General features: G+C 45.7%; 5 protein-coding genes across 5 annotated transcripts in view; 2 read left to right on the top strand and 3 right to left on the bottom strand.

Annotated features, from left to right (window-relative positions):
- cdan1 (codanin 1) overlaps positions 1–8,002 on the bottom strand; it is an 18,347-nt gene extending 10,345 nt beyond the window's left edge. Inside the window, exons 1-8 of the mRNA XM_080535027.1 lie at positions 7,919–8,002; positions 6,653–7,380; positions 6,211–6,417; positions 5,537–5,727; positions 5,238–5,354; positions 1,693–1,771; positions 1,466–1,586; positions 449–558 (exon numbers count right to left, since the gene is read on the bottom strand). Coding sequence (XP_080391153.1) covers positions 449–558; positions 1,466–1,586; positions 1,693–1,771; positions 5,238–5,354; positions 5,537–5,727; positions 6,211–6,417; positions 6,653–7,380; positions 7,919–7,996 — 1,631 coding nt within the window. The 5' untranslated portion in view covers positions 7,997–8,002. The remainder of the gene's footprint in view (positions 1–448; positions 559–1,465; positions 1,587–1,692; positions 1,772–5,237; positions 5,355–5,536; positions 5,728–6,210; positions 6,418–6,652; positions 7,381–7,918) is intronic.
- Positions 8,003–12,786: 4,784 nt separating this feature from the next.
- Positions 12,787–23,655, bottom strand: ttbk2a (tau tubulin kinase 2a; the record flags this gene model as incomplete). Its single annotated transcript, XM_080550440.1, has 15 exons — positions 12,787–13,249; positions 13,390–14,336; positions 15,165–15,533; positions 16,412–16,976; positions 17,881–18,095; positions 18,205–18,418; positions 18,709–18,866; positions 19,390–19,515; positions 19,870–19,962; positions 20,209–20,274; positions 20,494–20,598; positions 20,781–20,921; positions 21,088–21,161; positions 22,737–22,884; positions 23,587–23,655. 15 exons carry the CDS (start codon positions 23,653–23,655, stop codon positions 12,787–12,789), a joined length of 3,753 nt encoding a protein of 1,250 aa, XP_080406566.1.
- A 12,156-nt stretch (positions 23,656–35,811) lies between these two features.
- On the top strand, positions 35,812–41,765 carry tmem62 (transmembrane protein 62). Its single transcript, XM_080522764.1, has 14 exons — positions 35,812–36,129; positions 36,603–36,714; positions 36,930–37,067; positions 37,481–37,526; positions 37,898–38,039; positions 39,079–39,203; positions 39,547–39,669; positions 39,826–39,981; positions 40,164–40,323; positions 40,434–40,547; positions 40,757–40,841; positions 41,017–41,121; positions 41,205–41,323; positions 41,442–41,765. The coding sequence occupies exons 1-14, from the start codon at positions 35,923–35,925 to the stop codon at positions 41,760–41,762; spliced, it is 1,953 nt and encodes a 650-aa protein (XP_080378890.1). The 5' UTR covers positions 35,812–35,922; the 3' UTR covers positions 41,763–41,765.
- Positions 41,766–43,956: 2,191 nt separating this feature from the next.
- On the bottom strand, positions 43,957–46,807 carry ptgr2 (prostaglandin reductase 2). The gene is made up of 8 exons (XM_080522775.1): positions 46,705–46,807; positions 46,463–46,581; positions 45,785–45,976; positions 45,532–45,702; positions 45,212–45,421; positions 44,796–45,005; positions 44,634–44,673; positions 43,957–44,094 (listed from the first exon to the last, which is right to left on the bottom strand). Exons 1-8 carry the CDS (start codon positions 46,745–46,747, stop codon positions 44,030–44,032), a joined length of 1,050 nt encoding a protein of 349 aa, XP_080378901.1. The 5' UTR covers positions 46,748–46,807; the 3' UTR covers positions 43,957–44,029.
- Positions 46,808–52,537: 5,730 nt separating this feature from the next.
- On the top strand, positions 52,538–64,798 carry mideasb (mitotic deacetylase associated SANT domain protein b). Its single transcript, XM_080550239.1, has 12 exons — positions 52,538–54,370; positions 56,114–56,419; positions 57,501–57,855; positions 58,326–58,392; positions 59,487–59,632; positions 59,890–59,993; positions 61,057–61,132; positions 61,861–61,949; positions 62,151–62,294; positions 62,597–62,722; positions 63,443–63,633; positions 64,506–64,798. Exons 1-12 carry the CDS (start codon positions 52,583–52,585, stop codon positions 64,744–64,746), a joined length of 3,633 nt encoding a protein of 1,210 aa, XP_080406365.1. The 5' UTR covers positions 52,538–52,582; the 3' UTR covers positions 64,747–64,798.
- The last annotated feature ends 5,965 nt before the right edge of the window (positions 64,799–70,763 follow it).

The following is a 70,763-nucleotide window of genomic DNA, read 5'->3' as shown; positions in this document are numbered from 1 at the left end:
TCACCGTCAGGATTACAGTCTCCCCGAATATAGGTAAGTTAAGTTATGGCTTGTCGGAAGCCACAAAAGACATTTCAAAATGAGCACCACCACCATAACTTCACCTATGTACTAACATGTAACATGTTTTCCAGCACACAGCTTTGATACCTGCTATAGTGCCCGAAAGCTGTATCTTAGAAACGTCTGTAGAAATGTCTGTAAACCTAACTAGAGAAATCTCTTCATTTTTATATTCATTTATTTTAAGTACCTGTTAAACCAAAAAATGGTTACAATATTCACGGGATGTGTAGACATGTCACGGTGAGCAGACATGAGGAAAGAATGGCATACAAATCGGTAGTCAAACAGCTGAGATATCGCGAGAGCGATTTGCCATTTTCACTGGTAGGCATAGCAAAGCCATAACTAGGCGATGTGACAAAGTCTCTGAGCCCCTGTGTACCTCTGCTTCTTGAAGATGTGGAAGGCCCTGTCACTGCTGAAGTTGGACCTGTTGTCGGTGGCCGGCTGGAACGGCACAGAGTGGATAAAGGTGGGAACTGTGGGAGAGAGCTGGAAAGACAAGAAGGAATGTCTGATATACCCAGAGCAAACCAAGCCTTAAAGAGGCAATCTGGGATTCAAACAACAACAAAGCAGTCTCCACCCCCTCCACTTATTTTGATAAACAGCTAAGGGAGGGGCTGGAGAAATGTAACCCCTCTCAAAGGTATATACAGAGCTATTGATTGATTGATTGATTGATTATACTTTATTGTCCCCGAGGGGAAATTTGTCTTGGGCATGGTACTTTCATGCTTCAAGTGCAACAGAGACGATACATACAACATACAGTAGACAAAGTAAACAACAGGACAGCAACAAACATTGAGTGACATTGGCAGCAGTTTCCACCTGGACATGGCATCATTTGGTATAAATATATATTGCACATAACCCTTCAAGTGGTTATGTGTAGTGTTGTTCCGATACCATTTTTTGATCCCGATACCGATACCTGACCGTGCAGTACTTGCCGATACCGAGTACCGATCCGATACCACGGCGTTTGAAAAAACAAAACAAAAAAACATGTTCGAGGTGAGCCGCATACACATCGAGGTCAGCCACATACTCACCTCGATGTAAAATTATTGCTAACACTTAGTCTGGCACTGCTCAAAACCTTTGTAAAACTCGTAAAGTTGTTGTAAAACTTAAGTTTTTTTTTTTTTTACGTTTTTGTAAAGTACTCGCCGATACCGATACCAGCATTTTTGTGCGTATCGGTGGCCATGCCGATACTAGTATTGGTATCGGAACAACACTAGTTATGTGCAATATATATTTATGGATGCAAGGTGACCATATCATTAATTTAAAGTCCTAAAATGGATGTACCAATCCCAGATTGTTCATTTAATACATGAGGGGAATGGTGTTGTTATGTTAGTGTCGGACCATCAGTAATCATTAGTACCTTGGCTGTGCTGGTATCCTGGGCTTGGGTAAGGCGGTCCCTTAGAGCTGGAGAGAAACAGGCCACCCTCTCATTCTCTGCTAGGAGACGCAGGGTGCACTTGTCCATGTGAGCTACCAATCTGACATGGAAACAGAAAAGATAGAAGGAATCCGCTTATCCCCACTAGGTCTCAGAGAGGGTTTTGGGTGGGGGAAACAAAATTACAACACAACAACATTACTCACTCAAACTGATGCTCCAGCACCCTCACAGCGAAATACACACAGTTGTGCACCTTTCTGAGGTAACCTCTTTCCAGGACATCTGCCAAAAAAACAGGGAAAGATATCAGGACAGGACATCGACTAGCACAGGGGTGGCCAACCAGTCGGAGACTAAGAGCCACAAAACATTGTTGGGGTACCAGAAAGAGCCACATCATACATGCGGGCTCACAAAAGCGCTCATTCACACACACGCAATACATTTCCAATAGGCTATGAGACCAGTGGTGTAATTTCAGCAAAAGCCAAGGTATGGCAAGGTCTGAGTGGGGGGGTGTGGACTTTTTTTTTCAAAACAGTTGTGCAATAGTCAATTTTGGTGAGTTGTTTCTATACAATTTACTTATGTGACATTAAGGTAATGAATAAAGGAGACAACTACAGTATGCAGGTAGTAGCCTACATCTTTCCTAGCAGGCAGACTGGTTCAATCTCCTTAGAAACAAAACATAACAGACTTAGCTCAACTCTAAACGAACTGCACTGTTAAAACGCTAGATTACCTGTTACCTGTCACCTGTTTAGACCTCACCTGTGTCCCTGTACTTGTCTCTGCTGCCCTTTGACCAAAAGAGGTCTTTATGTCCATTTTCCTTTTTTCCCCTGGCATATTTGTTTTACCAGCTCACCTAGTAAAAGTGAGACGATTGATAATATCAAAAACATGCTTGAACACACATATAACTTACTCACACACAAGTCAGTGTTACTGGCCCCAATTTGGTACAATTATTACTGAAATTATTGAGAATAGAGACATTCTTGACATACGTAAACAAGCTCTTGTAATCTTTAATGTTCGCTAACTAGCGAACTCACTAAAATAACATTAGAACATGTTTGTACTGACAAAACATGACATGAACTTACATTTGAACCAACAGTATGTAAATGGCATTTATACCGTTTGTTTAACACACCTGAATGAACGAGAATCGTGGACAAGGTTTTAACATGAACGTTACTCATGGCTTGTTTATTGAGGAACCGAAGTCCCGCTCCAGTGTTGCCAGATAGGCCTACTTTTGGTCACTCTGGACGGGTGGATTCGGCAGCGTTTAGACTGGTTGGGCTTGTAATTGTCAATCCCGTCTGGCAACCCTGTGCTCCACTACAGCGCTTGGCTAGTGGGGTGAGATGGAGCCGGGAGGTTTTGAGTTACCGTTGTGTGTAGTGGATAAAATCACCAAAATGACTAAACGTGTTTCAGATTTTTTTAAATGTTAAGCCAGGTATGGCGAGTGCCATGAATTGCCATACCAAAACGACGCCTATTGAGACACAGAGAGCGAGCCACGCACTTTTAATGAATGGATTAAAGAGCCGCACAGAGACAGGCAAAGAGCCCCGCGGGTTGGCCACCCCTGGACTAGCATGACTTTAACTGAACTCCCTTAGGGGATAAAGAGAATCATGTTACATTGGGTTGTCTTAATTTTAGGGATGCACTGCGCCTGATAGTATTCATACCCGATACTGTGCTCAGTATTCGTACTCGTAAAACTACTACCGGTACATCCACTCCCGATACCCCTTTACGGCAACGTAACGTAACCTCTCGTAGCAGTAGGCAGAGGAGGAGCAATGTCAGCAGTTGTGAGATATTTTAGGATAAGTGATGATGGTGACACAAGAAGAGCAGACTGCAAACTATGCTCTGCTACATTATGTATATGTGACAGGGTGTGGTGAAACAGTATTTAGGATCACTAAATACTTATTCAGCTTGTTTTCTATTCACTATATCGTCTGCCTTCATGCCTTGTACTTGGGTGAGTGTTAGTGATACATGCTTGTAAACAAACTTACAGGGGAACAGCTGATTAAAAAATAAAACGTGTTTTCAAAGTCAATGTTAGAACTATAATGGTATTATTAAGTACTCGGTATCGGCAAGTACTCAAATGTAAGTACTTGTACTTGCTGACAAGAACAAGTATTGCAGTGTTTCCTCTATAAGCATTTGTGTGGTGGCCTGGGAAAACCCGTCGGATGTCGCTGGCGTTCGTTCGTGGCAAAGAGCAAAAATAGATGGAAATCGCGATTTTGGCGATTTTGATATTATGTGGTATTCTAGTACTTTGAACTCCATACTACATTATGGTGAATAAACATTTTAAGAAAACAAAAGAGAAAGTACTTATTTTTATGTTTTTGTGGTGGGTAGTTTGCTAGAGAAACAAGGTCATTCTCATTTCCTCATTTCCTCATTCTCAGTTAAGCAACGCACGCACACATGAGCGAAAGGAGAGACGATACTTCCACCTGTGTTATTGCCAGTTTACTGATGCTCACAATATAAGCATAAAGTAATAACATCTTAACTAGAAGACACACAAAATTGGATCTGTCCCTCGCATACCGACGAGGCGAGCAGACTAACACCGCATCACAAGCAGACAAACGAGACCGGCCGATCTGCATAGGCTCCTCCCCCGACCCGGAGGAGAAAGGGGGAGAAATCACCTTTCACTTTTTTTGACATGATACATTAAAATGCTCATAACTTTTTAAAATAAAGGGCTATCTCGGTCATTCAACCAGTTATGAATAGCTGAGAACTTCTAATTTATGGAAATATTAAAAAATGAAAATGTCAAAATGCCACCAGGGTTTTCCCAGGCCACCACACATTTATTGGTGGCGGGCCGCCACGAAAAATTTCCTCCGCCACTAATTGATTCAGACAGTCCACTTTGATTCAGGCTGCACAGAAAGGCAGCGAGTTATTATGACCGGAGAACAGAAAAAAAGCAGATTGAAGCTAGATTCAGGCCGCTTCCAGACCAACATTTCGTTACGATTTAGGGCGTAGTTATTTACAATATGTTACAATGTTGCAATTAACCTCGTCGTTTGTGTTCGCACTGCAATCGAGACTGAATCAGATAGCGAGGCGACGCGCTTTCAAAACAGTTTTGTGATTGGTCCGAATGTGTGTGTGTGTGTAATGCGCGTTCCGCACGTTCCGCTGCAGCTGTAGGATATATTGGTATTTGATCACCTTGTAGGAGTGACGGCAATAACAGGACGATCTAGTCGTTTTGCCGGTAGAAAAACAATCATGTGCGCTTTATTCTCACTCTCTGCATGTACTGACAACAACAACATTCATTAATCTCCGTCCCACTTATATCACGTCATATCACCCGCTAAGCAGCATGGGTGATGTAGTAAACATAAACATATAACAGTGCTTTATACAAGGCTGGAACGCCGTGAATTATGAATACTTTGCTCGCTAACGAGCGGTCACTACAACCTTCTAGTATATAAAATCACCTGCTCGGCTTTAATTACTTAACCGCTATTTAAGAAATTATAATTGTTGCCACCCTGTAGTTTTTGGTGAAACTTCGTCTTTGTTTTGAGCGCAGCGCGCGCGACAGATAGCCGCTCCGCCACTAATGTGAAAAATCCTGGAGGAAACACTGTATTGTATTGTATTGGTGTATTCCTACTTAATTCCATACAGACTGTGGTGTGAAAGAAGCTGGATCTCTCACCTGTCCTCACCAAGCACAGGCTTTGGTCCTCCTCCTCGTCAGTGGTGGGAGGGTTTCTAGACGTCAACAACTGCAGCACAAAGAAAAGCTCCAGGATCACATTCGGCACCAAGTTTTCTGTGAGAGACCAAACAAACAAAACATCAGAACCATCATTATATGAAATTTCAAATTCAAAAAAAAAAAAAAAAAAAATGTCATCTCTAGTTCTACCAATGGATGGATAATCACCAGAGATAGTTAACAACTTCCCTTCTCTAAACAGCACATTCTAGCCCCTCCCCCTACTGGTCATTTACCAGAAATGCAGGTACAGTAGAGCTCTGCCAGAAGGTCCAGCTCCGAGGCCAAGGTCACTTTGGAGGGTTCGGGACATGACGCCTGGGTGTCTGGGGTCACCTTGGGGCCTGGCCTGAACCCTAATTTAGTGGGTGTGCAGGGATCCGAAGAGGCTGGCAGTGGGGAGCAAGTCAGCTGGGCACGCTTAAACCTAAGAAAGCAGTGCAGGGAAAAAGGTGTTAAAAAAATAAATAAATAAAAAATCATAAAAATGCATGATAGAGATTGATAGAGCTAGAAACAGAGAAGATCAGTGTTTCCCACAAGGTTTTGTGAGACGATGGTGGGACCCTCTAAAGTCGTTTGTTTGGGGGGGGGGGGGTGCTAACGGTAAATTGCATGCCGATTAATAGATCGTATGGCCCTACTGTAGTTGCAGTGCGAATCCCAAAGATCGCGTTGCTCAGATGTAAAAATCACGTCACTTGCGTTTTCGGTTCATTATGAGACTATGGCAGGACAAATTGGACTATGGCGGCCCACCACAGTCTAGGTACAGTATTTAGTGGGAAACACTGAAGGTAGTATGCCTGGTACTGATTTATATATAAGGGGCAATGTCATTATAGTGCAGTGGTCGACCTAGCACCCTCAACCCACTTAGCACTCAAATATTATCCCCTCCTACACTTACTTCTCCCTCTTGAGTAGCTCCCTCTCCTCCTGCAGACTAACAGGGCTGCCCACAGTCAGCCCTTCAAATACCCCAACAGCCTCCGGGACCGGAGGGGGACTGGGGGGCTTGCTGAAAGGGGTGGAGGTGAAGCAGCTCTTAGGTCTGGAGTGAGGGCGCTCCGCACTGACTGGTGTTGGGTTGATCCTCCGAGACGGTTTTGTCAGTCTGGCGGGAAGAGAGGGAAGATCAGAAAATGTTACAGAATCATAGTATCAAATCTAACAGTATCAATACTGGGGCAGACCTAATCTATCAATTACTACATTATTACATTACATTATTCCTTTTGTCATATAGAAATTGTATGATATTGTGTGTGTGTTTTGATAACCTGATGCAGTCCAATCGACAGTTTATCCAAAAATAAAAATGCAATAAAAGGTGAGGGCAGTGGACTCACGGGGTTGAGGCTTCTGATGTCCCTACAGGTGGAAAGTCCTCCAGATTGTTGAAGTTGAGTTGGACCAGAGTTGGTGGTGAAACAGGGTCACTCATCTTATTGCATCCTCCTCCTCCCCTGCCTCTCCTCCCCCCACTCTCCCATCGTCCCACCTCCTCATTCTGGAACCCACGGCCCCCTGACTGCCGCCCCTGTGATCCCATCCCCATCCCCATCCCCATCCCCCCACTCTTCCTGCCGCGCCCCCGGTACTGTTGGCTGGGGCTGGGCTGGGTCTCAGAAGGGGACACGATGAAGTCCCCAAGGCTGGCCCGCTGGGAGGAGCGGCGATCTGAGGGCATGGGTCTGGAGGCCGGGCTCCATGTGGAAGAGCTGAAGGAAGGGCTGCTGAGGGCACTGAACCCGCTCGAACAGTGGGACCCGGAAGGGACAGCATCCCACTCCGCTCCGCCCATATTTGGGGAGAGGGACGGGGCAGGGGAGAACAGTTGGACCCGACTGGCACTCCTAGGACCAGTGCCAGGTCCTGAAGACCTGCAGCCCCTACGCTCGCTGGAGAAATTCTGACCCTGCACGGGCCTGGGACGGCTGGGGGTCTTGGCGGGGGTGGCAGGGCCATGGGTCAGGGCGTGGCTGCTCTGCTCCCGCAGGAAGTTCAGCAGGAAAGGCACAAACTCCTGTCTTTGGACTTTCACCAGAGGGTCGTTCAATGCCAAGCTGTCATTGTCCTGTTTTAACAAATATAAAGACAAATGTATGATGAAAGGACGCACACGCAAGCAAGCCATCAAGTGAGTCAGCTGGCCAACATTTCAGTGATATCTTTGGGTCATTTTCATTCACCGTCATTTTTCAATGTGACATGAAGTGGTCATTGAAAGGAAAGCTCTGAATGGTGAGATGGCATGCAAATGTTGTTGACAGCGACTTGCATGGCTTGCTAGCCAGTTTCCTGACAACATTCAACGACAGAATAGCGGTACAGTATTTATTATATTTCCCGCACTAATACATCGTTGTCATTATCGGGTAGCCTCCCGAACATCCTAATACCAGCTGGCTAGTAGTGGAGGCGAAATAGACAGCAGGCTAACTAGCTGTAGCCAGCTAGAAGTTTGCGTATTGAAAATGGCAGCAGCACAGCCGTGCTAGAAAAGTTTTGTTTACATCCGATGTATGCAATGACATTTCGCAGTCTCTGCCACACGAGAGCAACCAGACATTATTTCTTGTGAGCGTCTGGGTTTTGTTCTGTTCCTCACGTACCGTGACATCTTTAAGCCATCGCACGGCCTTGCTCGTCTCCACTTTCTTCTGAAGCAGCGATTCCAAAAGAGCCGCCATTCTGCTCTGAGCGAGCGCTGCTGGGTGACAGAGACACGGGGGCGGGTCAGCCTAGGAGCAGGCGGGCAGATGTCAGCTACCGTACTGCACCGCATACAGGCGCGCGATAGAAATAGATCAGTGTCCATAACGCAACAAGCAAGGACGCTACTTGTTATGTAGTTGTATAAATTACAGTCACATGAATGAAAGATACACCGTGCACCATGACATACATTTAATGCCGACCTATCCACTGACAAATGTGATATGTGAATGGTGTGCACTATTACCGGTATATGAATGATTCCTTCATAAGGAATTCTTCATGAGATCATTACCGTACAAAACCTTGAGCTCTGGGCTGTGGTATACTGAAGAAATGAACAAACTGGATTATTTTTTCTGCATGCTGAATGAGTATTTTATTTATAACCAGTTTATAAAAATAAAATACAAAATAATTTTAAACGAACAGAAAAAAAAACACTGTACAAGGCATTGGTATGGTACAAATGATAAAATAAACATAAATAATTACAGTTATGTACAATGTAGAACCTCCTCTTGTTACATTCTTTCCTTGTGACTGTACATTTACATTTCAAAACCGTTACATTGCAACACATGACTAAAACATGAACCATTAAAGAAATCTCTAAAATGTAAGTCATAAGGGCATCAATCATGTTTTTCTTTTTAAACCTGACCAGGTCACTTGTCAGATTGTGGACACTGGTCCAAAAACACCTCATCAACCAATGTACAGACACTGAGGGCGAAGACGTGTGTTGGAGAAGTGTCACATTAGAACATAACCCTAACCTTTACAGTGAATTTTGTATGTACATGTATTTGATCGGTAGGCTCTAGAGACTGAGTCCCAACACAGTATCTGTGGCCATGATCATAGATACAGGCATGTTAGGACACGTTTACAATCACCAGGCCACACAATGAGTGACAAATCATCATCTCTTCAGAAAAGTATACGATACCACTGTGTGCAATGATAATAAAGACAATATAAGTAGAAGGGATTGATTATCTTTTCTAAAAATCAGCAGCACGGTTTAGTCTCTTAACCCCTCCCTTTCATTGAAGCATGTTAGCGAAATAAGTTATGATTTATCAAGATGGTCTTTTAAATAAATACTTTAAACTTTTTACAGGTATATATTATTAAAAGTTTTGACCAAAGACATTTGATGCTAGTTGGCCTGAAGTACCAAGTATAGGATTTAAAAAGAAGCTCAATACTGATTGTTGTGATATATGGAAATCCGCAAGCATCCTCTGATGTAGAAACATACCCTTATCATACACTCCAGAATTAAACCCGGAACACTTCCGACCTCTGTTCTGATTTCAAACCCAGCTCAAATGGTAAATGGCTACCAAGAATGAAGTCACACATTCTGTCCAATCAATGGACAATTTGGTCGGGCCAATAAAATACCAAAGCTGTTCCAAACGACCCATCAAATCAAGGCTATCTAATCCGAGATCCAAACGACAAAATTCATGCTTGAGATCCAAACGGACACAATCTGCAGCTTGTTAGGGTTCAGGCATGGCAGGCCTCACGCCTGTCCAGGACGGAGACAGACACCTGACAGCAGGGTGGACAGTGGAATGATCTCCAACACAGACACGGTTCAGTCATCCCTTTACACACAGGGAAGAGAGGGGACATTAAGGCGACTGACTGACTGAACACTGTCTGCCTTAGGACGAGTCATAGCTGCTCTGTGAGACATTATAAGCGGATACCCGAGAAATGCACCACGTGCAAGGCCAAATCCACCGACTTCACATAAGATGTCCATCTCTCAGCATACTTGTGGTGGCATTACAGCAGAGCTTTCACAATTGTGTAATGGTTATATAATGCAAATACTTCAAGCATTTCCTTCTGCGGATGATAACTATACTATGCTTGTGTCACGTGATATCAAGCCAATCATCATTATCCTTTTTTTTGGAAACCCACTGTAATCCTTGGGTATGAGCTTTGAGTGCTGAAAATGAGATAGCTGCAGTAAGTCCTGTGGGAAGATAGATTGAAGGGGGGGATGGCAATTATGGAGAGGAAGGGACAAATGAAACAAAGTATACATTCCAACAAATAATACATCGAGCATGAAAGAAATCCCTTTCAGATTACAATCACAGGATAGTTAATGCATTATGGGAACTGGTATGCTGCTTTTACTTGATTGATTGTTTAGTTTTTCTCTTTTCTCTGTAGCGCATGCAAAGAGTAGGCTAGTAGTACTAGAAGCAGGAGTTATATTACAGTATTTTACAAGCAGAGGAGTGGGGAGAGGGTGTGGAGGGATTGGGTGAGGAGTTTCTGAATAGTCAAAGTTCATGTTCATTAAATAAATAAATGTGTGTATATGGTTCTCAACAAGTTAATAGTGCACAAACATTACATTAACAAAACATTCTCTTGCGCAGTAAATTATTTATCAATTGAGTTGTTGTCCTTTGGAGGCCTGAAACATCGATTTTGGTATGATATTCATATGGCATACATCATAATGACATTTTAAAAATCGTTCCGACGTTTCATATTTGTTCAAAGCCTTACGTGAGATTTACCTGTCATCAACTTCAAACAGGTCAGAAAATCTACTATTACACTAAAACATTCCCTTTAATTATTAAATAAAACTCTTTCATCAATATTAACCTCTCAAATACTTTCTGCATGAAAAAAACAAAAAACATTCTCACTTCCTTCAAGTGAATACAGTCTTTACAAGTGGCACAAATAAAGAGTATTTTTTGGCTCCATCTGTCAGTAAATCAGAAACACACTGTAGTGAACCTAAAAGCTGCCGAAACGTGCCAAGGCACAAATTAAGACAAAGGTATGTGTTTATACTTCAATAATAATTAAACTTAGTGTTACTTTGTATTTACTACTAGTTTTTAAGGAGCAGGAATAAGTATCATTAGAATATGGTCAGCTGAGCCATCCTTTTCAATTAGGTTTGCAAAGGGTCTGAATTTTTCCAGAAATGTTCTATGGGAAGTTAAGCCAGAGTATTTGGGGAATTTTGCTTAAATTCATCAAAAAAGTTAGCTTATAACAGTGAACCTTTTTGTGAGATACGTATAAGGCAATTCTAGGTCTTGTGGAATATTTTGGTTAAACTATCCCAATTCAATTGAATTGCAATGCACTCTTCCATCATGTACAGCTGATTTTCAAATTATTGCACACTAATGAGATTACTCACGCTACTACACTGTCAGAGCCAAGGACTACATGCTTTCTGGTAAGTTAGGGTTAGGATGGATCATTGGGGATCATTTAATATTCCCTTTCTTTTGTTGTTCAGTGAAATCATCCCATGTGAAGAGTCAACTAATTAAATTATTACTAATTTAATAACAAATCATCAATTTGTAACTATTAAATTTTTTCTATTGGAAGGATTTAATCATTTGCAATTATATCTACTTATGATAAGGTACAATGTGTATGTTTCTGTCTCCATATGATATGGTAAATATATCCAATGCAAAAAACATTACATTTAAATGGTATTAATATTAATTTCCATATATTCCTGTTAATTCCGACAGAAAGTTTCCACCTCTGAATATTCCCCAAAATGTGCAATCCTATTTTCAATCATACATATACATTTGGACTTCCCCCCCAGATGAACACAGTAGGCACATGTGTGTGTGTGTGTGTGTGTGTGTGTGTGTGTGTGTGTGTGTGTGTGTGTGTGTGTGTGTGTGTGTGTGTGTGAGAGCACATACACTTAACATGATTGTATTAAGGAAGTATCACTCGGAGTGATCACTTTCATTGATCGCTTTAGGTTACGTTGAAATAAAGAGCACCATACTGTACATCTGATAACAGAAGGTGGGAGGGGGGGAGAACCTGTTAGCATCCTAGCCTGTCAGGCATAAATAACACTGAAATAAATAGCTTAATAAATACTAGTGTAAATTCTTCAGGGCTTAATGCAAATGTGTACACCTATACACGGCATTCCCCAAGTCGGGGCAAAGGAAAAATAAGTTGGGTGCATTGACCAAATATTCCATTAGCTATTAATAAATAGTGGTGGTGGTCTAGTGGATAGTGAGTTGGACTAGTGATCGGAAGGTTGTGAGTTCAAATCCCGCCTGAAGCCACACCACTACTAGTGTGCCCTTGAGTAAGGCACTTAGCCCTCAGTTACTCCAGGGGGAATGTCCCTGTAATTCGTAATTGTAAGTCGCTTTGGATAAAAGCGTCTGCTAAATGGCAAAATTATTAAATTAAATTATTAAAATTATTAAATAAGCACTCATAATCAACGTATATTTCATCAGGGCTGGGTGAGTGTCTGCAGGACTGACAATACGGGCCCACTGAGTATAGTCTTCCAGGCTTGATAAACATGGCCACTGGCATTATTCTTAAGTGTAATACTGTACTTTATGGGATTCAAAATGTGTTTACTTAGTGCTAGTTAATACCATGACTTGATAATAAAATAAAATAAAACACCCATAAAGTACCCTCTCTTACACTTACTCTCAGACAAGGTTATTATTATATAATTGGGCATACTATATATTATTTAGAGACGAAACAATGTGAAAATGGAAGGAATTAAAGGAGAAAGTGAGAGGGGGACACGAGTGTGGGGAAAGTTGACCGGGGCAAAGATGAACTATTCTCTGGCAACAAAGACTCAGGTCTTCATCCTGAGGTCATGATTGTGGTCTTCCTCTCCTCTGCTGTGGCAACGCTGACCCCCCCCCCAGAGCTAGCTCCATGCCTGGGAGGGCGACTATCTGCTCAGCTTGCTGGAGCACTTGCCCTCGCGGCTGCAGCCTTTCCCCCTGGGGGAGTGGAAGGGGCCCGTGCGGGCCTGCCGGCCGCAGCAAGTCTCCCCGTGGTGGGGGTAGGAGCGGCGGGGAGGCGGGGAGCCGGAGAAGCTCGGCGGGGAGCGGCTGCGGCCGAGGCAGCCCCCTCCGCTCCCCCCCCGGTGTTCATGGCGGGAGGGCGAGGAGCTGACGGAGCGCTGCAGGGAGGAGGAACTGCGGGGCGAGGCGCTGGAGCTGCGGTGGTGGTGGTGGTGGTTGGGGGAGCTGGTGAGGCTGCAGAGGCCCATCCTGGAGCTGGCGTGCTGCGCCGACGACCGTCCGTGGTGGGGGGAGCCACGGGCCGAACCGCCATGCATCAGCTGGGCCAGACAGGTCAGGAGGTCCGAGTCGCTCGTGCTGCCCGCCCGGATCCGGTAGCGCCTAAGCCTTGGGTGGAGGGATTATGAGGGGGGGGGGGGGGGTCAGGGAATAGGGAAATACATTGAAACAAGGCAGAACAAGAGTACAACAGCTACATATAGAAAGAAAGGAAATTAAATAAAGAAATAATTTGTTAGGCCACTAACCTGCCCTCCACTGTTGGGCGACTGGGTGGTTTTCCCGGGGGCGGGCGTGGGATGTACTGGGCTGCGTGCTGCTCGGGGGGAGCGGGTGTGGGGTTGACCAGGCGTGGGATCCTGCTCTTGCGGGACAGCGGGCTGGAGGAGGAGGAGAGGGAGGGCCCCCCGTCGTCCCCTTGGCGGTCCGAGCGGGAGCCCAGGAGGGACTCGTCGTCCTGGGAGCGGTCGGAGGCGGAGGACACCTGGTCCCGCGGGAGAGAGGCCACGATGCGCCTGTCCGCCGAGAGGCTGGGCGAGGCGCTGGGCGAGGGGGCCGGGCCCTGCTGGTGGTGGTGGGCCTTCTTCAGGAGCAGCTTCTCCTTGGCAGAGCCCGGGGGCGGGGGGTCCAGGAGGCTGGTGGGCTCCAGCACGGGGATGCGGCTCAGCCTGCGGGAGGGGTCCTTACGGGGAGGCGGCGGCGGCGCGGAGGGGCTGGAGTCGGTGGCTGGGCCGTCAGGCTCGGCGGTGCCCTGGCTCCCGTCCCCCCGGTCTCTCTCGCCCTGCTGGGCGTGCTGCTGCTGGGGCCCGGCAGAGATGTGACAGCCGGGGGGGCCGGCCTCCCTCTCAGGGTCTTTCAGCTCAGGGAACGCCCCGGTGCCTCCGTCCCACTGGCCGTTCACGGGGGGTGAGAGGTGGCCGTTGACTAACACGGGGCTGCGGGGGGAGCGGGGGGAGTGAGGGGAGGACACTCGGCTTGGCACAGGGCTCTGGGCTTTCGCGTGGTGGCTGTCTCCGTTGACCAGCGTGTCGGCCAGGGGGTCCATGGGGCTGCCAGGCTGGGTGAGCGCCGCGCACTCCTGGGGGGAGTGGATGTCAGCAGGGAAGTCCAGAGGCTGAGCGTCGGTATCGCGCTTCTCCAGCAGGAGGCACTGTGGAGCACTGTCAGAGGCTGACTGGGACCGCTGCGCTGTCAACTGCACAGAGAGGGAGAGAGAGGGGGAGAGAGAGAGAGAAGGGGGGATTGAGAGAGACAGACAGAGACAGAGAGAGATGGGGTTGATGAAAAAAACGTTGTTCAATAATTCCATTGGCTATATAGTCCTTGAGAAATGATCTTGAGTAGTGGACACATGATCAGGACTTGCTGAGTTGTCATAGGTTAATGAGAAAACATTAAATTAGTTTCACCATAACATGCCATAGCAACCACCATCATCACCACAAAACACACGAGCGCCATGTCAACGTTAGTCAGTTAGCTGTAAGTAAGTAGCAAACCAGCAGAAAACGTTCAGAAAACTTTCAGACAACCAAGCAGAGGACCACAAAAAAGAGAAAAGGATGAGTCATGAAAAAAAAAAAAAGAGGACAAAAGACAGAAGGCAATCATAACAATCATAACAATAACCTCATAACAAAAGTCACCACGCAACCTGTCGGCATGACTTCACATTCCAAACACACATGCTGCTGCCACAATCCGACTCCAATCAGCAGACGAGGCTAGACAGCTGGACGCCTCTGAGCATGCCCCGTCCTTCACAACACCACACAATGAGCCTCTGGAGAGGATTCTGGAGAGAACTACCCGACGACGACGACAACAACAACAACAACCAAATGCACAAAAGAAAACAAAAAACGGAAGCAAAAATAATAACCAAATCAAACCACAAAAAATGGTAGTTGCTTTGGGTTGTGAGTGGTAGTGTGTTATAGAGAGAGAGAGGAGGAGGAGACGGATTGGAGGCTCTAGGGAGGAGGAGGGGAGGGGGGATAAGGGGGACGCTTTGGGCATTCACCTGCTGGAGCTGGGCGCGTGTGATGCGTATGACAGAGGGGAACTTGTTGTTGGCGGCGCCCGCTGGGATAGCGGGCAGTTTCCTGTGGCCGGGCGAGCGGGTGGCGGTGCGGGGGAGGTGAGGAGGAGGAGGTGGTGGCAGGGAGGCGTGGCAGGAGGAGGAGGAGGGGCGGAAGTGCTGCTGCTGCTGGTGGTGGTGGTGGTGGTGGTGGTGGTCGGACTGGCTGCGCCGCATCCCTGGGGGGTCGCGCTGGTGCAGGGGGTCCGACAGGGTGGTCAGGAGGGTGTGTGGGCTGGGGGAACGCAGGAGCAGGGGGCTGGACGTCCGGGCCAACACCTCCCCGGGCAGGGACTGAGGAGAGGTGGGGAGCTAAGAGAGGGGGAGGGAGGACGGAAGAGGGGAGGACGAGAGGAGGGAGGGTGGATAGATAGAGATGGTGAGGGGGAGGTAGATGTGTAAAAGCAATGCACCGGGCCGGATGGTGGCGGAGGGTGGAGGGGGTGAGAAAGGGGAAGAGAGAAGAGAGGGGAGGGCCATTAAAAGGAGTAGGGATTGGGGGGGTGAGGAGGTAAGGGGAATCAGAGTGAGAGGTAGATAGAAGAGTTGGGGTGAGGGAGGAGTGTAACTAACATAGGTATATTCAGAGCTTTGGGAGGGTGGGGCTTGAGGTGGGAGGAATTCTGGGAACAGGACATTCATTCCCCGTAATAATTGCTCTCCAAAACAAGCTTAAGTCATCTTGAGTCATCATCATGATAGGTGGGGCGGTACTAGGGTATGGATCAAAAAATCATGAGTCCTCACATTCAATTAAGTAATACTGTGGTTGAGGTGTGGGCAATCTCTTTGTTGTGTGAGCGAAACTGAAGCAAAATCAAGATGACATAACACATAATACATTTGCAAATTAAAAGCTTGTAAATATGAGCAAAATAGGAATGATATCAAGGGCAAATCAAACCTCTCTTTCAAACCATGGCTTTTCTCCTTCCCACCATCATCATCATCATCAATAAAATCATGTGGTATCAAAAGGAATCAGCTATCTGAGGAGTATCCACTTGTTTTAATCAAGGGCACACAAGCAAAGGAGCAAGCACATTATGAACCAATACGATTTAACTTTCCCACTAAAAGTGTGGCATATAGAGTTGAATAATATGTTGTGCGATGCAGAATAGCTCAGGTCTTTACAGTACGTGTGTGCGTGTGTGTGTGTGTGTGTGTGTTCCAATCCAAGTCCTTACCTGTGTGAGTGCCCCCTCTGCCAGTGCCTCTGCAGGGCTGGTGGGGGTGACGGGAGGCAGGGTCCCTGGAGGCCCCATACACAGCTCCAGCCTGTCCACCCTGGGAGGTCCCATGTAGGGGGCCAGAGTGTCTCTGCCGCGGGCTTGGCCTGACCCAGGACTGGGGCTCCCTCTCTCCCGTCCAGGCGACTCCTCCCCAGGCTGCAGGACCTCCAGCTCCTCATCCTCATCCTCCTCCTCCTCGGAGGGGCTGGTCGTGGCCTTGGCCCCCGGGGACCCCCCACTGGGAGGACGCTCCACCATCACCCACTCACGGGAGTCTACCTCCTGCCTCCCGGAGCTCAGGTTGAGGGCCACGAAGCCACTGCTGGCAGCCCCTTCACCCTGCTCAGGGGAGCCCGGGGGCCTGGGCGAGGCGCCGCCAGACAGGAACTCCTCATCGTAGTGCCAGACCCTCTCAGCGGCACGCCCTCCTCCTCCTCCTCCAGCAGGCACCGCCTGGCCCTGGGCAGCCTCCTCCACCTGCTCCTCCTCCTGCTGGGAGCCCTCCGGCAGCTTCCCTGAGCTGGACAGACACAGACAGCAGTCAGACGGGCACCAGGAATGCATATACATACATATATATACAGTATATACAGTACAGGCCAAAAGTTTGGACACACCTTCTCATTCAATGCATTTCCTTTATTTTCATGACTATTTGGTACATTGTAGATTCTCACTGAAGGCATCAAAACTATGAATGAACACATAGGAATTATGTATTTAACAATAAAGTGTGAAATAACTCTAAATATGTCTTATATTTTAGATTCCTCAAAGTAGCCACCCTTTGCTTTTTTGTTGTTAATAAAATATATAATAATAATATTAAATATAATATGTGTTAATAATAATATGTTATTATATATATATATCATATTATTATTATATATTTTATTAACAACAACATTTTTTTATTTTATTAACAACAAAAAAGCAAAGGGTGGCTACTTTGAGGAATCTAAAATATAAGACATATTTAGAGTTATTTCACACTTTTTTGTTAAGTACATCATTCCACATGTGTTCATTCATAGTTCTGATGCCTTCAGTGAGAATCTACAATGTAAATAGTCATGAAAATAAAGGAAACACATTGAATGAGAAGGCGTGTCCAAACTTTTGGCCTGTACTGTATATATGGACTTTTTCCACATTTTGTTGTGTTCCAACCTGACTTGAAAAATAGATTTCATTCGGCTGTCACTACCAACTCAGCAACTGTTATAATTTTCTCTTGATCCTGACAAACTTCCTAGTCCCTGTAGTTGACAAGCATACCCATAACATGATGCAGCTATTCTTCACATTAAGGATGGTGCAGAAACTGGGGTGAATACTTGAAGTGAAGGCGGTCCTGCAGCCTGAAGGCACTGTATACATACCTATACGAGTAGGCCTAGAACTAGGGGGCAAGCGGGACTCACCTTGCCTCCTGGAAGCGCTCAGGGCTGGGCTTGGACTCCAAGGTCAGCCTCCTCTCCAGTTCGAAGCTGTGGATGTTGCGGAGCTTCCTGAGCAGGGGGCCGTCGCGGTCAGAGGCCACCAACTCAGAGTGGACCCGTACGGGAGAGCCCAGGCTGGGCCCGGCATATGGACTCTGGAGCCCCCCCTGCTGGTTGTTGCTGGGTTCCTCCTCTGCCTTAGTGGGAGGGGGGTCAACATGGTGTGGCAGTAAGGGATGGACCATCCTGTAATATGAGTGTGTATAGTGTGTGAGTGTGTGTGCGTGCGTACGTGCGTGTGTTCACGTGTACCTTCCATGCGGTGGGCCTGATGCGGTTGCGGTTGCGGTCCAGCTCCTCCCAGACGTCGGCCTCCTGGTTGCGCAGGGGCATGATGGGGGATCCAGGCAGGCGTTCCGGGGGAGCGTTGTTCTCCCCGTCGCTGAGCTGCTCATCCTGCAGCACGTCGTCTGTGTTCTCCCTCTGGTGGTCCCCGGGCACCAGGGATGCATTGGCCATGCTGAAACATACAAGAGATACAACTTCAACCTGAGGTAAAACACAAACAGTAAAAAGTCCAAGTTGAGAGAGATGTACAACATGTACATTGACATTATAGTCCAATTTTAGTCAGACCCTCTATGGCGACTTAGTCTAAAGTAAGTCAATTAGTCTAAAGTAAGTGAATCAACAATCGAATCACAATCATCGCAAGTAAGACTCTCCATCAGAACAAGTGATGGAAGCAGTCGCCGTGCTAGGAGAGAGGGAAGGAGATAAGTGATACTTATTCGGTTTCCATCCACTTACCCCATGTGTGCTGGCGTGAGGCGGGTGTGGTGCTGGGGTGTGGTCGCCGTGGCGCTGATGGTCAGGGTGCCGTCCGTGCCGGTCCTCTCCCAGTCGTACGGGTCGTTCTCCACCACGTTGTAGGTTTTCATGCTGTTGTCAAACACTGACATCAGCAGCTGCAACAAACCAAACACAAGTCACATTTCCTGTGATACCCATATAGGACCTGTATGACATCAGAGATTAGTAACTAGCTCTCCGGAGGGATTACAGTTAGAAATGATTATTCATTTTGACAAAAGATTTTTAAATATATCGTTTTTTACATAGAGGCAGTTACATATTCTATAGACTATTCGATTCCACAGACAATCAATCATTTGACTAAACACCAAAGCAGACATTACCGGTCAAATCAATTAGATCAAATTGACTGTGACTAATATTGTCTGAGGTAACTGTAAAACGGTGCTTATTTAAAGCCATGAGCTCCTACAAAAGGCCATGTATACAGTTGATCCTGTGATGCACATAAGAAAGATAGAGACACACAGACACACACCGAGAGACACACACACACAGAGACACACACAGAGACACACACACACACACACACAGAGACACACACACACACACACACACACACACACACACACACACACACACACACACACAGTCACATAAAGACAAGCCCATCACCTGATAGTCAGGCTTAGTGAAGTAGTCCAGGCTGGCGATGTGCTCCAGAAACACACTGAACTCTGAAGGCAGGTGTTTGAGCATGAGCCTATGGTCATACGTGTCCTTCAGCTTCCCTACATGCTCCTGGGGGGAGGGGGGGGCACACACACACACACACACATAAACATTAGCATATACCCAAAAACTATTTGCCTCTTTGAATTAAATTACATTTTAATCCTAAAAACTTGTTGAATGGGATGCACTGTGTCCCAGACCTAGCCCTGTTCTTTAGACACACACTCACACTCACACTCACACACACCAACACACTCTATCCACCCTCCCTCCCTCTCCCACCCTCCCTCCCTCACTCCCTCACTCCCTCCCTCCCTCACTCCCTCCCTCCCTCACTCCCTCCCTCCCTCCCTCCCTCACTCACAACTCAAGGGACTGCAGATTGGTTTTCAGGGAGGATGAATGTTCATAGATTCTTACTTTGTCCTTGATCTTTCTCCATGGCAACTGGCCAACCATGAACTCCACCAGCATATAGAAGAGGGACCAGAGGTCGTCATGCCGACCCATCTCCTGTGAAATTGGCACCAATATTACTGATCAGCATGAGGAAACATGTGTATGAGGGAGACCGAGAGGGAGTGTGAATTGAACATTGAAGGATAAGCCAGTGAAAGAGGAGAACCCAAAGAGTCAAATATAAGACAGCTGAATAATGAAGAGATATTGAGACAAGACAAATGGTCAAACTGTATCATAAAACATTCCCATTATCATTATGGTACTGTCAGTGAAAGTGTGTGAAAGGCGAACACAAACCTTGTTCTTGTGTGCATTGACGGATGCATAACGGACCGTGCCCCTGAACCCTGCCACTGGGCGGGGCTGAGGAAGAGAGACAGACAGAGAGAAACACTTCAGATCGGACTGTAGAACCAATACACTTTTAGTGAGAATAGTGCGTGTGAAAACGAGCGCGCGCACACACGCTAAACGGGATGCTTGGGACGGCGTGACTCTGAGTGTCACCCCATTGAAGTAGAGATTTCATACGGTAGGGTAGGGATCCCACTTAGCGTCTAAACAATACACAATCTCACTTACCGGTCGGACCTCCTGGCAGGAGTTGGTGAACTGGCGGGCCAGGCCAAAGTCCAGCATGTAACAGGTCCGGCAAGTACTGGGGAACCGGCCCATGGCAAAGTTGGACTAGGACGGGGAAAAAGGATTAATTACAAGGAGAGTGAATTTACAACCCAAGTATGTTGGAATTTTGCCACCTCCTCAAAGACATATCTTAACAAATAACATAATACACACACACACACACACACACACACACACACACACACACACACACACACACACAGCACCTCTGGGCCCTGTCTCACCGGTTTGATGTCGCGGTGGAGGAAGCCCACAGAGTGGATGCTCTCGATGGCTTCCAGCATCTGCCGACCCAGTCTCAGTGTGGTGCTGACCGTGAACGTCCCGCGGGTCATGCTCCTCCTCAGGTCAGCCAGGTTACGTCCCTGTCAATCAACACACACTCGCCAGTTAGACCAACCCACAGTCAACAAAATACCTCATTCCCAGACAAAGGCTCAGGACTGACAGCTCATGACTACACACAATGCACAGACAGACAGACAGACAGACAGACACACAGACACACAGACAGGGCTGGCTCAGCCTTACCTGGAGCTCCATCACCACATAGTTGAAGCGATCGTTGCGGCCGCATCCGACAAAGCGACACACGTGGTCTTTACCTGGGAGAGAGAAAAGCAGGGGATGAAAAACGCCTCAGGAGGCACATTCTATAAAGCATATTTACACGTGTAGAAAGTGAAGTTCAGAAATGACTGGACGAACTGTTGCATGAATGCAATATAATAGAGGAAAGAAACTCATTAAAAGATTGTTTCCGCCTAGTTTCAAAACAGCAATTGCTTCTGAGTCGAACGTGATAACCACTACACTACGGAAACTGCCCTATGCAAGATGCTCCTAGGCATAGAAGATGAATGAAGTGAAAGTGAAGTTCAGAAATTGCTGGACGAAGCAGGTGGACTGTTACATAACTGCAATTTCAGAGAGGAAGTTCTTTAACAGATTGTTTCCACCCAGTTTCAAACTGGGGACTTTTCACATGTGAGGCGAACGTGATAAGCACTACACTACAGAATCTGGATGTGATACAGTATGAGTTCATTGCTAATGACGCTCCAGACCAGTGCTCTCCCCATAGCCCAGCCCTCCTGCTGATTGATGGTGTGTGTGACTGTATACGTGTGTGTGAGTGTCTGTGACTGTATATGAGCGTGTGACTGTATATTGTGTGTGTGTGTGTGTGTGCGTGTGTGTGTGTGTGTCCACTCTCCCAAGCCAATATACACCTACTCTACAGGTCATTCTAAAACTCCAAATCCAGTACACTCAAACACACACTCACTTGCGTTGTATTTTGTCTGTTGTAAGCCATGGAAGCTGATTTTTTTTTGTTATGTTTACCCTGAAATGTAACTTGGAGGGTGTACATATGGTTTTCTCCATTCTCCATACATATAATATAATATATAATATATAATAGTTTAGATGCTTTAAAAGAAGTCAATCTTTCAGTCAGTTTTTCTTAAGAAAGGGGTGTGGAGGAGATAAGAGTTGTTGTGGGGGATGGGGGATGGTGGGTGGAGTTCAGCTGGTTTCCAGTTACATCCTACGTCCCCCAGGAAGCAATAACACCATAATCCTCCAGCACACAACCATTAGAAAGCAAACACGATCCCAGCCCATTGATTTTCTACTGAGAGGAAAGACAGAGGAGTCATCTGAGGGAAGAAGGGGCAGGAGGGGCAGGATGGTGGACATGAGGTAAAAACCCAGGCTGCAAGCATTCAAATAAAGCTTTTTTTCCAAAAAACGAGTGTGCATTTTGTTTGTTTACAAGGTAATACACACAATTGCCACAGTTAGAAAACAAAGCATATGTACAGTGCCCTCCACAATTATTGGCACCCCTGGTAAAGATGAGTAAAAAGGGATATACAAAATTCACCTTTTGGTGAATTAGCTTAATATCATACTGACATTTTTTTTTAAACATTCAACCTTTAATTGAAGTAAATTTATTCTGAAAAAAAAAAATCTATCATCAAGAAATATTTATTTCTAACAAAACAGTATATATTTGTTATCTGTATATTTCAGTGTGGCCAGAGAGGGCAGCAACATGCAAAACTACATGCTTAAAATAAGAAATGAGTAATGAGAGTGATCAAATGACTGACATTTGCAAATCCATTTCTAGATATGAATGAAGACTGCATCTTGTGCAGATGTCTTACCCTGGAGCTTCTTCAGGACGGCCACCTCCATCTTCAGCACCTGTTTGGGTTGCTGGGCAGACTCTACCTTCAGGGCCACACTGACCCGCGTCAGGAGGTCCAGCGCCTCGTAGATCTCCCCGAACCCACCACCTCCTATTTTCTTTGCCTACAGACAGAGAGATTACATGTAAAAAAAAACATGTGACGAAATCTAGGATTGCACACCAGCAAGTGTAGTTCTTTGTAGTTCAAGTGTACTCTTTTTCTTGTTTCATTCTTCCCCCCCACTCATAAAAGCTCCTTCTCTATCATTAGTACCCCATGCTCATCCCCCCTTCTACACACACACACACAACACACACCCACACACACCCACACACACACACACACACACACGTGTCGCACTGAACCGCTCAAGTCGAGGGGATTAGCAGCAGCAGCATTGCGTAACACACCTCCTCAGAACACAGAAAGTGAAGCCGCGCTCTCCCAGTCCCAGAACACTAACCTCACATGGCACCCTCACTGGCAGCAGCAGTGGCGGGGACATGGGTCCTGAGGGGAGGGGAGAGGGGGAGCTGTGCCTTCTGCCTAACACTCAGAATAGAACATTGGAAATAGCTACCACTGCTATTTTTAAGATCCTCTCTCACAATGCCGGCTGAGCATCCTTTATACAAAAGGGAGGTGACCCTAAACTGTCCACCACCACAGGTGAGATGGAGAAGATAGGAACTCTCTTGGTGGAGAGAGGCCAAAGTTGAAGAGCATACAGTAGATAGTGCTGACTGTGATGAATGAGTGCACTAGGGGCAACAACAAAACAATATATGTGGGGCAACAGACAGAAAAAACGTAACACACTTACCACTTTCCATCGTTCTTTGACCAGAACGAGAACGGTTAGGATGTCAGTTTGCTCCACAACCCCGCTCATCCCGTCTGTGGACTGCTCTCTGTGCTTCCCCTAAAACAACCAGCCTCAGAGTGGACCGGGCATCTGGGACTTGGGACCTGCTGAACCCTACGAAAGAAAGAAAGAAAGAAAGAAAGAGATAGAGAGAGAGAGAAAGAGAGAACATGTGTGTGAGAGTCTGGCTATAATGAATGTTGACCTCTAGGGTTCAGGAGTAGTTTCTAGTGCATGGCTGACAGTTGGCTAGGTTAGTGCAGCTGCCACACCTGCTGCTCAGTCGCCCCACCACAACAAGCTCCCGTCCTGGCTCCCCACAAGAGCTGACAGGGCTAGAGGGAAAAGCCCTACATACCTTTACTACACTGTCGTATTCAGAGTCTCGCACGTACGCACACGCACATGGTTAAGTTATGCTTTGTTGATCGACACTGCCGACACTTCTTGAGTGTCGCCACGGGGAACTTTCTTATCTGCCGTCATAGATCATCTATGACAGGGCGAGTGACACTTTGTTTTTGGCGAGAGCGACTTTATGACGATCGGCTCATGTTAAAAAGAATAAAACAGCTTTAACCGGGCCAAACTACACTTTATGATTCTCTGTATTTCTACTGCAACAGCTAGTTTAATTCTTAATCTTGATGATTCACAGATCCACAGTTCAAATCATTGGAATGCTTACACTTCCAAGACTCTGCCCTGCAACTTGTCTTACATCATCTCTGAACAAGAATATTCATCTTGCTTAAATGATTTCGACACAAGGCACTTTATGAACGACACAAAATGTGTCTTGTGATAAAAGTTGAATAAGAGGAGGTTCCCCAGTAGCTCTGGTGTGCTTTAATATGCAACAGTCATGTCAGACATAATCAGCTCTGAGGGGAGATGATGTTGACACGGTCCTCCAGACTGCCTTCAAACACACCGCCAGACATTTACTCAGCATTCTGGGAGCATCTATCATTATGCAGTAAGGCCTCAGAGCACTATTGGTTACAGCAGGGCATGAGATCACAGAGACGCGCTTACGCACGGACACATGCACACGCGCACACACACAACACACAGATGTCATGTTGCTTTAAGAACATGCTTCACAACCAGAAGAACAGTTTCCGTATACAGAGTGCAGTCAAGGCAAAAAGTGCTGTGGTGATGTGGTGGATTCTTGATAATAATCAGTGAGAAAGAATAACTTTAACCATCAGTGAACCTTCCCCCACGAAATTCACTCTGCAGTAAAGTTTCAAGTAGAAAACTCAAGGTCATTGTGTCTCTGGTCTACTGCTCTAGTCTCCTCCAGAAGTAGTGAGATTTTTGGTTGCAAGGACAGGAATAAAACAATGGAGCTATCCATCCCTGCTTCCCAGATTTCTCCTCTCCCTCTCCATCTCTAGGCAGAGCAGACGACAGCCCAGAACCACTCCACGCACTCAGCCAGGAGGCTGGACCCAACTGTGACTCATCTACCCACAGTCCCACACAGAAACACAACACTGCTGTTCTCCTCCAAAGATGCTAATCATTTCGAACACCATGAGCATCAGCATAAACCAGTCATAAACCGTTGACAGTAAGTTGACACCCGTCCCAATGTCATCTGTGATCTCATCTGAGTGATGCCCTCTGACCCTCGTCTCCTTGGTGATTGGGCCGTTCCCATTTACTGACTGCTGTGCTTGTGTTGCGTGTTCCTCTGAACAGCATGACTGTCTGGCAGCCAGCTACATAGCAAAGCAGTCATGACTCATGACCATTGACATCCATGATTCACTAACTTGCACTACGTCAACACAAACATTGTCACACACACACACACACACACACACACAGTTTAGTTGACCAGTCAACTATTTGATTGTTTTGCTCTCATTTGAGTCCAGCAGTGGATAATTGTGTTTTTCTCATGGAGAACTAGCTATACACAAGTTCCAGGCGGTCACAGCATTCCAGATACTGAAGATAGCAGTAGCACAGCCCATTATTCTAAGACAAAAAAAAACACACACACGGTAAATAAACTCATTAGAAGAATAGGGAATCATCATTCCATGTTTGCTTTAATCAGATTCATTAAGAAGAGTCCAGCCTGGCCCAGTAGCCTGAAACCTTCTCCTCTGGAGATGAAAGGAGCATCTGACTCCCTGGCTGGCAGTTCAGTGCGCTCTCTGTTTAGGGTCCTGGAGCTGTGCCTGCATGTGGGGTGGGGGGGCTCTGCTCTGGACATAATTATGGATATGGACATAATTATTGTCTGGGTGTCAGTATACATACTATATACATTCTCAACTAGGTGGTCTTATCTCATACGTCCCTGACATTTGATGAGGACATGACTGACAAGAATCGCATGACGTTTCCACATAAGCACCGAACTGCAGTATTAGGAGCCACGGCATTCCATGGGCATTCGATCCCCGTTAAAGGTGACTGATGCGATGGCATTGGTGGTCAGTCAGTGGCTGTGCTGTGCTGTGGTGGTGGTGGTGGTGGTGGTGGTGGTGGTGGTGTGGTGGGCTGGGCTAAGACGCTAGCGCCGCGGGCTCGTCACACTAGCAGTACCTACCCAGGCATACTGACAGCCCCTAATTAGCTCGATAACTATACATGTAACGTCAGAAAATGTGGAAAAGTCACGAAATAGTATGTCGCTGCTGAATACGGAGTATGTCGTACGGCGATCCTGCGTAGCGAGCGTTGCTACAGCAGATTTACGATTGTAGCTGGTTACCTACGACGTACCAACACGGGCTGCTATCTAGCGCATCTCGCATTAGCTAGCGCTGTGACAGAACACACTGGGTTTTTAGAAGGATTCATCCTGTAACCGCAAGACGCGACCTTGATCGTGATGCTAAATTGTAAACATTCGTTTTTAAAAACATGTCACGCGGCCTCCTGCATCCAGGCTGAGTGTTGACATGATCATATCATTAGCTTGCAGGCTATCCGATTGCATGGCCGCTGCATCATACCTTGCTCCAATCCTTGATCCAAAAGGAGCCGGGCGGGTGTGGTTACAACAAATCCTTTATGCTCGTCTTCATGGAAAGCTGTGACATCGAGTGGAATCCCATAGCTAATGGATTATCCATGTGGGTTCGAGTCTGCAGCTGTTGTTCTCACTCATAGATGTGAATATACGGGAATATTTATTTTTATTTTTTTGATCGCCCCTTTTCTCCTTCTCCCTGCTGTCACCTCAGCATCTCTTGATCGCTGCAGATCCGTGACGTGACTACTCTGCTGTGATCAGCCTGCCTGCGCGCGCGTTCCCGAGTCTATCCCCCTCGCAACAACTCGCCCGGTGCACGCGCTTGGTCTTTAAAAGCTCAAGCGTGTGTCATTACGATGCAAGAGCGTGACCGCGCCCAAAGTCCATAGGACCCAGAAGAAATTCTGCATGGCAATACAATACTGTACGAAATGTATTATTTATGGCTACGGCTAAAATGGCTAAATGTGTCATAAAATGTCATATACAGAATGGCGCTGCGCATAATTAGAATGCATTGTTGTTAGAAAGGAGTATTGCATTGGTGAGAATTTATCATGGGTATATACAGTATATGGGTATAATTGCTGTCATCCATTGCTGTCATCCAGCGGTCTGCCTGAATGTGTCTATTTGAAACTCTTTTTGGGAGTCAGAGATGAGACAATTTAGTTTTACAGTTTGTTTCAGAAAAGCTCAAAGTGGGGCGGAAATGCAGGCACATTCGCTTGTGATGGGGCAGATCTACAGAGAAATTACTAAATTAAACGTGACTTTACTGTAAGTCATAAAGGCAACTAGGTCCGTGTATCTTTTAGTAATTTGCTTCCAGAAACGGATATTAAAAATAAAAAAAATAGGTGTAATACATTTTCTTTTTCATGGTCAAAACGCGATGAACGGACATTTCAGGGAAGCGCATTCCATTCACCATTTTTTTTTATTTATCAGAAACGAAAAAAGGCCCGTTTTTATTCTGAGACCGGATGTGATCATTTACAAGACAAGAGCGCCAAATTAGAAGCCAGTCAACGCCTCTGGAGCAATTTAAGGCCCGATCCCAATTCCCTTTTCTACCCCTACGGCTCGTTTTCGAGTGTCACTCGATTCGAAGGCCTTGCCTTCGAATACGTCACAAGCCCTACCCCTTCAAATCTCAGCCCTTTGAATTGGGACAGCCCTTCACGGCGCCTACGTCATCAACAGTGGTTTGGCGCTGTACGGGTGACGCGTTGTGTTGCCGGCGAATTCTCACATCTCGCAATGCCTTCAGCTGTGTTTATTTCTGTTGCGTGTGCTATAAGGATCTTTTTTCGTTTGTTATCAACACACTGTAGTTAGACGTTCCTTTTTTAGTCTCTTCCGTCAGCGATGTATTTTTTGTGGACATCGCAATAATGACAATGAATGACTCCAACCAAAACACAGAGTATTAACCATCTGTCAGCGCACAATGTTCCTCCAAAGATACCTGTGACTCAATCCTCAGCCACCACATACACACGAGTCCATCAGTAGTCATAAAGCGTTGTCCAAAAATCACGTTACCAAGCGCCTTTCTCAGAACAATTCGTCGTCTAGAATCCAAAAATCAATCCATCATAGTGGTGGTCAAAAACGTAGAAAGAGGATCTCTTGGGGACACGGACACATTTGCCCGTGAAGGAGAGATGACAAATAAGCGGAAACATTTCTCAGTAGAGTCGAACGGTGATAGATCATCATCCTTTACGCGTATCCTTAACTGTTACATTTCGCGTGTCATATGCCATCAGACATGGAAATATGTCAATGCGCGGCTGTCATGCACAAATCAGCTTGTAACGTTAGACACACTTATATCGGAATGATAACGTTTTGTTGTTGTTGTGCTTGTTATAAAGAAAAGGTCTATAATGCATTGAAATGAATGATACAACCCATTAATAATATTACCTAATAACAACTGCTCGGATTAGATTGCGGGTGGAAATAGGTCAAAATGCGCATCATGTAGTCAGATGAACGTTTGATAGATAACTTTACATATGTGTACCATCATCCGCTGTCAAACGCCACAGGTAATAATTGATTTAAGACTGTAATCTCTGAAATGCTCGACTGTCATGCAGCGTTGCGTTACTGTAACGTTAGACACAGCACCGACATAAAAGCGATTTTTGGGTTAAGCTTGTTATAAATAAAAGGTCTATAATGCATTGTAATGACATTAAACTAAGACAATACGATGGTTATCATAATTTTTCAAATCTTTATTAATAAGTAATTACAGAGAAAGTAAAATGACATTTCCGCATTGAATAGAGCGACATAAGATTTCTGTAGATGATTCGCAATGCATCCTGGTATCAAGGGGTAGCGTACCGTTAGCCCTTCGAAGCTAGTGTGGTCCTGAAATCCCTCGAAACGAAGGGATAGTTAGCCCTCCCCCTTACCCCTAGCCCTCGACGAAATATGAATTGAGACAGCCCTCGCCCTAAACGTGAACGCGCAAATCGAGCCATAGGGGTGAAAACGAAGGGCTAGGGGTGAATTGGGATCGGGCCTAAGTGCAATTAGTGGTAGGCACCTAGATATGATGCCAGCACCCCTCTAGTCACCAGCTCACATGCAGCTCCTGAGGCGGGGACTGAACCAGTGAAATTGCTAGCTGGCCTCTAGCCGGCCTCTCTATCCTCTAGTCTAGCACTAGAACAGCCATGGGTGGGGTCATTTGACCATGGGAGTAAAAACAAATCTTTGCACTCGATCAAATTTCAGGACCCTCCTTTCATGACTTTTCCTAGATATGTGCGTTCTACCACCCAGTATCCTTACATTTTCAAAATAGGATAAGCCAGTATAAAGCTATTTTGCAGTTTTTCTGTGTAGGAAGCAGGCTAATTGAGGCGCACCAACTAGTGGTCTTTTAACACTACAACAGCCGTGCCTATTTTACCTGCCTATTATAAGAGCCACCTCGGGGGTCAAATGACCATAGTCTTTAGTATGGGAAACTGCTACTTACACACAAAAGCCCCTTTTCCATTACAGGGCCAGCCCGGGCCAGCCCGGTCTGGCCTGCTTCTTTGGCGCTTTTCCATATGTCGGCCCGGGTCGGGTCAGGTCGGGTCGGGTCGCTTCTTTAGCTCCCCTTCGATACCAGGGTCTACATTTTTAGACCCGGATCTTTTTGCCAGGCTGCGTGTGACGTGTGACGCTGCACACCGTTGATTGGTCAATGGAAATCGTCATCCCATGTTCATAGATTTCTTCGCTAACCGCCATCTTGAAATACCACATTCGCTCTTGGAAAATGTCACTAAAGTTTCTGTAATAGCTTATTAATAAAGATTCAAAAAATTATGCTGACCATCGTATTATCTTAGTTTAATGTCATTTCAATGCATCATAGAACTTTTATTTACAACAAGCATAACACAAAAATCGTTATTATGCACCGTCTTTGCCCGTGAATAACACCGGCTGTGGAGGTGGTACAAACACAATACTCCTTTGCTAACTTCACCATCGGTCTACGGTCATTTTGAGCCCTTAACCACCGCGCTGACACCCCGAGAAGTTATGCTTTTAACCGTAAACTCGATGAACCAGGAGTTCACCCGGCCGCTGCTGGTTGAAAGTCCCGTTGACAGCGGGGGCAGAGAATATTTCTACCCGGGAATTCCATTTAAATGCCCGCGTCAGTCAGCCTTTTCCGTAGAAATACATCGCTCCGTTATATATCTAACGTTACATGTTTTAAGGCTGATCTGTGCATGATGGTGCTGCATTATGTTGATCTATTTATATCGATCTATTCTTGCCAATTCCTTATTACCAGTAGAAAGGGGGAAGGCTAAAACACTTTGAATGGAATAGATAGGACTTTCCCGTTTCCGTTCAATGAAGCATTGATACTCGCTTTTCCCCCCGTTGATGTATTAAACAATCTAAGCAATCTAATCAGAGTAGTTGTTATCAGTGGCGGCTGGCCGATAGAGGGCGCTGGGGCGCCGCCCCCACCTTCACTTCCTTGTTGCGATTTGTAAAAGTTTTTTTTTTAAATAAACATTGTTTATTCACAAAATGTGGCTGATATTCTGTCGGCGCCTATCAGCATTCATTAAAAATCCTCCAATACAATAAACATTTTTATCTGTGTGTGTGTGTGTGTGTGTGTGTGTAAAACTCACTGTTAAAATACATAGGGAGAGAACGCGGGGCGCCGTGTCAATGCAAGTCTATGCCAGGACGAATACTTTTCGCTTACACGTGAGCTGTAGCAGCGCTCCAATTGGCTGTCTCTATTTCTTGGCCAGGACGCACATTTGTGCGCCCTGGCCAAGAAATCTCCGGTTGTATTGCAGACAATGCATTATGCTGAGGACTCCCGACTTCCGGTTTTCCGGACTTCGGGCTTCCGGAGTATTTTAAATGAACATTCGTAATGTCTGTCTCTGATGTTCATGGTCAATTAAATCAGCCTATTTTGTGCAACTAATAATGTTCCCGCTAATGGGTTAACCAAGCAGCCTTGCACCTAACGTGCAATCACCTATCTTCGAACTATTCATAGCAATATGCGCGGGGCAAGGCGGAGGTACGGGTAAACACGGCTCATGTTCTGTCATCAAAGGTAAGAGTTGGTTTTCTTTAACTCAGCTGATGCATTGTTGTGTTTCTGACATGGTCTGGTTGTGTTTCTGACATGGTCTGGTTGTGTTACAGACATGGTCTGGTTGTGTTTCTGACATGGTCTGGTTGTGTTACAGACATGGTCTGGTTGTGTTACAGACATGGTCTGGTTGTGTTTCTGACATGGTCTGGTTGTGTTACAGACATGGTCTGGTTGTGTTACAGTCATGGTCTGGTTGTGTTACAGTCATGGTCTGGTTGTGTTACAGACATGGTCTGGTTGTGTTTCTGACATGGTCTGGTTGTGTTACAGTCATGGTCTGGTTGTGTTTCTGACATGGTCTGGTTGTGTTACAGACATGGTCTGGTTGTGTTACAGTCATGGTCTGGTTGTGTTTCTGACATGGTCTGGTTGTGATACAGACATGGTCTGGTTGTGTTTCTGACATGGTCTGGTTGTGTTTCTGACATGGTCTGGTTGTGTTTCTGACATGGTCTGGTTGTGATACAGACATGGTCTGGTTGTGTTTCTGACATGGTCTGGTTGTGTTTCTGACATGGTCTGGTTGTGTTTCTGACATGGTCTGGTTGTGATACAGACATGGTCTGGTTGTGTTTCTGACATGGTCTGGTTGTGTTTCTGACATGGTCTGGTTGTGTTTCTGACATGGTCTGGTTGTGATACAGACATGGTCTGGTTGTGTTTCTGACATGGTCTGGTTGTGTTTCTGACATGGTCTGGTTGTGTTTCTGACATGGTCTGGTTGTGATACATCATTGAATGTGTTGACCTGCTGTGATGTGTTGACCACCATCACTCTCCATCATCATCCATCATGTGTCTATGAAATAGATAGTTACTGTACTACTGACTGCAGCATTCATCTCTGCTCATTGATGTAGCCATGTCACACAGACACATAGTACACATATTCATCTGCTACCTTTATTAACCTGAGTGTAGCTGTGAGGCCTGTACTAGCCTTGTTGACTAGACTTCCTCCTTGTCTGACACTGGGTATTGGACCGTACTGACGTCCATAGACCGGTCACTCTTCCACCTCAGTGTCTGTAGTTGACAGGGTAACTTCTCCATGGCCCACACGGTCATTTTAAGGGTGAAAGTTGAAATTATACAGTGGTTGTAATGCCAGTGCGTGTTTTATGCGCGTGCACGCGGAAAAAAATCGTGCACGCGAAAGAGGACCCCCCCGCCACACTGCTGTGCCCCACCCAAAATTTTTGCCACCAGCCGCCACTGGTTGTTATTATGTCATATTATTGATGGATGTGCCATTTTTGATGGACAGCAGTGAGCGGATGACTGGATGTCAACTTCAACTTCAATGGAATCCCAAGCTGTGCCGTCCAGCCATTTTCGCCGTTCACTCATGAGTCAAATGCCGGTAGATTCGCGTCTTGTCGGCGTTTCCCTGGTTGCGAGATCTAAACTACTAGAACTGAAATCGTCACGTAACAGGCACGTAACATCCATATGCTGTATATATACATACATATATTTGACTACCAGCAAGACACCGGAGCACTCTATAAACGCGGAGATTGGAGCCCCGCGTCAGTCAGCCTTTTCGTAGAAATACATCGCTTCCCAATCCCTGGTTGCGAGATCTAAACTACAAATCTACTAGAACTGAAAGCGGCAAGTAGGCTAACAGGCACGTAACATCCATATGCTGTATAAATAAATATATTTGACTACCAGCAAGACAGCGCTGCACTCGTATCTATCAGCCTGTCTGTATAATGATGTCGTTGAATGCCGATGCTGAGATACTGTGCTGATGGACCATTCGCTGACTGTCTTAATAAATCAAGTACAGAGATTCCAACCCGTGTTGAACATCCTATTTCCTTGTCAAATCGTGTATGCTGTGCACCTAATCTATCCTGAGATGACAACGCATTTAAGATCACAATCCTCAATAGATTGATTCCATCGTTTTACCGACAAGAAGATTCTACAATCTATCAGCCTTTCCGTAGAAATACATCGCTCCCTGTATAACGTTATATATCTAACGTTACATGTTTTAAGGCTGATCTGTGCATGATGGTGCTGCATTTTGACATAATTCTTATCGCATTTCCCCCGTTGTGCTGTGCCGTTCCGTAGTCCAGAGCTTCATCATCCCCCTTCACCCCTTTCCATCCCTGGCATCATTTTATCAATGAACGTGGTATTATACATATTTACATATTACATATTTGTTGTTATTTATGGAAGTGTCCGGTTGCTGGAGGAACCAGGACGCCGGCTACACTGCACAGTTTAGCCCGAAATAGAGAGAGTGCTGTACACCCCGAGAAGTTATGCTTTTAACCGTAAACTCAATGAACCCGCTGCTGCTCGCAGCACCGCGCCAGCTGGTTGAAACTGACAGCGGGGGGAGAGAAAAGTTTTCCCAAAATAACAGCAGTCGCATAATGATGCTAAAGTACTAGCCACTTGATATGCTGAACATAACAATGATGCTAAAGTTCATAAAGCAGACAAGTGAAGGCAGTGGTTTTAAGGGTTCAAAAAACATGACTTTATTATGTGTAGAACAACATATGTGCAGAACAAAATCCAATAGAAATGATTCAAACATGCAGACAATCAGGCAGTAGCCATCTCATATGCTGAACATAACAATGATGCTACAGTGAGGTAAAGTAGTAGCCATCTCCTTACGATAGCCCACATAAGTTTCTTTCTCTTTTCAGCATTCCTCTTTCGAGTATCCTTCCTTCTGTCTTTGCTCTTCTGTCTTCTCTCTTTTCTCTCCAAAAAACCACGGTTAATAATATACCGCATGCCGAGGGAAAGGCATACGATAGCTGCAAGTTCCTCCATGCTGCTATTGTTGCTGTGTTGTGTCTCGTGAAAATATACGTCACCACCATGGCGCGCTTTTTTGACGCGTAACTCCGCCTACTATCGCCTACTCCTCCTACTAGTTCCGGGTCTGTTGTGTATAGTGGAAAACCAGAACTGATCAAAAGCGGAACCGACCTGACCCGAACCGGGCTGGACTGCTGATGGAAAAGCGCCATAAATAGCCTCAGCCTACCATTATTTGTAAGTAATCACAGTCAACATAAACCTCATAACACTCACTTGACAATCATTAGTCAAGAAAAAGTCATCTAAGACCAGTGGCCATTGGCAGTGACAATGATAGAATAACGAACAATTACTCACCCTAAAATGTTGACGACTTTCTTGCTGATCTAAAAGTACTATGGCGTGGCATTATTTCGGTCTCATTTATGTCCGTGCTGATGACGTATACATCTACAAGAAAGAGTCAACGTGAAGACCTGTGGTTAAGGAAAGTGGAGCTATTTGTAATTAGGCCATAAATGTATGGAGGGTGGATCGTGCCACATTCAAATGCAATACACACATCGGAATGCAATACACACATCGGAATGCAATACACCGTGCCACATTCAAATGCAATACACACATCGGAATGCAATACACACATCGGAATGCAATACACGTGTAACACTAAATACCAGTGGCGGCTGGTGCACCAATTTTTGGGTGGGGCACAGCAGTGTGGCGGGGGGGTCCTCTTTCGCGCGCGCAGCGCGTGCACGCGCATAAAACAGCGCATAAAACACGCACTGGCGCTCGAAACAAAGACGTAATTTCACTTTACCCACGCAATACCCACTTAAACATGTGTGAGGATACGTAACGGCGTTTTGCGACAGAACTTTCACTTTCATTCATGAAATTCACCCCGTCTGTGTTACTGTTTACACAAGTACAATCACAGTGTGACAGTCAGATGGAGCATTCGGTAAACAACAACAGCAAGGTAATGCATCAGCTGAGTTAAAGAAAACCAACTCTTACCTTTGATGACAGAACATGAGCCGTGTTTACGTAAACCGGAAGTCGGAAGTCCTCAGCATAATGCATTGTCTGCAATACAACCGGAGATTCAGGACGCACATTTATGCGCCCTGGCCAAGAAATAGAGACAGCCAATTGGAGCGCTGCTACAGCTCACGTGTAAGCGAAAAGTATTCGTCCTGGCATAGACTTGCATTGACCGCCGCCCCGCGTTCTCCCCCTATGTATTTTAACAGTGAGTTTTACACACACACACAGATAAAAATGTTTATTGTATTGGAGGATTTTTAATGAATGCTGATAGGCGCCGACAGAATATCAGCCGCATTTTGTGAATAAACAATGTTTATTTATATTTTTTTTTTTTACAAATCGCAACTAGGAAGTGAAGGTGGGGGCGGCGCCCCAGCGCCCTCTATCGGCCAGCCGCCACTGCTAAATACAATGCAAAAATACGGCATATTGCATTCCGATGTGTGTATTGCATTTGAATGTGGCACGATCCACCCTCCATACAAATGGCGCTGCGCGTGGACTTCTGGGAAAAGACATACAGCGGGGCAGGGGTGACGTAGCCGTTTACAACTGATCACCATGGTGTTTCCTTTAGCTGCCTCCTCCTCCTCTGCTATAACACAAGCTGAACGGACCCGAGGATGATGAAGTGTCTATGAACGTCAAGGGAGCAGGGCAATGGGTCTGAGTGACCGATGGTTCAGTGTAATGTAGCGGGAGTGTTCATGTTACTGTCAGTGCCAGTATTCGGTCCAGTAGTACCCCGTCACTCTCTCGGCTCTCCAGGATGCTCAGGCTGGTCGGTACCCTGGTTCTGGTCGTGGTTCTTGCCCTGGCGTGCCTCGCCTCCTGGGTGTTGGAGCGCTACGACACAGCCTGGCACCCCAGACGGAGGGTTCGGCAGACCGTCAGCGGTGGTGGAGAGGAGGCACGGAGCTTCCCAGTCCCACCGTATCCCGGCGGAGAGTTGGACAACATATTCTGGTTCGTGCAGGTGTGTGTTGACTATTTTTCGAGCTGGATCAGGCAGCTAGATTAGCTAGCTTGCCACATTGACTTCATTTCCCCTTACCATACAGTGGATGCTAAGTTAACACATGTTATCCACTATCTTTCTGTAAAGATGTCTTAATAATATAGCGAGTGGGACTTTGCCCGGTAGCCAAGGGGCATGTCAACATGATTTAGCAAATCTGACTATGTTGCTAGCTAAGTGAAGCTGAATGGGGGTGGTTGACCTGTTGCCTACTGGGAGCTGCCAGGGTCATGGACAAAGGTGACACCCCAGCCAACCAGTCACCACCAGGTTATAATATAAGCATTTGAACCTTTTATGTTTAGCATTTGAGGTTAAGCCCTAAGGCTTGGTCTGATGTTGCTGCAGCTTTTGCCTTGATGAAATAGCATACATGATGCTTTTGTTAAAGAAAGACCATCCTTAAATCTTCCTTTTTGTCCCACACCTAGGTTTCTGACATTCATATCAGCCGCTTCCATGACCCAAAACGCATTCCAGATTTCGAGAGGTTCTGCACTGACACCATTGAAATAATCAAACCTGCTGTTGTGCTTGCAACAGGTATGCCTAATCTCCTAATTAAACAATTGATGGAGCATCTAGTTAGTAGGTCGGCAGCCAGCTGGACACTGATGGTGTTAACCCCCTTCTATTCTCTTTACTTCTTCTCTTTTACAATTGAGATGGGGCTCCATTGTAAGAGCACCCATCAACTTGATGTGAGTTCTGATTCCCAATAGTCAACATGTCTGTCTGTTTGTCCGTTCTTCCAACAGGAGACCTGACAGATGCTAAAACGGAGAGCAAGGTAGGCTCCCTTCAGCATGAGGTGGAATGGCAGGCCTACCACAACGTCCTGAAGAGGTCACGTGTGTTGGAACGCACTAAATGGATTGACATCCGAGGAAATCATGGTGACTATAATCATCCATTCAGTGTGTACTAGACCAATCAGTGAAATTGGAGTTGGTCTTATGGTACTTATGTAAATAAGCTATATTCTAATCCTGAACACAACATATATGTATGTTCTTTATGTGATTGATAGCCTCAAAGCTGTTCCATTGCTACAGTAACCCATTCCTATTTAATTACAAAAGCTATTGGAGGTGAAACTAGATATTTCCTCTTACAAACTGCTCACAAATGACCATCGTATTGAATCTGCAATATTTGTCTGATAGACATGTATCCAGTATTGATGAGATGAAGGGCCTATTTGTGTCTCAGTTTATCATGGTTGCTCGTTTTGATTGATAGTATCAATATTCCATATAATCCATATAGTTATTTTTTCCTCTATTAAGCTGTTCAACATTTTTGACAGATGCCTTCAATATTATGTCTTTGGACAGTGTCAACAACTACTACAGGTCAGTATTCACTCTTATGTACCTTTGTTCAGAGACTGTATTTGGCCCCTATATGTCACCCTTAGCGCCTGCAGTCATATCCACCTGTTTACTATTGACAAGTGTGAGTTACCTCTGTTGTGGTTTGCCTGTCTGTGGAACATGAGCAGCAGATATTTATTTATTTATGCTATTTGAGCTAACCAAAAGCCAGAAATAGAAGCACACCTTATACAACGTAGAATACTATTGGACAGTTGCTAGCTCACAGTTGCTCTCTGTTCATTTACTGTACTTGAATCATTGTCTAATAATTCTGTCAGGGATTTCATAATTGTGACATGACATAAATGAAATAAAAATGAATTCATCTTTTCACTGTTTGTTTCCAGGAAGTACTCTGCCAATCAGAAAGTGGGCTCCTTCCACTATGTGCACAAGACTCCCTTTGGCAACTACTCTTTCATCTGTGCAGATGCTACCATCACTCCAGGACCCAAGCGGCCCTACAATTTCTTTGGCATTCTCAACCAGGTACAGTTTGCCCACAATCAGCTGCTCAACACTGGAACTATTAAAGGGATAGTGTACTTTTGGACACCTCAGATGGTAACTTACCCTGAAAGTAGTCTATGGGCCAGGAGACTCTGTAATAGCCACAACATATTCAGCTTTGGTCACCGCTAACAAAAAAATCAATGTGTGTGAATGGGATCAAGAGACATATGACACGGTGAAAGGAGTGGAGGAAGTCGGGAGTGAATTTAATGTTCAGACTTTTATTTAGAAAAATGTAAATACATTTCAGCGTTGTTGAAAATCAATGACACACTCGCTAGCTTGTGAGCCTGCTAACAATGTAAATAGTGTTATAGTTAATTAGGTAGCAGTGGGGATTACTCACCCAATCCATTGCATTGCAATATTTTGGCTTGACTAGCGAGTGTGTGTTGTGATTTTCAACAATGTATTTCTGTGTTTCAGAATAAAAGTTAGGACATTTTGATTGGTTGCCAACTCGCGGCCCAAATGACCAGACCGTGTCACATATGCTTCCTGTCCTGTCCTGTCTGTGCAGAGATTGCAGAGGAGTATCTGTGTACCCCCCCCTCCCTCCCTCCAGAGTAGGCTTGCTGATGTAAACTGATCTGAGCTGGCTTGTTGGAAGTGTTTGGGAGCTCTCTTGGCCCAGCTGAAAGGCTGATTTATTACCACTGGGGGTTGCCCCCGACTTGTTCTCCCTTTCACCAGACCGTGTCACATATTTCAACAAATCACCTCAAAGTAGGCCTAACGACCAAGCAGGTACCAAGCTGCTAGCAGTGGCTAAAGTCAGCTGAATATCTAGTGGCTATTTAAACAACTCTGAACTTTGGATTACAGTTTCTCCTGGTGCATGGACTACTTTCAGAGTAAGGAACCATCTGACTGTAAGGTGTAAATAAGTGAGCCATCCATTTAACCAGACTTAATAAGCACCTTTAAAAGTCAGACATTATAACAGCTTATTAGCATGATAAGCTATTACAGTTTATTATTAGCAGCATGATAACCTTGCCCCAACGCCATACAGAGTCAAATGGACTTGTTGGCCGCCTTCAGGACTGAGAGTCACAGCAGCAATCAGTCCATCTGGTTTGGTCACTACACCACCTCCACTGTCATCTCCCCCTCGCCGGGGATGCGTGAGATGATGAGGTAACAGAAGAATAATGTGTAGGTTTCTATTTGACTGTCTCCGTCTCAGTCTGCCCCCTGCTGTCACTGGTCAATCCCATGTTTCCCCATTCACATGAGTGACAGCATGTCTAACGTCAACACCTTATAAAAACACATGTCTGAGATGTAGACATTACCTCATTATCTCATGTAGGTTAGACAAGTCAATTTAGACTGCTTCATGATGAAAGTCGTTTTAGAATATTTGAAGCTAAGATATACTGCTGCAACTGTATCGATGACATAGTTACTGAACACAGTTGTTTAGTATCACTGTACCAAAGGCTTGGTAGGAGATGTGATTGGCTGGTTGTTTGTGTAGCCCAGCTGTGGCCTATCTATGTGGGCACCTGCACACTCTGGGGGGCCTGATGCCCATCCTGCACAGCAGACACCCCCAGGGCACGCTGGAGCTGGAGCTGGGAGACTGGATGGACAACCGCAGGTACTGTAACATAGGAAATATGTACCACACACACACACACACTCTCGCACACCCAATCACACACACACATGCACACACTCGCACACTCACACAAACACACACACACACACACACTCACTCACTCTGATTTGTTCCTACTCTCACCCCTCTGTTCAGGTACAGAGTGCTGGCTTTTGACCATGACCTGCTGAGCTTCTCTGACGTGACGTTTGACAAGTGGCCCGTAGTAGTCATCACCAACCCCAAGGAGGCGCAATACCTGCATCCCGGATTAGAGCCTCTGGGCCGGATTCGGAGCTCCACGCACATCAGGTGTCCCCTTTGTGTGTGTTGTCCTGAACCCCCCCACCTGCCCTTTTTTTTTTTTTTTATTACATAACGTGTCTCCATACAAACCACAAAAATGATTCCTTCAACGGCATTAGTCATATCGGTACATGCGTGTCTACGTGAGTGAATGTCTGTCCTAAACCTGGTTTTCCTGACCTCTACAGGATCCTGGCCTTCTCTGAGGCCCCCATCACAGCAGTGCACATCAGTGTGGATGGGGTAGTCCAGGGGACAGGTCGCTGTGCTGGGGGCCCTCTGTACGTGCTGCCATGGGACCCCTCGCTCTACCTCACTGGGCTGCACACAGTCAGGATCAAAGTAGAGGTCGGTAACACACTTTCAAATCAGAGTATTCTTTCCAGGGTCTTTCCATGTCTCGTCAGTCTCTCTTATTCTCTCCATTTTCTTTGTGTGCGTGTGTGTGTGTGTGTTAGGACGCAGCAGGGCGCTCAGTGGTTCGAGAGCAACAGTTCACCCTGGAGGAAGACCTCTCCCCCAGCTTTGGCTTCTTCCAGTCCTTCATCCTGCTCACCGACCACTACATATTGGTAATGCCTCATCACAATGGGCACCATGGTTGGCATGCATGCCCACACTGTGGTCTATACTCAAACATGCTAAAGTATGTGTGACTTGCGTGTTTCCTGTGCTTTGTGTGACTTGCGTACTTGTTTCTGCTGCTCTAAGTTACATAATGTACTTGTTTCCCATTCTGTGTGTGACTTGTGTACTTGTTTCTCATGCCACATGTATCCAGGCCCGGGTTGCCTTTGTGCTGGTGATTCTGCTGAATATTGGCGTGTTGGTGGTTTTCAGGTTCCTGCGTGTGCCCTATGTCAGAGGTGAGGTTCGCATCAGTAGTGGCAATATCGTGTTGGTTATTTTTGCCAAAGACAAAGTTGTAATATGAGTAGTTTTGTCATCCTATAACATTTAAAATATATATATAATCCCAGATATAACAAACCTCATGTTGAAATATTGTTTTCTAAATATTTCTTCTTGCCTGCTCACCAGAATCTTCAGGGCTGTTCTTTCATGTATGTATGTCCCTACACCTGGTCAGTAAAATGGACACCTTCTTCTATTCTATGCTGCTCTTCAACGTGTGTACAGCCTTGGGTAAGTCACCTGCAGAGCCCAGCAGAGATCCACATCCGCTCTTTCCACCAGTGTCTGTACATTCACTCTCTGTCTGTCTGTAGGTCCCTGGTTCATAGGCGAGTTGGTTGACGGACATAGTGGTGTCTGCTTCGCTTTTGGGGTGTTTATTGATGGCCACTTCCTCGAAGGCAGTCTCACTTATGTCGTTGGACTCATTCAGGTGAGACGTTATTGTCAAAGATGTAAACAATAATACTATGGAATTTTGAAGGACAATCCTGATGATGTTTGTTTGTTTATTTATGTATGTATGTTTCTCCTCACTTGCTTCCTAACAGCTGATCTTCTTCAACATGCCTCTGACATGTTACCTCTGCTGGAGCCTCCATCTGCGTGTCCGTGGTAGCTCTTTTCGCTCACAGTTTGGTCGGCATGGCTACCGCTGGCGGACTCTGGCAGTGCACATGGCCATGCTGGCCCTGCTCTCCTGGCAGGCCTACTCCTGCTCCTTCCTGTTGGAGACATACGGCCCTCTGGCCTTCTTCCTGTCCCCGGTCCGCACATGGGCACTAGGGCTTAGCCTGCTGCTGGTGTACCGTGCCTGGAAGGACCCTGCCCCACGTCTTCGAGACGACAGCAAGACCAACACACCCTCTTGACAATTGCACTCGTCACTCAATCTTTTGAGCCCCACACACCCACCTATGTTTTTATGATTGTCTTTGCAATTTCTATCGACTTTCCACATTCTGATTATTTCACACTCTTTGTGCAAAGTTCTCTCCCCCCCCCCCCCCCAAAGCCACTTTATGACTCATTATCCTATTTCTAGATACAGTTGTATAAAGAGTAGAGATGTTTCATATGCATGTCAGCGTATGTACAGTAGCATCAGTGGGCACCTCCCTGGGCAGAGTCACAGCTATGAGTACATTCACAACACTATGATACCTTGTGGATTGTATAGGTTCAGCCATGTGACTACTGGGCCACTGTAAGAGAAGGTTGAAGTGAGTGGTATGAAGAAGTTAGTGGACCATTGACTTGAGTTTTAGAAGTTCTTGAAATCACTTCCACACCACCACTGCCAAAGGATGGAAACAAAGATATGGTCCAGTCTTTGTTTCCCCTTTCTCTCTCTGTGGAAGTGTGAATGTTTGACTGAATGTCTTCTGACCCTAAGGGGTGGTACCAAGTTACCCCTGCTGTCCACCCACACATGGCTTCCTTAGATTAGCAAGGATCATATATTTTATATTTTCGGTTTATTTTTCCCCTGGCCCAGTTATCCACTTGTCAGGCGAGTAAATGTTTGAATGTTAGTCTGGTGTGGAAAGAGAGCTGCTTCAGAAGAAAAATGATAAACAGATCAATTTTGTTTTTTAATGAAGACTTTATTATTTTGTCAGTTTGCATGTATGTGAGGTATTATTCAAACCAAGAATAAGTAATGCGTCCATAGATTACAACTGTTGCTCATCAAAAACCAATGTATTCCTTTGTCTGAGAGGATACTTACATTCTAAACATTCACGTTGGCAATTTGTGTAATCATAGGAAATTATAATGTTCTGTTAAGTATTACTGTGCTGTGTGTTTTATAATTCTATTCTACTGCCAAATTTTCTGATGTTATTTTAGTTTTAATTTCTCTTTTCTGTTTCATTCGCTCTTTAGAAATCTTCCCATAACAGCTGTTTCTCAGGAATGTGAGGACTTGAACAAGATCCTGTTTCTAGATGTCTTTCAGGAACTGAGAATGACAATGTCTTTTTTTATACTCTATATTAGCTCAGTGATGAATTCAGCCTAGTCCTTTAAAAAGAAAAGAAAAACATGTTTAACAATCAAGACTTGTGGTGATAAAGTGATGAATGTGAAATAGCTGTGGTGAAATGAAATGACATTTATAAGGGTAATTTATTGATCATATATTTGTATTGTGTGTGATTTCCTTGCACTGATAATGGATTTCCCCTAATGAAGATTTAATTTGGCAGCTTTATTATTTGTCCTATGTAAAGAATGAAGCTTCCTTTTGAGAGTAAAATCAGTACTTCAATCAACAAAATGTATCATTTTCCAACGTTTAAACGTCATACCTCTTGCAATGCGACGTCCACTAGGGGGCAGACCTGACCCCAAGGGATTATGTTTTCATTTATGTTCATGTCCTTTTAAACTCTTTACCTCATTTCCCCCATTGGGCCATCACACTCAGATTAAATAGGGATTTATTTTATTTTTATTTATTTTTTACTGTTGATTTTTACCTTCACCTATATCAGTTGGTTTTGGGTCAGTGTCAGAGCTACTGCAGATTATCATCAGCTGTTCCTAAAGGTGACATGATTGTACTTGTATTAGTGGGTTTATTTACCACCAGAAAATGAGGGTCAGCTGACAGGTTTTGCCAAAAATTGCTCCTAAGCGGAGCTTAATCAATCTGTTCTAGTTGGACAGGGAAGGGATAGGCCTATGTATGGTATACTCTGGTAAAATAGATTGTTGAATATTACTAGATTATTTTTCTGTATTTCAGGTGACAACTGACATGAAAGCAACCCACAGTTGTGATTTTATTAACAGTTTTCAGTGCTGTGAAATAAATTGTAGATAAAATGTAATTAGTCCCTGTGTTATTTCACACAACAAAGGTGCTTTCTTCACACAACAAAGACAACACACTTAAGGACTATCTGGCATGTTCATTGTTGCACTGACAGGAGTAGTGGGAGTGTCACCTTTCACCTATACAAAAGTTAGATCTAAGGAGACAAAGCATGGTATCGTATTACAATACGCTACCTTTTTTTGCTTTGTTTAAGCCCATTCAGTCAACGTTAGCATAGCAAAACAGTGTCAGGACTCAGGAGTAAGGATGTTCTTGTGAGAACAGTAGCTTTGGGTGGTGCATGGATTTTCTTCAATCGGATATTTTGACAACCTGTTTGCCGATGTTTCCCCCTTTCATCATGGAGCAAAAAGCCACTGCAAAACAACAAACAACAATGGAGTTGGTCCCACCTTTGCTGCTATAACAGCTTCCACTCTTCTGGGAAGAGTTTAGAATATGGTTGCTGGGATTTGTTCCCATTCAGCCTCAAGAGCATTAATGAGGTCGGGCACTGATTGGGCGAGGAGGACTGGCTTGCAGTTGGCGTTACAATTCATCCCAAATGTGTTCGATGGGGTTGAGGTCAGAGCTCTGTGTGCAGGCCAGTCAAGTTCTCCCAGACCAAACTCGGCAAACCATGTCATTATGGACCTCACTTTGTGTATGGGGGCATTGTCATGCTGAAACTGGAAAGGGCCTTCCCCAAACTGTTGCCACAAAGTTCTCTAGAATCGCATTGTATGCTGTAACATTAAGATTTCCCTTCACTGGAACTAAGGCGCCTAGCCCAAACCATGAAAACAGCCCCAGACGATAATTATGTCCACATACTTTTGTCCATACAGTGTAGGTTGATGTGATGAATCTTTAAAAAAAAAGTAAATGACTTCACAATTACCACTGGCACACTTACCTCCCATATTCTCAATACCGTTCACCACTGTCTCCAGCACCTGAGGAAAGGAGGAACAGAGAAAATGTTTCTTCTCTCCCTCACACACACACACCCTCAGCCCCCCTCCCCCATCATTAGGGAGCATCCACAAAGAGGAAGAGAGAGAGAAAGATGCCTTGCCTTGACTTCACCAACTTTAACCCACTGGCTCAGCTGCAGTAGGCCAGCTTCATGTTTGTCCATGTAGTTGAGCACCATAAAGCGCTCCCTGGTGATGTTTTTGCTGCGCAGGGCATTCTGTGTCTCGTCACACAGGGGTGGAGGATAAGGCACATCCTTGTTGTACTGAGAGATTTGTCCACAGAGGATCACATGGCCGCCACTGTTCATCTGGAGACACAGGGGGGAAGTGTAAATTAGTATAAATCAGTGTAAATGAAGTGTGAAAAAGATGGGAATTAACACCTAACAGGGCTGAGTGAACCCTTTTTTGAGGGAACCCTTTTATACTGTTCTGCCATCACCACTACATATTCATATGCATAATTGCTCAGTGTGATCTCGTTGGCAATGCGACAACGATAACGCCGACTGACTTGTGCTATTACAGCATCGCTGATGGGACCTCCAACATTGTCAAAGTAAACGTCCACCCCATCAGGACAACACTCCTTCAGTCTCGTGGGTACATCCCCCTGGCGGTAGTTTACTGCTGCAGAAAACCCCAGCTCATCTACCAGGGCTTGGCACTTCTCATCTGACCCACATATACCAACAACCCTGGCACAGCCATCCAGTCGGCCAATCTGGGTAGAAGGAACACAGGACAATGATTAGAGTTTAAAACAAACAAACACACACACATACACAGCTATGTTTAACTGGATCAAGTGTGCTGTACCTGCACAATAATTACCTGCCCAGCTAAAGACCCACAAGCCCCAGCAGCTCCACTAACCACCATGGTCTGATTGGCTCCTTTGGTCACATGCCCTTTCTCTCTGACACCCAGGAGGGCAGTGAGACCAGGCATGCCCACTGTGCCCAAAAAGTATGATATGTGTCCGTCAACCAGCTGTGGGTCAACCTGCAGAACAGTGAATATACAGTAAATCAACTGAAGAAACACTTGACAGTGCAAAGTACCAGTAAGTAGAATACAGTACTACCTTCTGTAAAAGGCTGCCATTTACTATGTCATGGGTCTGCCAACGCCAGTTGAACGTGGTGACCATGTCACCCTCAGAGAGGACATCGCTGCAGCTGGATTCCACAACCCCAACTCCTCCACCGGCTATGCCCTCTGACAGCCCCCATGGTGCCAGGTAGTCCGTACCTGTGTCTTCATTCATTTGGCATCGCTATATCAGACATAAACATGAAGGAAGGGAAGACAGCTCTGACAACTTTATCACTTGCATAATACAGGTGTGAAGATGGTATCCTCACAAGTGGACCTACTCTGCATTCTCCCAATTGGCCCAGATTCATTACTGCCCTAAGAATTCCATGTGTTCCATGTGCATTCCGCAAATTTGAATTATTGTTTGTCTTGTTGTTTTTTGTTAATTGCCCATCCTTGTTAAACCATTCCCACTAATTGGCCACACATAACAGTTAATACAGGCCCACCAATTAAGCTAATACTAATATAGCCTACATCGGCGACTGTGTGAGGTCACATTTTGTCAAAGGAGATGGTGGGCAAGTTAAATTAAATAAATAATTTCAAAACTTTGATGATTGTTTACATGCGTTGAGCATCGGCCCAGGTAGACCATTTCTTATGTTGTGATTTATTCTTTCTATAGGTAAGCCCCTTTCTCATGCACTGCGCATAGCATCACCATGTACGGATCTACAGAGAGGTAGAGTGTCCGGACGAGGACTTCTCCGTGTTTTAGGTCCTGTGGTATAGTCGTCTCTTCCATTCCGAAATGTTCTGGAATTGGCTCCCCATTTTTCCCTAAGAAAAAAACATATCGTGTCGGACAAATGTTGACCAGTCGAACACAAGGCGCAAGCTAGTGGCTATAGGCTATCCCGCAAAAATAAAAAAATAAAAATAAGGTGCAGTGAGTCAACATACCAGGTCGAGCATTTAACAGGACTCTTTGCACACTTAACATCATTCCTCGTCCAATTTGCAGTTGTTAGCCAGCGAATGCAGCAGGCGAATGCAGACTCCTGTCTTGACGACTCCACTCTGGTTTCCTGGGCTGTGTTCGGAATGGCATACAAGCATACTACTCATACTAGATATGACGTAGATTTTGAGTATGCAGTGCGTTCACACTGTAGATTATGTGAAATTTGAGTGTGCAAGAAATGTATACTAAATGTTCGGTCGGCTGGTATTGGCATACTTATTATGAATTTAGTAGGCAGTATGCAGTATATACTAATTGAGTATGCTAGTATGCAGTATGCTAGTATGGCATTTCGAACACAGCCCTGGTGGTACACTGTTTATTGTCCCCTGTCGATGCGCCACCCACACACACACTGGTACTGCAACAATCTCGACCTGGTATGCGTCCTCCTCACATTGTGCAAAAGTAGACTCGTTTGGTACCTCACACAAATCAGTCGGATTTGTCCCGTCGATTAGATGATGGGGACATGCATCGAGGGGATGGGAGTTGCACTGCACGTATCTCACCACATTCTATCGCAGTCTGCAATGATTTCATCAGCTTGAGTTTAGTTTAGCCTACTAGGAAGTGACGCTTCGGAATGCAAAGAACTTTCTTCAGGGCGAGAAAGAATTGTCAACGGTGCACGTCACTGCACGATGGTGATTTGTGTCGGAGATGCTTTAAGGTAAAGTATAGCATTTAATTAATAAGCTTTAATTGATATTGTGTTACTGTAATATCGCGTGTCTCGACTGTCCCAACTCTGCGCTGCCCTCATGGGGAAGTATCAGCATCCGCTTGTCGAGTTGAACTTGCAACATTGAAACATTGTATATCTCGTGCAGTTGCAATTCAACCATGTACAATGTCTCCTTCTACAATGTTACTACTGTTGTAGCAGCAATTATCGTATTGACTCTGATCGTCTATATGTCCACATTATCAGTGTTAAAAAACCTATAGTATGCATTATGCAAACATTTCTGCTGCTGCCACGGCTTGCAGATGCAATGGCCCAGTTCTATGTATGTCAATTGTACAGTAAAGCCAAACGCATTAGGCCTGACTAACAATATAGGCCTATAGGAGAGTGTTTGTTTTATGTGTTTATACATATATTGTACATTGATACATGCATAATAATATAGTATATCTGACAATACAATCGCTCTCTCACAGAGCTGGCAATACCAGTGAACTGTATGCTTAAATGTGTTTAGGCTTTGCACGTTATTTTAAGGTCCAGCAGAACGAGCATGTGTACCCTGTCACAGTAGGGCTGGTGCTGCAGGCTGGGGCAGTGTCTGCTTTCTCTAAACAGGGAGCACATGCTTAGTCATGGCCACTAGGCATCTCAAGTGCAGCCTGATACAACAGCATATAGCATAAACAATGTAAAAATATATATAAAAGAAAAAACTGCCTCAAAACGTTGTCTGGTACTTGTACTCTGCAATGACAATACAATTGAATCTAATCTAATCAAAAGCCAAGACGGTCATTGTCTGGCTATTGTTTCTCTTCAAAATACATATTTCCTCTGCATTGCTGATTCAAATATGTAGGCTACGATTATTAAAGTAATGACCAAAGACTGACAGATGATTTAGAAAAGCGAATGTTGAAACTATTATTTTATTAGCCACTTCATTTCAAGGGTACCTTGAAATAAATAGTTCCATAACATAACGCATTCCTAAGAAATAATATACATATTAAATACTTATCTCAATAACCGTATATCGACCCAAGTGTCTGTGATGCGTATATTAAAAGATCCCAAAGGTTAATGATATAATAAGGCAAGGGCATTTTGAATAATCTCTCTAATACAGAGCCACTGTGTGCATACCTTGAAGAGCTCTATAATAGAGATAATGTTGGATTGTGGGACCCTGAAAGAGAGAGAGTGTGTGTGTGCGTGTGTGTGTGTGTGTGTGTGTGTGTGTGTGTGTGTGTGTGTGTGTGTGTGTGTGTGTGTGTGTGTGTGTGTGTGTGTGTGTGCGCGCGTGTGTGTGTGTGCGTGTGTGCGTGCGTGAGGTATTGAAATGGGACCTAATAATGTAATGAAGAGCAATAATAAATTCATCCGCAAAGAGCGATGTAACAAATGAGATGTGCCTGCTTTATTGACATTGTAAGGGACATAGAGGCCCATTTTCTACCACTGTGTCCCACTGGCGGAATTTCCCGCACGGACTGAGAGAGCGCTTGCCCCGTAAATTACAGCGCCCCGCATGCAAGAGGAAGGCCTTATATGGTCGTGGAAGTAGGTGTGGCGAACGAACTGGAGGGGATCACAAGACGAGCTGAAAGAGAATGTGTTGTTCGATTCAGAGGAAAAAAGGGCCGCATAGCCAATGTGTGCATGTATTTGTGCAATCGCAACGTAATAATGTGCAACACTTGTGCCACAGTCTCCAGATTTCTGCAGATTAGTGCTCCATTTTCGACTGGATAGCTGTTATTTCTACCAAATCGATCTACCTCTTCTTGACTTGAAAAATAATAGTGAGGTCAGCATTGTATGACTCAACCTTGGAGATGTATGCAGTCATCTCTGTTCGATTGCACAGGCTACTGGACGCGTGGACCGTGGGGCAGTTGCTCCGGTGGTGGTGATCATCGTGGGGGCAACGCTGAAACATGACAAGCACGGTGAGTGGTCGTTCTAGAAACCCCCCGGGGTTAGAGTTACTCTATGTCACAACTGTTTTACTCGCTGGCTAGTGTGTAATAAGTAAGAGGCATGCATGGTAAAAGGTGGACAACAGTTTTAAACAAAGTTGACAATGTCTCAAATGTGGTGGGTTCATTTAAGTCATTGCACTTAATGGTTGTCGATAGATAAATATGTCATATTGGTTCATCTGGGGGGCTTTTGAAAAGGAAAGTAAAAGACGTGTGACGTATTTATCGTATTGGTATTGACAAGTTGAGTCGGTTCAATATGATCCATACTTTTGTCTTAAAGCGCGTGCTCATACAGATATAGGATGCATTGTTGCCCTCACTTTGTTGCAACGTGCCATGGAATTAGTGACTGGATAATCCCTTTTCTGCAACAAAGGGCTTCTCGTAAATAGCGCTGAGCTGGCTGGCCGCGGAGGGGGGGTCCAGGAAGGGGTCTCATGTAGGACGCAGCATGTTTTTCTTTTTTTTGCTGTCCGAGGGGAATTCTCCCTCTCACGTCAAATAGCCTATATCGACTGCGCGTTTGCTCTCAGCGCTGTGCCCTCCCTAGCAGCATTGCAATCGCCGTTTAAATTAAGAAATGGGTAGGGCTTAGGTAATTACACTTGACGTTTACAAGCCTATTTAACGCGTTACCTTGTTTAGTTGGGTTAAACGCTTGTGTAACTGCGATACTGGGCCACTCGCTGCGTCATGATCCTGCTACACCTTGGACACTGTAGACATCGTGTCATTGTGCACATGTCCCACATTGCATAAACACATTGTAAACAACACCGCTGTACTCGATCGTTTATGCTGTTCAGCAAACAGAGCAGTGCGTATTGCGCATACTCGAATTATATCAGAGTCGCTCCCATTCCAAGAAATTGATGCTGCTTTAGACTAAATGTGCGCATTTATGTGCGCATATTTTGTTTATTGTGGAACATGTAGAGACGCGTTTCTCACATTGAGTGCCAAACGACTGGGTTCTAAGCATGCAGGTGAATGGTGTTAATGATCCCTTTGCCGCCTCAGACCATCCGATCACCCCCCTTTACCGTTCGCCCTCCAGTGTGGTCAGTGAAGTTCCACAGCGCTATACCCCCAGAGCAGGATCCGAACAGCTGCAGCCGTCTATTTTGAGGTGTGAGTGTGAGTTTGTGTGTGTGTGTGTGTGTGTGTGTGTGTGTGTGTATGTGTGTGTATGTGTGTGTATGTGTGTGTATGTGTGTGTATGTGTGTGTGTGTGTGTGTGTGTGTGTGTGTGTGTGTGTGTGTGTGCCTGTGTGTGTGTGTGTGTTTACAAGGTGGCTGCTAGGCCAGCAGAGAAATGGTTACTATTGTGTTCCACTCTTCCAAAACAATTTTTTGAGAAGTCTTGGTGAAGTATTGGTGCCTGCAGTGAGGTATCTTGCCAATGGTAAGAATATCAAACAAAAACCCTTGATAATGTGGTCATGCATTCTATTATAATCTTGTCATAGAATAATTGATGTCTCTTCTACTAATCATACAGACAGTTGTTATGGGAGCAGAATACTTATAGTGAACTAAACTCGTCTTGACCTTGCGTTCAGGACATTATATCTCCAGCAGCCATTGATTGCTCACGGGCCCAGATATCACATTATATTGTCAATGACACATATCCTTGTGCACAGACAGAGGGGTAAAGAACAGAGGACAGTACCATTATGATATTGCATTATTGCCACACTATATATTGAGGAGAATTTAAAGTGTATACATTTTGCAAGTGGAAGTGATGAGGTAGCATGTTACCTGAACGGCTGGAACGCTTCTCAACTCGTGGTGTATCTGGGATTTGGCAAGGGTTGTGTTGAAATCTTCACTATCTGTGTCATCAGATAACAGTCCACAGTTTTCATTATCATAATGTGTTGCCATGGCAATGGAGGTGGTGCCACGAAAAATGTAAATGTACAAAATATTTCCACTTTTAGTATTGGATAATAGTTAGCCTATTTTTCACAAGCCTGTTCATTCTAACAAGGCGAGTCATTGTTCACTGTCATTGTTCTAGTGTTTGCGTTCGGATGCATGCATAGGTTCAAGGGGGATCCCTTTTTTGTGACTTATGAGTCAGAGCGTATCATAAGTGATAATAATAAATAAAAAAGTGATAATAATAGTTATCATATATCTAATAGTTGAGATGATAGAGATCAATGGTATAGAACCAGCTGGGTTCAAAACAGGATTGTCACAGCTTTGATATGGTAGCATACTTGTACTGTAGCAGAAGTTAACAATGAACCACAGGGATAAACATTAAGTGTGTGTGTGTGTGTGTGTGTGTGTGTGTGTGTGTGTGTGTGTGTGTGTGTGTGTGTGTGTGTGGATGTGTGTGTGGATATAGTACATTCTTGAATGCTGTGTCTCTTTCAGAAACTGATGCGATGATCGCTGGAGGCAGTCGTTTGATCCATGTGATCAGGCCATGGGCTATTAACCTTAATTTCAATCTTTGTTTTAAGTCTTGAGCTTTTGAGGGCTGTTGGATATGTTTGCCTGTCTGGCCTTCTCCCTGTGTCATGTGAGCTAAACTACGAATGACACAGCATAGTGTCCCTCCTCTCCATCCCCATCCCTCTCTCCCACCCAATACCTTTCACCAGGAGCCTATTGTTGAAAAGGCCCACAGCAGGTTTTTACATTGCTGTGGCAGGTTTGACAATGAGACCCTCTACAGGGACCCCTCTAGGCTGAATATAACATGCCTGACCTCTCTCTCTTTGCAGGGTGTCACCAATGAATGAGCGGCACAAGTGGACAACCAGACAAGTCAATTCAGCCCGGTTACCTTTGAATACATCAGCAAGAGTAGTAAAGGGAAGGAGAAGATTGGGTTGTGTGACACCCCCCACCCCCCACTTCCCACCCCCCTCCACCTCTCCTTCTGTTGCCCATGCAGTTTGGTGATTTGCTTTAATATGCAGCACCCCTCCAAGCCTGTGTGGTGAAAAAAATACATGTTTTGCTTTGTCAACGGATAGACCAGTTCAAAGGGAGCTACGTTGGCCCATACATTGGTTGGTGGTTTGCACAGTTGGGGGGCCTTTTGTGTACACACTGCTCCAGCCCCCAGCTATAACCCCCCCACCTCCATCCACCAGCCCTTATTCATTCATGATAGCCATGAGTTTACCAGCCCAGCAGAAAGCCAACACCAAGAGAACAGGCAAACGCATTTCATTTTTCAACGACCAAGGAGTAGCAATGAAGGAGACCTCTCAGCATACTGATAGTTCTTACTATAGCCTGGGAGCCCCTGCTTCGGAGCCTGGACAGAGTGAGTCTGCAGGCACAGTGGCCTCCAACCCCGAGGCCCCCCACATGTTCCTCAACTCTGTCATCTTTAGCCCAGAGAAAGGTGACCAGAGCCGTGGTCATTACCAACAGACGGTACCCATGAAGTGGGCACACCAGGACCCCGCTCAGCAGCCGCCCCAGCAGCAGAGGACTAGCAACTGGACACAGGGTGTCACCATGGCCAACTGGGGACAGAACTTTGCTCCATACCTAGGGGGTGTAAATGTGAGTGACTCCAGGGCTCAGACGGCTTTCACAAAGCAAGCCCATGAGGGGGGTACCCTGCAGCAGCAGCAGCAGCAGCAGCCCCCCAGTAGGCCTTCAGAGAAGCAGCAGCCGCTGGTGTCTAACCCTGCTGGAGAGGCCTACAGGGAGGTGACTGTGGCCAAGGCCCATAGTCTGGAGTGGGAGCAACAGCAGCAACAACAACAGCAACAGCAGCAGCAGCAGCAGCAACAGCAGCAGCAACAACAACAACAGCAGCAGCAACAGCAACAACAACAACAACAACAACAACAACAACAGCAACAGCAACAGCAGCAGCAGCAGCCCCAGGCCTTCCAGCCACCCCTCAAACCAGGCGCCTTGAACGCCCAGCAGCTTAGTACATCCAACCCCGGGGGTAGTTCAGTCCTTCAGCCCTTCCAGGTAGCTTTTGGACAGCCTAAGCCACACCTAACAGGCTACTATCAGGCATTTCAGGGCACCAGGACCTTACCAAATCTGAACTACACTGCACAGACAAAACCCCAACCCCAACATCAACTGCATCAACAGGAGCATCAGAAAATACAACGCCTACAACAACAACAACAGCAGATATTACAGCAACAACAAATGCAACAACAGCATCACATACAGCAGCAGCAAATACTTCAGCGCCAACAGCAAGTTCAGCAACAACTGCAGCAGCAACAGCAAATCCAACAGCAACAAGTCCAACAAGAGCAGCAGCAAATACAACAACAGCAACAACAACAACAACAACAACAACAAATACACCAACAGCAACAACAAATCCAACAACAGCAAATCCAACAGCAGCAATTACAGCAGCAGCAGCAAATACAACAGCAACAACAATTGCAACACCAAATACAGCAACAGCAACAAAACCAACATGTGCTGGAATACTACCCCAGTGGGAGCCAGAACTCACACTCCAATCCACACTCAAAGCCGCCCGTCCTGGTGCACTGTGAGGAGCCCTCCACCCCAGCTACCCCAGCTACCCCAATTACCCCAGACCTCCTGGAGCCAGAACCTCCACACATTCCCTCAGACGCCCAGCAGCCCACAGAGGCTTCGCAGCACCAGGCCCAGCCTCGCAGGTCCAGACGCCTCTCCAAAGAAGGGGGAGCCCCATCGGCAGACAACCCATTCCTCATCCCTCAGTCAGAGCAGCCAGCCCAGGGGACCCAGGGCTCCCTGAACGGGGCCCCTGAGGGGACAGGAGGAGGAAAAAGGCCAGAGGACGCCCCGGCCGCCCCTACAGGTGTCATCCAGAGCACGCGGAGGAAACGGAGGGTGTCCCAGGAAGTGAACCTGGAGACCCTGGCTCAGAAGGCCTCTGAAATGGAGTGCCTACCACCACACATTACCAAGGTGTGTAGCCTGATGCTTGTGCATAACATTATAAGGAGTGTAGATCACAGTGACCAGGTCTTCCTTGTAAAAGCGGTCAATCGACCTCAATGGTACTTCCTGGATAGAAAAAGGTTAGGATATACATATGTGACACGGTCTGGTCAATTGGTCCACAAATCGGCATCCGATTTAATGTTCAGACTTTTCTTTCGGAAAATGTAAACACATTTCAGCGTTGTTGAAAATCAGAGACACACTCGCTAATCAACTAACACAGCTTGTTTTGTGAGCCTGCTAACAATGTAAAGTAGTGTTATAGTTAACTAGGCAGCAGTGGGTATTACTCACTGAATCCATTGCAATTGCAGTATTTTGGCTTGACTAGCGAGTTTGTGTTGTGATTTTCAACAACGTTGAAATGTATTCCTGTGTTTCAAAATAGGGCTTGCGGCCCAAATGACCAGACCGTGTCACATATCATCTCTGGTGGTGTAGCTAGCTTTAGTGTGCTCCTAACAAGACCTGAATTGATATCATACAATGACGACACATTAAATCAGAGGGTACATCCACCTCTGATTTATGCATGGACGTCAATGCACGAGCTAGCTCTTTTGTACAAACTACATGCATGCACTTCATGCATGCATATCATTAATGGAAGCAGCTTAGCTCAGCTTTGGGAGTCACTTTGATGAGTCCACTTTGCACGGTGATCAATATCTGTTTGTTTTTATGGATATAATTGCGATGGTATTTTTGGCTCCCTTCATTACACAAGAAAAGGAACACAAACAAACAGCCTAATGCATCTGCCATGACCGATGGTGCCAGCGTTTGTGTGGTCTCTGATTAGTGCTTAGATTAAAGGAATAAGCAATTAACACCCTAATATGAATGCTGCCGAGCTGAATACAATACCACAGTCTCCATGGAGGAGTTTTAATATCTCTAGATAGAAGTCTCAAAAACATTGAGAAAAGATACCCACATTATGAATCACATCCTCTTCTCCTAGCATTACTTTGCCCTGCCCTGCCTTCTGGGGAGTTCACCATATAGAAGGACTATGTTTCGTGTCTATGCACCTCCCCCATTCCATCAGAGGACTGAAACCCCACCCTGCACCCCCCCTCCCCTCCCCTCCCCCCGCCTTTCTCTCTCTCTGTAGGGGAGGGGTGTATGGGGGGGGGGGGGGGGGGGCTGCAGTGCTCAGCAGAATGCCTTCTCTCCTGCTCTGGATTGGGGCTGGACTTTTCCACTAGGAATGGTGTGAAAAGGAGCATTCTACTGTATACTGCCACTCTTCTCTGCCTCTGCTTAATGAGAACAGTATTAGAATGCTTTGTGTGCAACAGAAGAGGCTTTCCTATTAGGAAACTGAAAGTCACTTCGGGACATGTGTAATTTGGTCACATGAAATTGAACCCTGAAACTGAGATGTTGTGTTATTGGCTCTCTGTTGCATCACCTCAGTACACGAAGGAACAATGCTGTATCCTCATAAATGCACTACTGCTTTTATTATATGCAAAATAGGAAGACTTTTGTTCACATAAAAAAATGTGATAGGTACCTTATTGATCCCCGAGGGGAAATGAAGGTGTTACAGCAACGACAAAATAAAGTGACAATAGAATGATAGAATAGAATAGGAGGTTAGGAGGTTATCTGATCTGTCAGTGAAGCTGACTGAATCATCCAGATGTGTAATGTGTGTCTTCTGTCTGTCTGTTTGTTTGTTTGTTTGTTTTTCTGCAGGAGCCACACAGGCCTTGGAGCCCCACTAGGGCAGCACCAGGTCCGGGGCGAGGGACCGGGGACCCAGAGAGCCTCAGAGCCAAACGGTCCCGTGACGAGAGCCTGCTGCCACTCGTCATCCCCGTGTCGGTCCCGGTGCGGAGGCCCGGGGCATTGTCCCCAGACAGGGAACACAACGCTCTGGGGTCAGGCTGGCCTCCACGACCCACTAATCTGCAGGACGTCACCCGTTCGGACCACAAGCCCTCGGTCATTGTCACCCGCCGGCGGTCACTCAGGAGCTCGCTGACCGAGAGCTCGGGCCAGGTGGGTTTATGACCTCACACATGTCTAGGGGTAGGGAGGGGTTAGGAGAACCCGAGCTCTAATGTTCCAGTGCAGTGATCCTCACTCCTGGTCCTGAACTGAAGCCTACTGCGGTATTGAAGATCAGTTGATTAGTTCTATCAGGGCTGATGGCACTAGGCTGGGACTAAACCTGGACCCACTGTAGCTCTCCAAGACCAGGATTGAGTATTTATGGTGGAGTTTGGTTCATATTCCCCCCCCCCCCCCAAATCCATTTTCTAATACTATACCCCCACCCCGCAACGCCCTTCAAATCCCTGCTTTTTACAGCCACTCTCTCCCTGCCCCCCTTTATCCAGCATCTCACTCTCCATGTTTTCCCCATATGTGTTTCCTTCTCCCCTGCCCCCCCCCCCCTTCCCCTCCCAGTCTCTCTGCTGGGGGTGGTCGGTGGAGCATCTGCTGGTGTCCCTCCCTGCCCCAGATCAGACCAGGCAGATTAGCAGGGTTTAGACACACCATAGGATTGATGTAGAGTACAGTATGGATATGTGACGCTCAGTATTTAGCTACAAGGGTGGGGGGTGGTCTCTCTCTAGGACCCCCCCCCCCCAGGAGAACAACACTCGTTGTCTGTGGAGGCTGTGGCGCAGGAGGTAAAGCTGCCGTCTAATGATCGTAAGGTTGGCAGATCGGCGGTTCGAGCCCCGGCTGGCCAAATGTCGAATTGTCCTTGGGCAAGACACTGAACCCCAAATTGCTCCCAGTGAGCGGGCCGGCGCCTTGCATGGTAGCTTGCCGCCATTGGTGTGTGAATGGGTGAATGATATAAGGCGCTATATAAGTGCAGTCCATTTACCATCCATTTACAACACTTGTAGTATACGATGAAATGGTTAATCCATTCATCTTGTTGTGTGTTTGAAGAGTTTTGTTGCAAACCATTTTCAGAAATTGTATTTTTCTTCTATAAAATACTTTCTGTCATGGCATTTAAAAACCTTTATTTATAATGATATTCTTGGAGTTATAATCCATTTTGGTTATTGACATGTTTCATTCTGAATGTAACATTTGTACTCTTGTCTCTCTTCATCAGAACGGCGGAACAGAGGGAGAGAAAGACGACGATGGCAAGTCTGCCAAGTCCAAGCGGCGGCCCCGCCCCGAACCCCTCTTCATCCCCCCCCCCAAGCCTGGGACGTTCGGGACGTTCATCGCCCCGCCTGTCTACTCCAGCATCACGCCCTACCAGAGCCATCTCCGCTCGCCCGTTCGTCTGATAGACAACCCCCTCACCATGCCGCCCTACACGCCGCCGCCCATCCTCAGCCCCGTACGGGAGGGCTCAGGCCTCTACTTCTCCACGTTCCTCTCCTCCGCCGCGGCCAGCAGCCAGGGCCTTCCCCCTCCCATCACCCCCAAGTCAGCCACACGCAGCCTGCTGCGATCCAGTAAGTCAAAACATACAGTGCCTCTATCTAGGATTATAGTGTCATTTACAGTTGACTATGAACTTATCTTAGACTTAGAATGAACCGCCGCTATGGCAGTTGAACCATAACTGTAGATGTACAAATACGTTTACATTGAGGGATGTGTATTAACATGCATTTAGCCAAAGTAACGACACTGCCCTATTGTGTGTTTGGCCCACTTCTCACATGTCTGAATATCTGCTGTCTGTTTTGTCCCGAATATTATTACTCAACATTTTAACTGTGGTCTTCTGTGGCTCAATTGGTAGAGCATGGCGCTGACGACGCTTAGGTTGTGGGTTCGATTCCTGCTGGGACCGTATATATTGAAATGATCATTGCAATCTATGTCGCTTTGGATAAAAGCGTCAGCTAAATGGCATATATTATTATTATATTATTATTAACTGAGCAGTGGTGTTTTTGTGCTGTGCTTTGCTTTTTAGACAGCATTGACATAACGCCCCCGGTTCTGTCTGCCATCGGTGAGGCCACTCCAGTCAGCATTGAGCCGTGAGTACAGAACCCTCCAAACTCCTCCTCCTCGCCTGTTAAAGCCTCATGTCCCCTTGACAGTGGAGCTGCTGAACTTTCTCTCTCTCTTACATACAGCCAAAAAAGGCTAGTTACAGGAGCTCTTGTGTGTCTTCCTCAGTGCTGGCCTTGAGTTTATTGAAATGTCCTCCAGCAGGGGCTGTTTGTGTGGAATGAAAGGACAAAATGGGTCCTTTGGGTCTGACCCAGTTTAGCGTGTATCACAGCCCTGTTTTTTAATGACAAAGGCAGGGGGTGGACGAAAAAACGGGGTGCATTGTGGGTGTTCTTCCCTGACTGGTACCAGCTGCTCTGCAGTCAGCCGGGGACAACCCCCAGCAGTGATAAATCAGCCTTTCAGCTGGGCCAAGAGAGCTCCCAAACACTTCCAACAAGCCAGCTCAGATCAGTTTACATCAGCAAGCCTACTCTGGAGGAAGGGGGGGGTACACAGATACTCCCCTGCAATCTCTGCACAGACAGGACAGGACAGGAAGCATATGTGAAATGGTCTGGTCATTTGGGCCGCAAGTTGGCAACCAATCAAATGTTGTTTTAAATGTGACTTTTATTTTGAAACACGGAAATGCATTTCAACGTCAACAAACTCGCTAGTCAAGCCAAAATACTGCAATGCAATGGATTCGTTGAGTAATCCCCACTGCTACCTAGTTAACTATAACACTACTACGACATTGTTAGCAGGCTCACAAAACAAGCTGTGTTAGTTGACTAGCGAGTGTGTCATTGATTTTCAACAACGCTGACATGTATTTACATTTTTTCTAAAGAAAAGTCATTAAACATTCAATCGGCTGATGACTTGCAGACCAGTTGACCGGACCGTGTCACATATAATATAAGTATCAGTGAAATGGTATCCTCATTTCCACTTTGTGTGGTCAGGTTTTGAATGAAATCACTTATTTCTGAAAACACAGACCCCACTAAATCACCTGAATAAGCCATTTGCATGTATGTTTTGGGCCTGAAACTATGTTTTGAAACTCCCCTTATCAATCGCAGCATTATGAGTCAACATGAGTCAACATAGCGTGTCTCTTATCAACCAGGCGAATCAACATTGGCGTGCGGTACCAGGCAGAGGTGCCTGAGCTGAGGCAGCGTTCAGCCGGCCTGCAGCACGACCAGCACCTGGCAGAGCTGGTGTGGGCCCCCCTCCACGGTCCTGATGCCAAGCCAGGGTACCAGGAGAGAGGTACTGCTCAGTCACGGCCATCTCAGCCCACCTGTGAGGCTACTACTGGATGTCATTGTCATATACAGAAGTGATTTGAGGAAGTAGTGTCCTAATCATGGTCTCTCTCTCTCTCTCTCTCTCTCTCTCTCTCTCTCTCTCTCTCTCTCTCTCTCTCTCTCTCTCTCTCTCTCTCTCTCTCTCTCTCTCTCTCTCGCTCTCTCTCCCTCTCTCTCTCTCTCCCTCTCTCTCTCTCTCTTCTTTCTATTCCTCTCTAGTTGATGACCTCATGCACCTGGCCTGTTCCAGTGCCCTGTGCGGAGGAGGGACCAATCAGGAGCTGGCGTCACACTGCTTGTATGAGTGCCAGGGTGACATCATGGTGAGCAACGGGTGTGATCTAACCTAATGCAATAACGGTGTCATCAGACGGTGTTTCATACCTTCAGTATGGATGGGACGAGCGCTGAGGGAGAGGGTGTGGTCCACTGATCTCAGTCTGATAACAGATTGGACACAGTGTGGCTAAAGCAGCCATCCCTCATAGGCCTCCTACTATACACACACACGCACACACACAAGGCAAGGCAAGGCAAATGTATTTAATTTATAGTGCTTTACATGAACACATGAGATAAAATAACAAGTAATAAGTGAAAAATAAAACGAGTCATCATATAAAATTCAGTAACATTAAAAGCCGAACGAAGTAAGATACAGTAACAATTTAAAATGTTCCGGTTTAAAAACAATAAATAGAACAAAACAAAAAACGAAATCAGTTAAAAAAGCCTAGCCTACCTCTTTAAAATACACTCAATTAAAAGCCGAAGAACATAAAAGTCTTCAGCATATCTTTTAAAATGTATACAGATGCTGACTAGTGACAGCAACTTCCAGTGTTTCTATTGTGAGGACTGGGATCAATTGCATTTCAATTAAATTCTTCCTGAATTGAAATGGCCTTGACCCCAACCCTATTGGTGTGTGGTTAAGATATCAGGGTTGAACTTGTTAGCCATGTCACTCAGCAAGGTCCAACAGCTGCACCAACTGTGTAGCCAATGCAGAACAGGTGGTGCTGCACAGAGCCTATTGAGTTAGTCGCGTTCCCCCCCAGAAAACCTCTGTTTTTATTTTGTCATAAGATATGCTCAGCACTTGCTCTACGCGCCAAAAAGAGAGAGAGAGAGAGAGACCCCTACGGTGGTGCTCGCAGCCCCTAGCGACCAGCATTAGTCTGCGTTGTCAAGGAGACGGCGGTGGTTGTTAGAGCTCCCACTCTCTGCACCAGCGAGGCTCTCTGCTCTCTTTACAGTAGCCCTCTTTATTAATCGTATCGACACACCAGCTTCTTCATATCCAATAATGTTACATTGATATTGTTTCATGCACTATTACTTTCTCAGTGTAAACTAAATGAGGAATGTATTTTTTCTCTACAGGGAGCGCTTGCCCTCCTGCTGCTGAAAAAACCCATATTCCCCAAGAGCCACTGTCTGGGAGACTACCACTACTCAGGTAGTCTCAGCTTTTACACTCGGGATAGTCATACTGGGTTGTGTGCGTGCGTGTGGGTGTGGGTGTTAACATGGGGCAGCGTGTTAATGTGGGGCTGCGTGTGTGTGTGTGTGTGTGTGTGTGTGTGTGTGTGTGTGTGTTAATGCGGGCCTATGTGTATGCATACATATTCCTCTTCTCTGCTTTAGAGTAGTGGTGGTGGGCTGCTACAGAGCCCCCCACAGTCCTAAACAATGGCAGATAGAGTGAGAGCGTGGTGGGGGGGGAGGAGGAGGGAATGGGGCAAGGACTGTGGGTTGATGAGAGGAGGGGTGGGTTGTAGTGGTGGGAGGCTGTGGATTGAGACGGTTTCTGTGGAGAGGGGGGCAGTGGGTTAGTAGCGTGTGATAATCCCAAGCAGAGGACAGGAGAACCATTGTTTATCCTACCATGTGTGAGTCCTGGCTGTCTGCAGCGTGTGTGTGTGTGTGTGTGTGTGTGTGTGTGTGTGTGCGCTTGTGTGCATGTGAGCATGCGTGCGTGTGGGGGGGTTGCAGTCGAGGTCGCTCCGCCCAGTGCACAGAGAAGTTGACGTCCACAGTCGCCAGTCAGCGGCATGCCGTCTAACTCCACACCACTCTTTTGTCTCTCTCTGTCTCTCTCTCTCTCTCTCTCTCTCTCTCTCTCTCTATCTATCTCTCTCTCTCTCTCTGCCTCTGTCTGTCTGCCTCTGTCTAACTCTCGTTCAGGGTCAGACAGCTGGACCTCAGCAGAGAGACGTTCCTTTAACAAAGGGATCGCTGCCTATAAGAAGGACTTCTTCATGGTGCAGAACGTGGTATGTTCACATGAAGTCCCCCAAGTAGACTAGGGTCTTGATTATTGTATTTATATATATACCGTATACTTGTTATTGTATGTTGTATTGGTTGCTTCCAGTGCACTGCCATAACAATGTGTGTGTGTGTGTGTGTGTGTGTGTGTGTGTCTGTGTGCCTGTGTGCCTGTGTGTGTGTGTGTGTGTGTCACTGGTACCCAGGTGGGCACTAAGACAGTGGCCCAGTGTGTGGAGTTCTACTACACCTACAAGAAGCAGGTGAAGATCGGTCGCAGCGGATCCCTCATCTACGGAGAGGCGGACCCCCCTGAGAGCAGGAGCACAGAGGAGGAGGTCGACCACAAAGTGAGTTCACTTCAGCTCAGGTCACCAACCTCAAGTAAACCCTGTGTGTATGTCCGTGTGTGTCCTATACACGATGACCCTTCACTTGACTGTGTGTTGTGTTTAACTTGATCTCTTAAACTAATCAGGTTAGTAGTTGTTAAAGGTAATTTGAGCTGTGGGGTGTGTGAGTACTATATATATGTGTTGAACCGTGGGGTGCGTGCATGTGTGTGGCACTTTGTTCCTAACGCAGTCTATTTAAACATTTCGAGCACTGTTTAGTGACAGTAATCACTGCCTTTCTCTCTCTGGACCAAAAGAGCTCTCAGAGATTTGAATCGCGGAAGGAAGAGGAAGACAACAGGAAGTGGGAGGGGTCAGCTGACAGGAAGAGGGATAGCAGCAGCCCCAGCAGGGTGACTCAGACATTACAGGCCACTGTGAATGTGAGTGTGTGGCCACGGGCCTTGTTCCAATACTAAACAATCCTCCCTTCATTGAAGTATTTACTGCACTGACTGCATCATGTTTGGATTGGTCAAAGCAAGCTTTCCACTGCGTTGCTTTAGGTAATTTGCTTTAGGCAATCCAGTCTTGTCAGATCAGTGGGTATTCACACAAGGCCCAGGGTGTGTTGAAGGTGTTGTTGGTAGAGGATTCTGAAACATAAAGAAATATGTAAATGGAATTCCTATTTGTGTCTCGTCATGTCAGCCTTACTTCCCCTAGTAAACCATAGTTGCACTCTTAACCCAGACATGAGTTCATATTGAGTTCTGCTGGGATACAGTAGAGTAGATTGTAAAAATGATCAGGTCTGCTGCCCTCTGGTGGCTCTGCAGCAGATGTGTTGGCTGGCTTCCCTTGTCGCGTGTTGCGTAACCGGTCTGTCAGCAAACAATGATTCAAGATATCTTTGACCTCATTCCCCATTTTCGCATTTTTCATTCGGTGACCTAAAAAAACTCAAACAAGTTTTGTTTTCAACGGTTATATTTTGGCTTTAAGACTTGACTCTCTAGTTCACTGTGCGTTGTGTTGTGTTTAACTTGATCTCATTTACTAATCTGGTTAGCTATGTAGCATAAGATCATTTGACCCGAGTGGTGGGGTGCGGGGGGGGAGTTCTGTTTGTGCTGACCTGTGTGGTATGTGTGTGTCCGCAGGCTGGAGCTGTTCTGGTGTTAAAGAGCCAGGAGGACGGGAGGAGAGATCACCTGTCGTCCTGTGCCAGTCACCCCCCTCCTCCTCCCACTGCCCCCTCGAAACCAAAACCCCCTCCAAAGAGTGGCCCGCCGGCAGGCAGCAAGCCCCCTGCTGGGCAGGAGGGAGAGTTCCCCTGCAAGAAGTGTGGCAGGTCAGTGTCTGCCGCCTGGACGGCTCAATGTCCTCAATGTTCTGTACATGGAACACAGACAGAGTCCTCAATGTGCCGCACAGAGTTTAGCATTACTTGAATGATGACAATGATTACCTTGCTAATTTATTTTAATCAAATCAAACTCTATTTATACATCACATTTCATACATGGAAGCAGTACAATGCACTTTTTTTTATTGAGTGTTAATGATGCAACAGTCTGTTGTGTAATTTCTCAGTAACAATTATCAGTAAGTACTGATTTCTAATTCAAAGGGAAACCGTGATCAAGAGTGAGATAAAATGAGTTTATTGGTTGTTTGAAATAGGGTGGGATATTGGGGCTATTGCTGGTTATAGAGATCCAGATCCAGTGTGTACAGTGAGAAGTGCCCCATGGGGGTTGTTTGAGCAGGAAGGAATAACGCAGCAATGACCGATTCTGATTGAAGAGCCTCACCCATGGCAACGGCAGTCCTGTTATTATCAACCGTCTCCTAGCAACTGAAACACAGCGCTGATATGGCATGCCATGCCCCCAGTTTATGCAGCTCTGCCCAGAGACTGTGTACAAAATACAAAGACACCCCTTATCCTCACCGTCCCATATATTCCCTGCAGTATTATGCTATAGAACCATATTAGACCAATGCTAACTTCAAGGTAAATACTCTAAATTATGTGTTTGTGTTTGTATTCTGCCTTCTTGGCCAGGGCTCACTTGAAAAAGAGATGTCAATCTCAATGTGACTGACTGTCTGGTTAGACATAGGCTTGAAATATTTGTATTTATGTATCCTATCAACTCTGAAGCCAACAGTGAATCCTTCATCTGTTGACCTCTGACCTTTTGTTCCCTTTGCCCGTAGGATCTTCTACAAAGTGAAGAGCCGCAGCGCCCACATGAAGAGCCACGCAGAGCAGGAGAAGAAGGCAGCGGCGCTGCGCCAGAAGGAGGCCGACGAGCGGGCGGCAGCCCAGGCGGCAGCGGAGGCGGCAGCGTTGCTGGCCGCGCGGCAGAACGGAGCGCCAGAGGGCGCAGCTGGAGGAGACAGCACTAACGATGACTCTACTGAGGGAGAAGACGAGGACGACGAGGACTGGCACTAAGACAGCCCATCCCCCCCCCCCCCACCTCCTGAAGGCTGAAAGGGCTTCACACTGAACCCTGAGGCACCCCACCTTCTATTACTCCAGGGATATCTGACACCCTCATGTTACAGCTGCTGCAGCAGCATTGCTTTCTCTCTCTCGCGCGGCACTCTCTCTCTCTCTCTCTCTCTCTCTCTCTCTCTCTCTCTCTCTCTCTCTCAACAAAGCAGTGGAAGCAAAGCAACACTCATGTAAAACTAAAACAGCTTTTACAAAATTGTTTTATAGATCAGGATTACCCATCTTGACATATTCAGGGACAGGTTTTCTTTCCCCCGTGTGTGTGTGTGTGTGTGTGTGTGCGTGCGTGCGTGCATGCGTGTGTGCGTGCGTGCGTGCGTTTGTGAATGAGTTTCCCGTAACTCATTATCCCTCTTAAACTGCTTTAAAAGCTTTCAGGGGTTACCTCTCTCAGACACAGGGCTAAAGGGTATGAAAGCCATGCCACCTTTCTACCATGACGTTTTCTCTCTGCACTGTCCACCATCCACCTTCCTGGTTATACTCTACTCCCTCTCAGCACTTTCAGCCCCACACAGCTTACTGGACCTTCTGGCCAGGACCCTATTGACATGAGCCACACAATGCACTGCTACTTTTGGTTTCTGCATTTTTACATATTATTAAGAAAAGAATGAGATCAGTGATTTGAAGTGGAAAGGCAAGGGAAGGAAATATGTTCCAGACTGAAGTGATGGTGACACTGCCTGTATGGAGACTCCTATACTCTATGTGGAGGAAAAGATCGGAAAGCACACATTGGTGTGCGTGTGCGTGTGTGTCTGTTTGTTTGAGCCGCTTCCTGTTTGTCCCTTTTCCTCTCAAGACTGCCAAAAGCTTGCACAGACGCGTGTTCAAATGGATTTCCTAGCTTCAAGTGCTGTTGTTTGGGTTTTTGTTTTGTGAATCCCTAGTCACTTTTTATAGTCATCATCATTTGGTCCTCCTCACTGTTGATGCCTTGGATGTTTTGGACACTTTTTATCTTTGAATGACAATCAATTTTACAGAAAGGTCCTTTTTATATTCAACAAATTACCGTTACTTTTCTGCTTATATCTTATAGCTATTGTTGTTTTTGTGAATATTATTGTTTTCGGTATTGATGATGTTACTGTATTGTTGTTTCTTGTATTATTATTATTAATATTATTATAACTATTATATTATTGTTTTTGGAGGCACACCGGTTGATTTGGAGGTCTTTTTCTCATTTGTCTGTATCATTATTTATGACATAGCTCTTGCTGCCTGTTTCTAACTGTGAGGTTTTAGAATTAGACCTATAGGAAAAGTCAGAGAAGAAAAGACACAAAACTGAAATGTATGTGCAATAGAAGGTGGATACCTGTTGCCAATCCCCTGTCCTGTTCCCTTCACAACGGTTATTCGTTTATTTTTTTCTACTGTTACTCCGTTGTTTACCTCTGTTTACCGGAGTCAGAAAAGGGACAACAGGCTGTGTAAACATGGCCTGTCCTGACAGCCTCTCTATCTCTTGTCTTGACATAATCTCTCTCAATTTCCCTCAGCCTAGCGCCAGACTCTGTCGCCATGACAACAAACAGCCTGAAGATTTCCCGTTAACGACAGTGGCCACAGTGGGGAGTTGAAGAGCTGAGAGGAACGGCTCCAATTACTCCCAGTTAAACCTAGGTCTATGCACAGTGTGTGCGTGTGTGTGAGTGTGTGTGTGAGAGAGTGTGTATGCATTCAGGTGTGTTTGTGAGCGTGTGTGGTTGCTTCCAAGTGGGCTTTTTTAGTCAAAACAGCCATTTGAGAAAAATATGTTTTCTGGACTGTTGAGTTTTTGTATCTTAATTTATATCTCCTTTCTTTTTTTATTTTTACTTCTCTCGAGATTGTCATGGGGCATTGTTTTGAAATGGTTTTGATGGACCGTTATCATACTGTTTTACATAACTTTGGATGAAATTGAGGGCATGCCATGAACACAAAGCTGTAAACCTTCACCACTTTCATCCAATTAGTTAATAAAAAATAAATAAAGGTTTATTTAGCTAAAGAATATATATGAATGAAATTCTATGGACACATACTTTCTATGCTATTTTCGTATTACTGGGGTTCACACTAATGATGAAAATGGAATGGAAACTCAAGTGCTTTTTACTATAATGTAACTTATTTGTTTCAATTTGATTTTTACCACCTGTGTTTTTTTTATTTTATATATAAAATATGTGAAAAGCACTGTTTATTAAAATTTTACAATACTCATGAAAGTCATCATTTACTTATTGCAATGTGCAGAAATTGTGGTTGTGTCATTATTAATTAAGAACCAGTTGTTGATAGCTTACGATGCTGGCATGGAGATGTGTAATGGGAATATGCCTGATCGCTTCCAGTAAAAATGCTAATGCAATCTTATTATGGACAAGCATGAAATTGAGATGTTCATCTACTGAAACCAGGTATTTTCCATCCTTTCAATTTGAGGCAGATGAAAGCTGATGTGTCACCAAGGCCCACAAGGGAGCAGTATTGTCACAGGAAGTTCAAAAGCTATTACATGCCATTACTTGGTCAGAGCACCAGGGGGTGTTTGTTGCTTAAAAATATAAATTTCCATTCATCTTGATTTATTTTTTGTGTGTTCACCAGACATTTTCAAGCCCAGTAGCTGTTCAAAGAATCAATCAAGAAGACCAGTGGAATTACTCGTTTGCTACGCCATTTTAGTTGTGCCATCTTGTAAATAAGCCACATTTTAAATAGCCTCTTATTATTTAAAATATAAGTAAATAAGATGTCCATGTAGGCAGGCCCGGCTGCCTCTCATCAATGCCTTGTGTAATGTGGCTGTACTCTGAGAGTAACTATGAGTCAGGCTCGGATGTGGCTGTCCCAGGGTCAGGCTCGGATGTGGCTGTCCCAACTGGTGGTTGGGATGTGGATATAGAGTTGAAATGCATTTGATTAAGTTAGTTAGGGTGTGGCTGTTATTGTCACTTTCTCATTTCAATTTCCCTTCTTCACAACAATCTGTAAGTGTTCCTCCTCTTCACTCCCTGATCCAGTTGTTCCTCTGTTGGTGTCTTTCTCTCCTCTGTGATTTTGTTGAATGGGACAGCAGTTCTGGCCAGGGAAGTATTAGTACAACAGTCGTTGGATCTGGAGAGCAGCAACACTGCTCCAACTCAACTTGGCCCTCTTCCCATTGAGACACCATCAGATAGAGTCGTAACTCTAGTGTGTCAGGCTGTGACATGATCTGTAGTGGACATCCAGGGTTTAGTTTCACCATGTTGGGTATCAGGGTGGTCTGATGAGTTTGTCTGTGGTTACAGGAGTTCTGCCTGGTTCATCTCAGGTTCAGAGGATTAGATTGCTAGGAATCTCAAAAGTCTTAACTTGTTTCCTTACATCCTCTATCCTCGCCTCCTTCTTAAAGCTCATTGGAGGAGACGGTCTGAGGCTCATATTCTCCTCATACTGGTTTTGAGAAGGAAGGGAAGGGAAAGAGGACACAAAGAAGCGAGGACAGAACTTTTAGGTAGGATGAGAGGAAAACTGCCAACTGCACCCATGCAGTGCCAGAACAAGCAGCAGAGAATTCTGGGAAAGGAAAACAGTATGAGGCTCAGATGTGTTCTCACACACATAGTGTGGGCTGGGTCCAAAGCCTGGGAGGAGAGGGATGGAGGAGGAGGAGGAGAGAGGAGGGCTGAGGGCGGAGAAAGGAAGAGCAGGGTTTGAAGATGAACATTTGAACATGAGACATTTCCTTTATCTGGTTATCTGTGACCACAGCTGGGAAGAATCTGAGATCAGAGAGAGCAGCAACACTGATCATGATTTCATTGCTGAAGTGTTGAAGAGCGAAAGTGCACATCACTATTTTTAGATTCAGTTCACTGCATCGTACAGTAGTATGCCCTCATAGTAAAGTACAGATTTTACCCTGGCTATCTTTGCTTCTTCTGCACTTCTAAGACATTCCTCTAACTCATTTATAACTCACAATTCATTGTGAGGGTTTTGTGGAGAGTTGGTCGTTTATCATGTCCCCCATGTGTCTGTCTGAAAGAAATAACTTGTGGAGGGATGACAGGATAACATGTGGGCCATGAAACTATGGTGCTGTTGTCTGTGTGTGTGTATGTCTGTGTGTGTACACATGTGCATGTGAGTGTGTGTGTGTGTGTGTGTGTGTGTGTGTATGTGTGTGTGTGTGTGTGTGTGTGTGTGTGTGTGTGAGGAGAAAGAGGAAAATAATCTAAGTCGGGATTTTCCATGTACATGTGTGAATGAATGAATGAATGAATGAATGAATGAATGAATGAATGGTCTTTATTGTCATTGCTATAGTACAGGTACCAAACAACGAAATTTAGGAGGGGTGGCTCCCCTGGTGCTAGGAAAGAAGAAAAAAAAACAAAAAAAGACAAGAAGGGAAGGAGCTGGTTTACATAAATAAAGTCTATGTACACTATCCACTATACTATACTGTACAGATAGACGACTAGGGTTGTCATATTGCACATAGTGTTATTGCACATTCATTTAAAGTGTCGCAGTTTGCAGGCTTGAAATGTACATACTGTATTTGTGCCTCAGCACTACACCTGTTTTTGTTTTGTTTTTGTTTTTTTCAGTCCAGCAGCTGCCATCAATCCGTCCAGACTGTCCAGGGCCCAGAACCTAGGTCTTTGCTGTGTTCAGGGCCTGGATGGCCCTGGGGTAGAAGCTGTGCTTCAGTCTGTTTGTCCTTGCGGCCATGGTCCTGTACCGCCTTTTCGAGGGCAGCCGGGCAAAGTGTACGTACCCAGGGTGGGTTGGGTGGGTACCAGCAGATGCATCACAGAGGGCAGGCCTACTGACCAGTCCCCCTAGCCTCCAGGCTATTGGAAAAATGAGGAGAATCAGACATGCACACACCAGGCACGTCCAGATCTTCCCAGCCAAAGAACCGGAATCAGACCCAGACAGAGTTCTGCATGTGAGTGGAACCCTCAAGGGCTGGGATGTGCTGGAGGAGACAGGGGCCAGGACAGAGCTGTGTGTGAGGTAGGTTGGTGCTTCGGGTCCAGGACAAGCACACTGGATCCCTCCATGGACCAAGCTTTCTGAGGAGGGGCTTCTGCTTGAATTCTAACTTTACAACATACTTGTGTAATTACCTGAATTACATGCAGGAGAGGGGCATAAATGTGTGTTTAAGATGATGATTTTAATTGTGTTGTCTAAAGTTTAATTAGACTCTAATATGGAGGTCCTCATTAAAACCAACAGGAGTCTGGGTTTGTTAGGCGAGTGAGTGAAGTTTCCACCAGGCCTGTTTGGTAAGGAGGCCTTGGAGGCTTATCATCATCCCCAGCACTGAGGCTTCCTCCTGGGTTTGGATGAATTGATGAATCCCTCTCAGTGTGGTTAAGGAGAGCTGGCTGCCGTACAGATGCAGCCCACGCAGTCCCTCATCTCTCCCGTACTTTATCCTTATTAGCAATTATGCCTACAACAACTAGGGCCTATTTTGACACATCTGCTGAGATGTTTTGCACTCGGTCCAGATGCATCCAGCAGGCATAATCACCCCCAGCCCCCTACTGTCACTGGGTGGAGGGAGGGAGGGAGGGAGGGGGGAGGGAAGGAAGGAAGGAGGGAGGGAGAAAGAGGGATGAGAGGGCTGGGAATCTGAAACTGCCATGCATTTTCAATTACTAAAACGAGGTCCAGATTGTACAGTAACCGCTGTTGCTCTTCTCCCTCCAGTGTTTGGCTGGTAATCCACAATGAAAGGATCACTATTGAAGTCCCTCCACACAGAATTGATACATTAGACAAATCTCATTGGGGAAATGGAGAATGTTTCATGGTTGAAGGAGCTCTCAGAGATGCAATTAATCAACACAAGTCCACTGTTTCAGAATTTCACACTCACATTTTTTTTGTTATATACACTCACTGAACACTTTATTAGGAACATTATACTAATACTGGGTAGGGCC

This window comes from Nansenia antarctica (assembly GCF_963989245.1).
Source record: "Nansenia antarctica genome assembly, chromosome: 1".
In the NCBI taxonomy this organism is placed as follows: Eukaryota; Metazoa; Chordata; class Actinopteri; order Argentiniformes; family Microstomatidae; genus Nansenia; species Nansenia antarctica.
Note: the sequence above shows the minus strand (reverse complement) of the source record. Positions and strands in the feature narration are given on the sequence as shown.

What these genes read in the sequence shown, in the direction of transcription:
- tmem62 (XM_080522764.1), top strand. Translation starts at nt 35,923, where the DNA reads ATGCTCAGGCTGGTCGGTACCCTGGTTCTGGTCGTGGTTCTTGCCCTG. An exon ending in TGCTGTTGTGCTTGCAACAG is followed by an intron (nt 36,715 to 36,929) that starts GTATGCCTAATC and finishes TTCTTCCAACAG; the next exon opens with GAGACCTGACAGATGCTAAA. An exon ending in GACTGGATGGACAACCGCAG is followed by an intron (nt 39,670 to 39,825) that starts GTACTGTAACAT and finishes CCCTCTGTTCAG; the next exon opens with GTACAGAGTGCTGGCTTTTG.
- ptgr2 (XM_080522775.1), bottom strand. Translation starts at nt 46,747, where the DNA reads ATGATGTTAAGTGTGCAAAGAGTCCTGTTAAATGCTCGACCTG. An exon ending in TCTCTGTAGATCCGTACATG is followed by an intron (nt 45,977 to 46,462) that starts GTGATGCTATGC and finishes TGTCTGATATAG; the next exon opens with CGATGCCAAATGAATGAAGA. An exon ending in ATGGCAGCCTTTTACAGAAG is followed by an intron (nt 45,703 to 45,784) that starts GTAGTACTGTAT and finishes ACTGTTCTGCAG; the next exon opens with GTTGACCCACAGCTGGTTGA.
- mideasb (XM_080550239.1), top strand. Translation starts at nt 52,583, where the DNA reads ATGATAGCCATGAGTTTACCAGCCCAGCAGAAAGCCAACACCAAGAGA. An exon ending in TGACCGAGAGCTCGGGCCAG is followed by an intron (nt 56,420 to 57,500) that starts GTGGGTTTATGA and finishes TCTCTTCATCAG; the next exon opens with AACGGCGGAACAGAGGGAGA. An exon ending in GCCAGGGTACCAGGAGAGAG is followed by an intron (nt 59,633 to 59,889) that starts GTACTGCTCAGT and finishes ATTCCTCTCTAG; the next exon opens with TTGATGACCTCATGCACCTG.